At 35.4% G+C, this 60948-nt stretch overlaps 1 protein-coding gene and 1 long non-coding RNA gene across 2 annotated transcripts; both read right to left on the reverse strand.

The window, feature by feature from the left end:
- Positions 1-7275: 7275 nt before the first annotated feature.
- Positions 7276-23395, reverse strand: LOC123870166. The gene is made up of 3 exons (XR_006797021.1): positions 23254-23395; positions 14854-14856; positions 7276-7286 (listed from the first exon to the last, which is right to left on the reverse strand). It is a non-coding gene; the product is annotated as an uncharacterized LOC123870166 (long non-coding RNA).
- A 7082-nt stretch (positions 23396-30477) lies between these two features.
- Positions 30478-60127, reverse strand: LOC123870042. Its single transcript, XM_045913204.1, has 11 exons — positions 59965-60127; positions 53018-53079; positions 38033-38120; positions 37200-37310; positions 36040-36182; positions 35317-35493; positions 34546-34845; positions 34143-34239; positions 33043-33167; positions 32283-32354; positions 30478-30663 (listed from the first exon to the last, which is right to left on the reverse strand). Exons 2-11 carry the CDS (start codon positions 53072-53074, stop codon positions 30541-30543), a joined length of 1293 nt encoding a protein of 430 aa, XP_045769160.1. The 5' UTR covers positions 53075-53079; positions 59965-60127; the 3' UTR covers positions 30478-30540.
- Between the last annotated feature and the right edge of the window lie 821 nt (positions 60128-60948).

Genomic DNA, 60948 nt, shown 5'->3' on the forward strand with positions numbered 1-60948 from the left:
CTAGAGGAGTTATCCTTGCGATTTCCACAAAGTCATATAATCGTAACCCTTAATTCGTTTGGACATAATATAACAGGCCAACAAAATAGTACCCATAAAGGTCCAAAGCCAAGCGCATTTGTGACGCGATGCGGCGCTTAGTTGCCTGCCTGGTGCTTCATACAAACTCATATAAAATATTATATTTAACGCGCCGCGTCGCTTAGTTGCCTGTTGCATCGCTCAAGTGTGCTTTGCCCCGTACAAACTCATAATACAAACTGTATATTATAACTCAAGTGAGTTGGGACCTTTATAATAATAAGGCATGGCATCAGTTTTCTCCACAACCATGAGTTGTCAATCATAAGTGATGAATGTAATGATAATAATATATTATACTTGATATCCTACCATTTCATCACATCAGATGGTAAGACATCACATCATATGCCAGGCAAGTAAAAAGTTAACTCATAATATTATGTTTATAGTTTATATCTGTCAGTCACAGAAATAACTGCGACATAATGTGGCAATTACATCTGTAAGTTTCACTCACATAAGTAGCTTACATGATTAACTTACGACAAATTTACTAATGTAAATTGTTAAACACTCTTTTATGTGTCATTTACCTTAGTATATTTGTTGTCAATTAATTTCGTAAGCTACTTGAGTATGTAAAAGCTATAGGTGCACCTAATTGCGGCCATGGACATAGCAATTGCCTTTTGAAAGTTTCATTCTTAGCTTCTTGATTGAGAGTGTTCTTAGCTATAATCCAAGAAAATCGGTTCAGCCGTTTGAAAGTTATCAGCTCTTTTCTAGTTACTGTAACCTTCACTTGTCGGGGGTGTTATAAATTTTTATTCTACACTTGTATTTCATTTGTAAGGCTGTATGTATAAAATAGTTTGAGTGCCTTAATAAAATGCTCCAATGGTACTGGCACAAATAGCAACCCCAATTATGGCTAACTACTCGCCAGATAGTAAAAATAGATAGATTCAGGACTGCAGTAGTACATAAATAGTGATATAAATACTAGTAGGATCCCGCCCCTTGGCAGTTTAATAGTCTGTCGAATCGCATGGAGTTACGAGTATTGTAGCTATCGAAGGTAGATATAAAAAAGATTTAATGTTCTTATATGGAGCTTCCAAACTTATAACATGGTTTATACAGATTTATATGGTATAACTTACTGACGTCTTTTAAGGATATATATTCAGTGAAGGGAATAATTATTTTATAGGTAGTTAGGTATTCTCATACAGTCTAAAACAGTTTGGGATATTGTAAACACTGAAACTGGCAAGACTAAACGTATAAAAAAGGATCTAGTCTTGAAAATAGATGGCAGCTCAATTGAAAGTAAGGACGAAATAGCTAATATATTTGAGAAGTATTTTACTAATATACCTATAGAAACGACAGCTCACCTTCAATCCTCCCCTAAACAGGCTTTTGAGCTACTGCGTTCTAATGTTATTGCATGCCAAGATAATTTTGAATTTGAGCACATAGATGCTACTACCTTAGTTAAAACGTTTAAATCATTGAATATCAAAAAAACGCAAGATATATCAGGTATGTCAGTGTACGTTTTAAGTTCTGTGATACAGGTTTTGGCCCCGCATCTAACAATATTATTTAATAAATGCGTTGACGAAGGTAGATTTCCGGATTGGATGAAGATTAGTCGTTTAGTACCGTTATTTAAATCCGGTGATTATGAGGATCCGTCATGCTTTAGACCAGTGTCTGTCTTGCCAGTGCTCAGTAAGGTGTTTGAAAAGATTATGCTGAATCAGATGCTTCTATATTTTAACACCAATAATATTCTACACAGCCAACAATTTGGATTCACTAAAGGCAAATCCACTACTGATGCTGGAATTGCTTTAATTAAGCATATATTCGAGGCATGGGAGAGGTCACAAGATGCAATTGGTGTCTTTTGCGATCTCTCCAAAGCATTTGATTGTGTTGATCATCAGATTCTCTTGCGTAAACTCCAGTTCTATGGAATCAAAAATAAAGCCCGTGACCTAGTACAATCATATCTTCTCAATAGATTGCAAAAGGTAGATATAGGTGGTGTCAAATCGGAGGGATCCTTGGTTAAAATGGGGGTTCCACAGGGTTCTATTTTGGGCCCATTTTTGTTCTTGGTGTATGTCAATGATTTACCTCATATGGTTCAGAACATTTCAGATATAGTATTGTTTGCTGATGATACTTCGCTTATTTTTAAAGTAAAAAGACAGCTCACTAACATGGAAGAAGTAAACATTGCTCTGTCCCGGGTCTTGAACTGGTTCACAGCGAACAATCTGCTGTTAAACTCCAAAAAAACTAAATGCATTAAATTTACCCTTCCTAATGTCCGGCAGATAGACACTGACATTTTTTTAGGCCATGACAAGTTAAAGTTAGTGGAAGATACAGTGTTTCTTGGCATAGGTATCGACTGTAAGCTTCAATGGGGAAGTCATATCCGTAAACTATCAAAAAAATTGAGTTCTGCTGCTTATGCTATACGAAAAATTAGACAGCTGACTGATGTGTCCACAGCTAAAATTGTTTATTTTAGTTACTTCCATAGTCTAATGGCATATGGTATCTTGTTGTGGGGCCGAGCTGCCGATATTAAAACCATATTCCTATTACAAAAACGAGCAGTTCGCGCCATTTACAACTTAAGTCCACGTGAATCGCTAAGAGAAATATTTAAAGAGAGCAATATATTGACAGTAGCGAGTCAATATATATATGAAAATATTATGTATGTTCGTAAAAATATAGGAAATCTTAGAACTAATTATGAACGGCATAATATTAACACACGATATAAAAATAAATTGGAAACCCAGAGGTTTCGACTAAAAAAAGTAAGCGAGTCGTTTTTGGGCAGCGGTGTTCGCTATTACAATAAAATTCCGGTCGAAGTTCAAAGTTTACCAGAAGGGAGGTTTAAACGGTACATTAAAAAAAACCTGTGCAAGAAAGGTTATTACAATTTAAACGATTATATATCGGATAAGAACGCTTGGACAGCTCCTCTAACACAATGAAGTACCTAATGTTACATCTCATCATTATTGATAATAATATTGTTAATTATGTTATATGTTAATTTTATAGCTATTGACATTGTATTCGTACTGAAATTTATTTACCTAGCTTAAAATTGTACAATTAATTTATATTTTATGTTTTATGATTGAATTATTTTATTTATGACGTTCAAAAAGTGTACATTTGTTTACCTACTTTGAATAAAACATTTGAATTTGAATTTTGAATTTCATTACAAATTAGAAATGCCAAAGTGTAAAAATACTTTTGTCTCTTATTATAGAAGAGCGTGGATTATTCATATCCAAAAGCCATGCCAATTAACCCACCTAAATCATGACTTATTTAATTTGAAAAATAAAAATCGGACAAGACTCAGACATATAGACAAAAACATAGACTTGTAGATTTTTCTATAATGTATAACTGTATGAGTAAAAAACTATTTTGTGTAGTCGGGTGCGAGAACGATCAATTTTCATCAATTTTCTTAAATAGCTAAAACTATTTTCCTTTTTTCATTAGGACGTATAATTTGGAACTCCAAATATTACTTTTAGATCTCCTAATATTCCTTTCAGGAGTAAAATGTGTGTTATATAATGCACTTTTTATTCCTATTAGTAAAATAAAGTTTAAGAATTCAGAGCGCGTGAGCCGTTCTCAAGGAAGTTAACGTGCTCTCCGTGAAAATTGTCGCTTGCACGGCGCTGAGAAAAATAACTTTCGGTGTCAAGACATGTTCACATTTTACGGATATTTAACTTCTTATTTCATCCTATATTGGCTCACCTACGAGCTTTACGAGGAAGTTTTGCCATATAAAATTCGAACCTATGTTACATTCTGTACCGTACCTACCTGCTTACATATTCAGAATTCAGATTAAAAATAATTTTAAGTTTAGGTACTTGACGTTTGATTAATCTCTGTGATTCAGACTATTACCAGAGTGAACTAGAGTGAGGGAACTCTCGGTTTCATCCTGAATCGATGATGTGTTATTATTGTGTGTGTTAGCCTGTGGGCTAGGCTAGGCTATATTAGGCTATGGTGACGTAAAACCAAAGAAAAATGGGGCTTCTTTCAAAAATTAATTTCCCTCATTATTACATTTTCTTCTATTTGTTTTATCCTTAAAATACCATATGTAAAGATGTGTTTAAAGTAGGTATGTGTTTGTGTTTAAAGCACACGATGCATTTGTTTGTATTAATCCTGATAAAGCAAAACGACTTGATAGCGATAAAGTTCGAATATTTAGGTCAATACACCAATGAAAGATAGGCATGTATAATGTATATGGATTGTACAGTGCTGTTATAGGCTATGAAGCTGTCGCAAGTACACTCAACATTCATTTGTAAGCACTGCCAAATGTGTCAGTGTGCAATTACGTGCCGTATTGTATTTCAACTACATCGATGATTGCAACAAACGCACTACATCTAGCTACAATGGGAGAGCAATTCCGTATGAAACTGCATGTAGATTAGAAAATTTAATGAGTCGGAACATTCAAGAATTAGGGCCTACGCATGTGGACGGAATGGACTAGTCTTTTTTGACCAATACTGAACTCAGATTTATAGACTTTGACATACAGTTGAAATTGGTATAGTGAAAACGAAACGCTTAGTTTGATTTTGTTGTAAGAAAATCCCGTACCGACTCCGCTGCGTCGGTGCGCGTTGCATCTTACCAGATTTGCAATGATTGGACACAAACAATTGTTTTATATTGAAGAAGGCTTAGTTGTAATAGGTACAAGGAACTATAGATGTATAAAGAATAAGGCGTTCACATTAAGAAGCGCACGCTCCTCGAACTTTTCGGAGTTATGCTAACTTACCGGAGTGCATTTTAGCAATTACCTATGCAGGTAATTAACCACAGTTTTTAAAACCGGCCAAGAGCGAGTCAGACTCGTGCATTGAGGGTTCTGTACTCGAGTATTTTTTTCGTAATTTTTTTGATAAATAAAAATCTGTTTTAGAATGTAGGTAGGTACAGGTAAAAGCTCTTTGATATTATGAACCCTATTTGGTATAGTTATTTTAGTTTGAAAATTGAAACACGTCATTTTAATATATTTTTTTGTGATTTAGTCAAATCACAAAAAAAAATATATTAAAATATAAAAAATATATTTGTAGTTACAAATTCACGATTTTTAGATTTATTCCTTTACTTGTGCTATAAGACCTACCTATCTGCCAAATTTTATGATTCTAGGTCAACGGGAAGAACCCTATAGGTTTTCTTGACAGACAGACATACAGACAACAAAGTGATCCTATAAGGGTTCCGTATTTCCTTTTGGGGTGCGGAACCCTAAAAACTGTGCTTTAACGGTGATGGAAAACATCGTTGTAGAGTCACAGTCATAGTTAGTATAAGAGATTAGTAGTTTTTTTTTATTCAGATACCTACAAGTTAGCCCTTGATTACAATCTCACCTGGTGGTAAGTGATGACGCATTCTAAGATGGAAGCGAGCTAATTGTATGCCTATTCTTATTTCTGTGTTTGAGCTTTACATATTTACTTACCTACTTTTTCTTTGAAAATATATTGTTAGTGCTATCGTTCGAATGGAACATGAAGAATTACTGTCACATTTCTCCATATGAACGAATAATAAATCGGGCAGTTATAATAATATATCGACAGACATTAGGAATATTTTATTCTTTATATGATAGGATGAAATACGATACAGAGTATATTATCCATATTAATATCTAAGTAGGTACCTACTAAGTATCTAATAAATGAATGGATGAAAATTATTCTCAAATGCAATCTACCCAATTGTTTATTTCAAAACTTTTTCGGGTACTTACATAATGACCAGGAGCCACCTAGATAGGTACCTAGATGTAATTTAAAACTATGAAATTCATTAGGTATCAATATAGCCACCTAAATTATGTAGGTACAACATCAACAACGTAATGCTTTGAGAAATTAGTAATTATTGCACGCAATTATTCATTGTAACTTTTCGCACTGACAAAATAATATTACTTTGGAAGCAGAAGGTAGCTAATATAATATACAGCCAAGCTAACAAAAGGTGAAAACCACCTGAAAACTGAATCGCTGGGGAACGCTCATTGCGATGTTCGAACAGTTGGTACTTGACCGCGCCAGTTTCATAACTCGAATAAATCCGAAAGCAAATACCTATGTCGCGATTAAGTAGGTATCTACACCATCCCGAATTTCTACAAACATAGAATCGTTTGTATGAAATATACGAACACTTTCCCTTTCACATAAAATTTAAATAGTAATCTTAGGAAAAAACCTTAAATGGTTGGTTTAATATTGGGTCGGTTTGGTGGTATACACTCCTAAACTTCTGAGTGGATTTCAATGTGATACTTGATCCATTTCGCGAATAAGGGCTTATCGTGTTAAAAGCTATTGAGCAAGTTCATCAAGTAATAAATATATCGAAACAAAACTTTTGACGCAAGCAACAAGAACTAACGTTACCAAAGAGTGAGAAGTTATCTCCCAAGAGAACGCTCATCAACAGTTCCTGCAGCATATCTCAAAAACTTAGCTTGACCACTCGTAGATCAAAGTAAATTGAATGTTTGTGATGTTATTCTGCACGCGGAAGGATCTGGGAGCTTACCGTTTACTAACTCCCGACCCAAAAAGAGGAGTGTTATAAGTTTGACGTGTGTATCTGTGTATCTGTATGTCTGTGTATCTGTGTATCTGTCTGTGGCACCGTAGCGCCTAAACTAATGAACCGATTTTAATTTAGTTTTTTTTTTTGTTTGAAAGGTGGCTTGATTGAGAGTGTTCTTAGCTATAATCCAAGAAAATCGGTTCAGCCGTTTGAAAGTTATCAGCTCTTTTCTAGTTACTGTAACCTTCACTTGTCGGGGGTGTTATAAATTTTTAATTTACACTTGTTATTATTCTTATTAGAGTGAACTAAAGTGAAGGAACTCTCAGTTTGATTCTGAATCGACGATATGTCAAAATATATTAGGCTGTGGTGACGTAAAATCAAAGCAGAATAGGGCTACTTTAGGACTACCTGCGTCAAATGTACTAACATTTGACGCCTGCTAGTAACTTCGAAGCCTCGACGTATTGGTAGAAGTTCTCTGTCGTAAACCCTGTCCTGTCATTATGTGATTAATGGACATGAATCACGACCCTCAGCAATGAGGAATACAATGCAGAGAGATTTCATTCCTTTGAATGATTTCCATCTCACGATGACGATTAAGCTCCTGATGCAGCGGTGAGGTTGGTATTAATGGCAGATCCCGATTGGATTACCAGCAGGGCAATTTTGCAATATAATTCCTAGATTGGCATTCTGTAGACTTCAGCCGTGGCTAATTACAACCCTACCAGCAAAGCCGTGGCGTTTTAGCATTCCGGTATAGTGCCGCTCAGAAACTATTTAGGGGTACCTACGGCTATAATAAAAACTGCTATACCTGACCTAGGTAAGCCCACTTACATCTACGGCCATATCATCATTCATCACTTACCAGCAGGTGAGATCATCAAGGAGATCTAAATTGTTTCTGAATTAAAAAAAAAACATTTAGAAACAATGAATTCTAAAACAATGAATTCAATGCTCATTCAATGAAAAGACATGACATCAGTGACATAAACAAGGCAACTTGTACTAAACTAAATTTGAAGCGTGAACTCACAAAAGCAAGTAGTAGGTACTTAAATATGGAATCTCCCCAGGGAACGCTCGAAGTACTTGACTGGCTCGCATAGTTTCATAACTCGAATAAAACCCCAGGCTAACGCGCCGGGCATCGCGAGCCTCTTGTATGGTATTTCCTGAAACATATTGCGGGCAACTGAAATATTGGCTTGGCAATAGGTTCAAGCCTCAATATCTCATAGGCGTCTATTAGACGATAGATTTTGATGTCAGTTTTGCTATGATTGACGGATAGCTTATTATCTGTAGCATGAAAATTCTGTGCTCACCATTCATCACTCATGTGACTGATACCTACAGAAGCTACTCAAGGAACCACAAACTTAATTCGCTCTTATCCGCCCAAACAGACACATTCTCTGCCTCTCTATGAAACGGCTTTACCCGGCTGAGTTTGTTGTGGGCTCTTCTCAGACCTGGGCGCGTTTGAAACCCTTTTCTTTAGTTTTAAGTTTACGTTATTAATTATCACCACTATATCATCTACAAATCTAACAATTCTGACCATCAAAAGGTGTGCAATAGTACCAACCTACTTTCAATAAATGATTTTTAGTTTTATGTTATGTGCAACGTGCAGCATGCGATATGCACTGCCCGCCTTCCCTGTACGCCGCAATATAGGTACAATAGCAAAGTCTGCATTGTGAAGTCTACGCATCCTGAGAATGCTCCAGTATCGGAGTGAAACGTACATTGATTGTGTTCTCAAATATTTGTGTGGTGTTTTGTGTTGGTGGTATGTACTGCTTGCTTTTTTGCTTCTTAGTAGTGGGAGGGCGGGTGATGCAACAGTGGGCGTCCGCAGACTTAAATGATGATGATAAATATACGTAGCATATAATTATAGCTTTAGGGACAATTAGTTAGTATTTCTAGAGCCCTAGACGTGGGTAGCAAGCGACGATGAATTCGTTGCTATTTATAGACAACCTACATCCACCCTACTCTCTATAAAGCCAACAAAATAACCTGTCAACAACGGGTGCGGGTAATAGCGCAGTTTGCAACTAATATTTTATTTGTGTTGTTCATTTTTATTATATGAAGTTATAGTTTATTTATTTCGTGCGATCAGTCTCGTACGCTACTCGTATGTAGCAGCCTAATTTTGTTTCAGCGATTAGCGGTGTTTCAGCTCTGCACATTAATTTATCGTGCAAAATGTCGTAAAAATACTGTTCCCCCGGCCCTTATCTCCGAAGTTTACTAATCGAAAAATCAATAGAAGTTTATTTATGTTTTACAAGAAAAACAAAAGCAACGCTCTAACTGGCATAGTGTTTTCGATATTAACAGTAACAACAAAGTTAGTGTTGCGGTTCGTTAACAAATGTGATTTTTACCATTTTACTTCTTCTGTAGTACGGAACCAACGTTGCGTAAGTCTTACTCGCACTTGGCCGGATTTTTAAATAATGAACCGATTTCCGAGCAAGTGGGAGAAAAACATGTCACTCCATTGCAAAACCTTTTCAATTCCAGTACAAAGTTGTGTTGAACTTATACAGCTGAGTGGTCACTAAGCTTTTACTGGCTTTTAGATTGGGCGCCATTACGGTGATAAAGTAAAACGTCCTTTCAAAGTACAGTCACTTTGCCTAAGTGCATTCAATAAATGTAACTTTAAGTAACAGACTGCAACTGCACATAATATAGCTAAGTTCCTATTTAAGACTGTAGACACTTTACACTTTTAACTATTTTAGAAAATTAGATAGTTTTGTACGAAGGTTACGTTTAGTACTTAGTTATTTAGGTAAAGTAGATTTGAATTATTGTAACCTAATCAGGGCTGGTGACAATGAGGGAAAAAGGGTACATATCAGATTAGTTATTCTGGTGATTTGTTGGGTACATCTGTTAATACTGGGCCTAAGCGTCACGTTTGTCTAGCGTTACTATCTCGTGTCTAGAACCAACTTTGAGAAAAAAAAAGTTAGAATGAAAAATTGGCAGTCAGTGGGGTGGGTTTACAGAAGTAAAAACCTTAGACTTTGAAATAAGTGTGTGTCGTTATACAGTTTTATTGTAATAGTGTGTATAGTATTTCATAATTAATTTTAGTTTTCATCTATCGGTAGGGACTCTGCGCAATTTTTTTTTTAAAGAATATTAGCCAAGTTTATTTTTATAACTAATATTCCTCTTTCCCCTCCAATTAAGCGTAAGAGAGCGTAGGAGTAGGTACGACAATAGTGCAACGGGTGGGGGTTTGAACCGGCGACCTTTCGAATTTCAGTCCGCTCCTTTAACCGTTGAGCTATCGTGGCTATATTAAAAGTAGCATGTTGATGACGTGATCTCAAAATTTTTCCTACCCATCCAAAAAAAACTTCAAATTCAGTCATTGAATATGTTCCTTTTTATATCGTTTTTTAAAACAGTAGTGGGTGTTACAGGTTTAGGGTGATTTCTCATTTTTCAACTCATTATCAATTTACAACTACCTTCGCATTATGATACGTTTTCTTTTTTAAAAATAACATTTGCTAGAGTTAGCAGGTAACAGTTATTATCTATGTTTATTCAAAATAGAGAGCAAAAGCGTCTCGGGAAAGAAGTTTCTGCCTTGAATAACAGTAAATATTTTTCTACGCTGCAAATAAATAGAACTTCAACTGAAATAAGGTAAATACAACTCTAACTGCACGAGTTTTTGGTTGTTATTTCAGGACATTTTGTAAACGACAAATTGCACGCATAGGTATGCTTTTGAGATCGAATTTAGAGCACGAATTGGAAACAAAAACCATTACCTCGAATCAGGGGCAAGTATCCCTTTGTGCATGACACTGATTCCATTGGTTCGTATTATTTAGGTTCTATTCGTTAAGCATATCTAATATTAAAGAGTTCACAAATTCAAGCTAATACTAAGAGGAAACTGAACTTGTGACCCCTCATCTCATTCATTATTCATACACTACAGTAGGTGTTAGTGTGGTTATCTACGACCAGAAACAATTGGACTGGAATCTGAATGATTTGAAAATATTTCATAGTTCATAAAATGTAGCCTGTGGATGTTATATATACGCAGAGGGCCTACAACGACCTGCGTGTCCAATATATTAATGGATGGAGGCGATGGAGCTGCCGAGGTTCTGCAGTGCGTCACTGATGTTTGCTGAGGCTCATACCGATGATTTTTACGGAATTATGAGGAAAAAAGCATATGAACAGAATTCGTGGTAGTTCCAACAGTATTCTGAAGACCTTATCTGAAAAACTAGAATCCATTTATGAGACACTGAGTTGGTTTGCACATGCACTCGTTTTATGAGTGGGCATCTAGACAAATAAAATAGATAACAAATAAAACAACCAAATGGATGTAATATATGAAATAAAGATGATTATGATCAAAACATTCAAAAATACCATTCAAATGTCTGACTTTTCCAGTGGATTTTCTTTTTTTTCAACTTTTATACATATATAGGACTTTTACATTTAGGATATTTTGATAAAATATATTATTTTAATTAAACGTATACAGTTTACATTAAGTATAAGTAATAACCCACGTAGAATATTATTTTTCCACATCATCAATACGTATTTAGAGAAGATACTCAGGGTTAGATTACTATCGCTATCAAAAAAACTGCGTAAGATGCCGACATAAAAAGTGGTTTATAAATTACCCTATAAATCATTGCTATCAGATAGTTTGGAGAGTGAAGCTAGTCAGAGGGTATTAGTGGTGCCACAAAACCGACCAGACGTCCAAGAGCGGTAATTTACTTCGGCAACTAATCCAAATTGCTATCATTAAGCTTTATACCATTTGGAAGTAAACTACAGTATTTTTACATTTATAAACTACTAGAGATGCCCGCGACTTCCTCCGCGTGGATTTAGGTTTTTAAAGATTGAACCCGTTTTTGATTTTCCGAGATAAAAGTTGCCTATGTCAATTACAGGGACGCAAGCTACCTCGGTACCTTTCATACAAATCGGTTAAGCGGATGGGTCTTTGGAAATCCCGTGGGAACTCTTTGATTTTCTGGGATGAAAAGTAGCCTATATCCTTCCCCGAAATGTATCCTAAGTCTGTACAAAATTTCATTAAAATCTGTTTAGCGGTTGAGCCGTGAAAGGGTAGCAGACAGACACACTTTCGCATATTTTATAATATTAGTATTAGCTTTTGCGCACGTCTTTGTCCGCGATACGTCTTACCTAAATATAATTTAAAGGCATTTAGGGATAATGGCTCTATCTATCGGTAAAAGAATTTTTATGATAGGATTATTAGTTTCGGAGATCCCCCTACCGTACATACGAACTCTAAAAAATTAACTCTATTCAGATAACATTTAATATTATAGTTTATCTTTTCATTTGTTTTGCGTGAAGCAGAAAAACCCTGTAACGATAGAGATGCAGTTACAGCTCGTAAATATACTTCTAGACATTATTCCAATTTTGGACAACTAGGCCCAGATCTGGCTGACCGGAATTTCTCACAGGCAAAACTGATGGAAGAAGCTAACTCTATAACAAAATGACAGCCTCTACTGCCAATAGAAAAATCTAAAATATTGATTTCATGGAGACTGAAGGCTAACGATCTACCACTGGTTTGGAAAATCAGATTTTTTAACCCCCGACCCAAAAAGAGGGGTGTTAGAAGTGTGACGTGTGTATCTGTGTATCTGTGTAACTGTGTATCTGTGTATCTGTCCGTGGCATCGTAGCTCCTAAACTAATGAACCGATTTGAATTTAGTTTTTTTTGTTTGAAAGGTGGCTTGATAGAGAGTGTTCTTAGCTATACCTAATCCAAGAAAATCGGTTCAGCCGTTTGAAAGTTATCAGCTCTTTTCTAGTTACTGTAACATTCACTTGGGGGTGTTATAAATTTTTAATTTACACTTGTACTACTAAGTGGTATAAGAAAGAAAATAGTACCTACGAAACGAAAAAAAAAAAACAATTTGATAGAGTTGTTCAAGTAGACTTCACCAGAATTTCGTGTCAGATTAATACCTACCTAAGTTTCACAAAATTCTAAACTAAGACGCTATTAACTATCTGATGGGAATTACCTTGAATGATAGGGGCTAGGGGCAATATCTTGACTGTTGTGCTTTGAAACTAATTCAACACTCTACTGTTAGAAGCTTACGATTAGATCTTTGATAACTCATTGATTATAATTATATTGATACTTACTATGAAATGTGAATGTATTATTTATTTATTTGTTTTTTAATCTACAGACTAGCGCTTGGATTCAATGCAATAAAGAGCGCTAAAACATTCAAGTTTTTGACAAGTCTTGTACGGCATATTTTCCTGTTCAACTTTTTATACCTACTACAATTAATTGGAAAATCCAAAAAAAAAACACTACTTCTTAATATATTTCTGTCAGCAGTCCCCAATGAATGCCAATTTTTTGTAACTATTTTTCAATTATTTTTATGTTCATTTATGTAAATAGTCTACTATATTTTATGTAATTAGCAATTTAATCAACACCTAAATAGTCACATTAGCCACTTAGGTATTATAACTCATGAACGATCGCATAGTCCTATAATATATGGTATATATTATGGTGGCAGATATTGCCACCATGTTTTCCTCTAGACAAGCTCATTTCGTATTGTACAGCGCAGAACAGGGAAACAGATGACCCCATTACTGTTATTTGAGGATATTTTTCACTGGATATAAAACTATCTATATATCTACATGCATAAGAGTGTAATAATTTGCCTCTTGTTATATGAGAAGACTAGCTGACGCCTGCGACTTCGTCCATGTTTTACAAAATCCCAAACTCTTTGATTATCCGGAATAATAAGCAGCCTATGTGTTAATCCAGGATATTATCTATCTCCATTCCGAATTTCAGCCAAATCCGTTCAGTAGTTTTTGCTTGAAAGAGTAACAAACATCCATACATCCATACAGCAGAAGTTTCCGTGGTGGTCCCTTAAACGGCTTTATGATTAAACTCCAAGTCCAAACTCCTCATTCCTGATCATGTCAGCACTCCTAAACCCTTGGGATTCAGGAACTGTTCCAGGTGAAATAATATTCGAAATGACGAGCATAGACTTTGTTATTGAAATCCAAGTCCCAAATCTTTAATACTGAGACTGTAAGGTAGGTACTGCACTCCTAAGTTGTGTGGATTTGGTGGTGAATTAATATTTTAGATACCAAGCAATGACTACTTCAGCTAAAAAGCTTTAAATAAAAATGATTTTCAAAAATCCTTTCTTAGCGGATGTTTGAGCTGTTGCGGACGTTGATAGATCAGTCAGTCAATCAGTCAGTCAGTCAGCTTTTCTTTTTAACCCCCGACCCTAAAAGAGGGGTGTTATAAGTTTGACGTGTGTATCTGTGTATCTGTGTGTCTGTGTATCTGTGTATCTGTCTGTGGCATCGTAGCGCCTAAACGAATGAACCGATTTTAATTTACTTTTTTTTTGTTTGAAAGGTGGCTTGATCGAGAGTGTTCTTAGCTATAATCCAAAAAAATTGGTTCAGCCGTTTAAAAGTTATCAGCTCTTTTCTAGTTACTGTAACCTTCACTTGTCGGGGGTGTTGAAAATTTTTAATTTACACTTGTTATATGTATAGATATAGAAGATATAAGTATCTACTACCTACTCTTAATATGATCTCAATTTTTTGCTTGGTCGGGATATTGACCTGATGTTTTTCGACGAACTCATCACATATTATTACTCGGCAAAGAGGAGGAAAATAATATTCGGCCTCATTAATTTGTTACTTGATATTAACCGTCCTAACTGTTTCTTAACGTGGAGCTATATTTAAATAAAAGTATAATTATTATTAATCACAATTAGTAGGTACTAAACAGATACAGTTAAAGATATACCTACGTCAGCTTTATTTGGATTATAGCAGATCCCAACTTATAGGTACGACTACGTACACAGAAGTCATAATATTCTATAGTACGCGACAGGTCGAGATGGCAATCGGGGTGGGTACGCCCCGCACACCCGTACGGTCCCGACGCTAACCCGGAGCGAGATAGCGCGAGTGACGTGCGGGTGCGGATAAAAAAAAATACACACTACATAACTCAAAATTTAAAAAACCCCCGACACAAAAACCTCTATAAGAATACTAGAAAAGAGCTGATAACTTTCAAACGAATGATGAAAAACGATGAAAAGTAGCTTATACTTATCCATGTATAAGAGCCAAGCTATATCTCTGTACCAAATAGAAGACACCCGCGAATTCATCCACGTGAATTTAGGTTTTTCTTAAATTCTTTGATTTTCCAGGACAAAAAGTAGCCTTGGATGCAAGCTATCGCTGTACCCGTTCAAATCATCTTTACATGTAAGCTATGAGATGCTAGCAGATATAAAGATAACCAGACACACAATTTTATGTCTGTAATATTGGTGTATACATGGATAGTATGGATATACCTATGTATTGTGCAGCCATCCATTTGCCTCTTCGGTATGAACGCCGCCTAATCTCTGTTGACCTACACAAAGGAAGCATTTCGGGTAAACGTTTAAAAATTTGTCGCTCCAGATTATAAGCCCTTTGTCCCTGGACAAAGGAGACGAGACTCTCGACTCGACACGAGCCCAGCAGAGAGCTATTGAGAGGCGTTCGCCGATCTCCCCAATGTGGAAATCATTTTATATTTATAAAGGCCTTAAGTAGATATTTTATCCTCTTACTCGTTTAAATATTGAAGTGCTAGTCTACTAAGAGAAAATAAAAGAGTTTATCGAAAGAAAATCATTTTGTTTTATATAATAAGTGTAAATTAAAAATTTATAACACCCCCGACAAGTGAAGGTTACAGTAACGAGAAAAGAGCTGATAACTTTCAAACGGCTAAACCGATTTTCTTGGAATATAGCTAAGAACGCTCTCGATCAAGCCACCTTCTTTAAGGCCGTGGTCACACTGATATACCTACTCGTAGTCGGGTAGTAAGACCAAAATGTGTGTAACGCTTTACAAAGAATAATATAATTTTTCAAGTAGGTAACATCTAAAAATAATTATGAAAAATAATGTCGGACGAGAAACACTTGACCTGGTCTGAGTCTCCTTAAGTATCATTCAGTGCTTTTGTAAGAAAAAGCCGTTGATAGTATGTTACGACTATATTTAAAGGCAATTTGGTACATTAGGCTGGTATAAACAAGCTTTATCACCAGTGGTGATTCACCACCGGTAAAAGTGTGTTTGTTTGTTGGTTTATTGGTTTGTCCTTCAATCACGTCGCAACGGAGCTACGGATCAACGTGATTTTTTTAAAGACCTAGAAAGTAGCATAGGTTATTTTTTACCCCGAACAATCAAAGTTTCCACGGAATTTTAAAAACGCGTACGAAGTCGTGGGCATCACCTAGTATTATTACACTTATTAATCTACACAAGATTATGGATCAGAAAATCTGTTTGAGACAGTTCGAATGAGAAATTTTTATTGCCTCGTGACCAAGTATGAACAAGACGTGTAATTTAAAAATTTATGACACCCCCGACAAGTAAAGGTTACAGAAACTAGAAAAGACGTAATAACTTTAAAACGGCTGAACCGATTTTCTCGGATTATAGCTAAGAACACTCTCGATCAAGCCAAGCCACCTTTCAAACAAAAACAAACTAAATTAAAATCGGTTCATTAGTTTGGGAGCTACGATGCCACAGACAGATACACAGATACACACGTCAAACTTATAAAACCCTTCTTTTTTAATCGGGGGTTAAAAATAAAGACGGAATGACAAACTTCTCAGTAAAAAGAAACAATACGTAATAAAGGGTAAGAAAGAAACTTATCAATTGTTGGGTAGCTGAAATACAAGTTTTCACACCAAGTCTGAATAAATATTTTTCTTTTTTAACTTTTCATTTCTTATTTAAAACTAAGGTCCAGTTCAGATCATCCGTTCTTCACATGTCTAACTAAACTGGTCCATTCGATTTCAACCACGAGAAAAACACAGAGGAGGTAGATAATGGTAGTAATTTTTATTCTGTGATAAAAGACTGTGTGATTCTCAGTGCAGTGAGCGTCCCTGAAGCAGAAAAATGGGATGAATAGTAACATACGTGATACGCTACATTTCATGACAGTAACGGGTGGTAAGCGGTTAAGCGGGAAGATAGTTAAGCGTCTTCTTGGTATGTTATAACCACCAACCTGGCGCAGGGTTGAACGCTTGTTTCTTATGTGTGAGAGGTCTAAAATATTATATACATAATTTCTAAACTTTCTCATTTTATCTTGTTTCTAAACGTGATCTCGTAGGAGGCTTTAGTCGTATCTATACTGCCAAAGATTTGCCACCAAGCGCTTAAGCGTTCTGGTAAACAATGCCGCACAGAAATCGATTAGGTGTATGGATTTAATTAAACTGCCATACCCCTTTCAAGTTAACCCGATTCCATCTTTGACTGCATCGTCACTTATCACCAATAAGTGAATTGCAATCAAGGGCTAACTTGATCCATACTAATATTATAAATGCAAAAGTGTGTCTGTATGTCTGTCTGTCTGCTACCTTTTCACGGCCCAACAGTTTAACCGATTCTGACGAAATTTGGTACAGGGTTAGCTTATATCCCGAGGATGGACGTAGGCTACTTTTTATCTCTAAATTACTAAATTTTTTTTTTTTTGGATGTAACCACAAATTCACGGTTTTAGAATTTTTCCTTTACTTGTGCTATAAGACCTACCTACCTGTCAAATTTCATGATTCTAGGTCGACAGTGAAAATTTTGACTCTCTATGACGGTTCACGAGACATAGCCCGCTGACAGACAGACGGACGGATGGACGGACAGACGGACGGACGGACAGTGGAGGCTTAGTAATAGGGTCCCGCTGGCTCCTTTTGGGTACAGAACTTTAAACATGGTCGTAGAAACAGCACCGCCCGGCCCGTCGTCGCTCGAATTTGTTTTTCCAAAGATTGAGTAGGTAGCACTAAAATAAGACGCTCTCGAAGAAGGAATAAAATCTTGTTTGCAGGCTCTTGCTGTTCTCATGTTCCTTTATTTTCTTTTTAACTGCATCTCGCAGAGTTCCCTGAATTTATTATTCTGAGTTTAAAATATGAAGACGTAGAAATTCGGAATTCATACAGCTTACTGCGTTCATACAACAGACAATGTACGCTTTATAAAACTCCGCTTGAAAACTATTTTTATTTTCTGCTCTAGTGATGTTAACGCAATTTGACTGCAATTTAATGCATATTACTATAATGGAATGGCCTTGCTATGCTATATTGTTATATTAACAAACTAGTTAGAAAAGTCACACAGGGCAATCGAACGCCTTGGGTAGAAAATGTGCATTTTCAAAAATCAAGATCGATCAGTTACCATTAGGTGTCTACTATAATTCAGCACGGGTCTGCTCTTGGGTGACTGAGAAGGGTTTAGGACATAATCTGCCACGCTGGCCCAGTGTGGATTTGCAGACTTCACGCACCTTTGAGAACATTATGGAAAATTCCATGCAGCTTTTCTCTTGCGCGATGTTTTCCTTCACCGTTAAATTAAGTTTTAATTGCAAACGCACATAACACTGAAGAGTTAGAGGTGCGTGTCCGGGATCAGACCTTAGGACTATTAGAGCGACAACGTTTTCAGCGTAGCAAAAGTCATGAAAGCTCGATGCCCTCGGCCTGTAAATTATTCTAAAAGCTTAAGCACTGAGAAAAAAAAAACACCATCAAAATTACTAAACTGTTTTATATCCGTGACGAAACTAAATAAAATACTAACGAAGATAAAACTTACTTACATAAGTGTTAGTTTTTAGGGTTCCGTACCCGAAGATGCTATTTACCCTATTACTAAGACTCCGCTGTCCGTCCGTCCGTCCGTCCGTCTATCAGCGGACTGTATCTGGTAAACGTTAATAAGGTAAAAAGTTGAAATTATGTTTTTCTATTGCCCCTATAGCAACAAATACTCATTTCAAAATAACCGCCATGAACATTATAAAAAATTAAAAAGTTTTATTTCTTGTACGATGGTACGGAACCATTTCTTTGCGAGTCCAATTAGCACTTGACACATTTTTGGTTCCAATTATTATAATGTATAACCAGAAGAAAATGGTTTTTAATTATTGCAGGCATTTGAGCATAATGGCAGCGGTAAGTGGATCGGTCTTTCACTCTGCACTTCACTTTGACTACATAGTAACCAATGTTCTTCTCTATCTTTGATAGAATGTGCTTTATTGGCGTGATATACAAGAGCGGGTAATGAAATTTTACCCGAACAAAGTTTCCCCACAAAGTGTCGTAAGAGGCCAAATGGATCTGTTTTCATTGCAATCGGATAAAATTAAGGCAGAGTGCTTTACACTCGAATACCCGATGCACTTTCACAAAATTACAACAAGTAGATACTTACCTGAAAACCGTGGTGCGATGCTCTAACGTTTGTGCATGTACACAGAATTCAATCAAAATAACGTAATAGAAATGGTTAGATTAACGGTGACAATTTTCAATAGGCAGCCAGACATCGTCATATGAAAGTTCATAGGTACTAATTTGGCTTTCCATTAACTCTGGTGTCATATTTTTCTACTTGTAAATTTTCACAAAGGCCTTTGAACGCTATACAGAGATTGCAGAGACGAGTCCGCTGAAGCCAGTCGTCCATAAAAATATTAATATCATAATTCTGTATAGAATTAAAAAGTCAGTATGAGTTGTGTAAACGTTAACTACTCTTAAAGCAAATAGGTCATACGGGCTTTTTAATATAACGTTCTTGTAACTACTCGCCTATAAAATGTGAGAAAATAATATAAGAAGTCTTTGGTCATGTTCTCTTTTAATTTTGGTACCACAGTGTTTAATCTCAAAGGAATTTCAGAGATCAGATTGCGGCTTTGTGTAAAAGTTGGCTTGCCGCCAAAAATGGTTTGGGAAATTCATTGGTTAAGAAAAATAAAAAAGCGAGCTATATCTCAACAGCGCTCCTATCACGTTAGTTTACACAGTAACGGATTTAATTTGTACATTTAAACCCCCGTTTCCCGGCTAGCCATAATATTGGTTCCTTAATATTTTGAAAGCACTTAACAATCTTTTCAAATTACCTACCGTGCTTAGTGTAGGAAAGTGTTACTCTGTTGCAAACCCAATTTAGAACAGGTTGCCCATTCAATATGTAATCCACATGAACTGGTTGAGCATTTAATAATACCGTAAGTTGATCCTAACGAAAAGCCTTTAAGGAAGTAGGCCAAATGAAAGGGTTATCCAATGATGCAGTTAATCATAATAAAAATTAACCCAAATAGAGTGTGATTTTCCGGAAAACCCTGTCGGAATACCTTATACGAGTAAACAAAACAGTCCCGGTTTCAAAAGACACCTTCAAGGCAGGCGCGCTCAACCTTAAGCTGCATCATACTATTTGGTGGCGCTAGTCAAGCGCTAGCTTACATAATTAATGAAACAGAAAATTCAGAAATGAATTTATGTTAAGTATATAACTTTAGAAATTAAACCTACAAAAAACCGGAATAGCTAATTTGCCGAGCTGTTGAACTTCGGCGAAAATTTCACCTGGCTAACTTCAAATTAGAGGCGCATCGCGTATCGCGTAGGTATAAAGTGCACTAATTTCAAGGTAGACAAGTAGAAATTGTTCAAAAGCCTGAGTGACTTAGGTGCCTAACGCTCCCTGCAAGCCGAGACTTATTCCCTATTCCTGAGATTTTGCTCAAGAATTGCAGGAATAGTAATTATAAGGAACCATACAAAAATCCGTTTTGGACTGGACCGTTTGGGATTGATCCGTTGCTGCGTTGCGACTTGATTGAAGGATAACAGCAAAGCAACAAACAAACTCTTTTGCCTTTATGATATGGACAATATCACACCAACAGCACACTTACCAGGATAGGACACTCTTTTCATGCGCTATTAACAGGGCTCTCTCCGTCACTCGTTTCATACAATCGTAGTACCAATTTCATTTGAATATTAACCAACCAAAGTCCATAAAATTTTGCAGACATATTCTAGAAACTAATATCTGTGTCTGTGGTGTTTTAGATTTTTCTAAAAATATGTAGTTTTAAAATTACAGGGGCTGAAAGATTTGTATGAAATTTTTTAAGACCGCGTAACTTTGAAACCGAATATTTTAACAGAAATCTGGAAAACCACAGACATAGATATTAGTTTCTAGAATATGTCTGCAAAATTTCATGGACTTTGGTTGCTTAATATTCAAATGAAATTGGAACTACGATTGTATGAAACGAGTGACGGAGAGAGCCCTCTTAATAGGTTCCTATTTTATTATGCATCTAAATCTTGAACCTAATTGACAACAAGCTGCGATGCAATAACTAAAAGTGCATGAAAAGAAATCGTAAAAAAGAAACACCAGAACTTTTGCACAAGTATATTACGCGTCGCGCTGCTCGTATTTACTCACAGCGATTCGACATGCCATTAAACTTGTATGGGGGTGGGAACTGGGAGCTGGATGTTTGTATCACGATTTATGTGCTGCAGCCTCGAAAATGTCTGTTTCCGCGATCTGGCACGTAGAGATTGTTGGCTGTGCTCACATTTATCTACACTAATTTCCGACCCGGCGGTAAAACGGTAAGATAAATCTACACTAGGCTTGAAATTGTCTTAGTAATATCATCGATAATACTGATATATCGATAATTTAGATGCTTTTTGAACGCCTTTTTTTAGGGGACTGTAATAAAATTATCAACCCTTAGTTTCGTCCAGCCCTTCTCTCACCATGTGTGTAAAGTGTAAACATTGTATAAATAAACTATAAAAGCTGTAAGGTTGAAGGAGAGTTAAAGTAACTTATTATTTTTACCACGATTTAATTGCTGATAGTTTAAATATTTATCTAGAATTTTAGTATCAGCGTGTCCTTTCGACACGTAGGCCTCTTACAGCAACTTCCGCCTTATTTACATACTTATTTAGTACCTACTTACCGTAAATTATAAAATAAAAACTATCCAGGGTTCCTGAAAATTAAAATTGTGAGTCGAATTCTACGAGGAATAGTAACGGAACGCTAAATCACTTGGCTGTACCTATTTGTCAGTACATGGTAACTAGCCACGGCCGAAGCCTCCTAGAAAACCAAACCTGATTTCCTACTTTTAAGAATACTAGGCTCAATGCATCAGAGAAATTGTGAAAGGTCCAGAACCATTTCTATAAATATATAACGTGTGAGAACATTAGGTATTCCAACTCAAAGATAGATATTTTGCGAACGAATTACCTACTGTAAACTTTTAGAAAAACATGTAGGTAAGTACCGTCAATGATTTGAATATAATTAGGCAAATTCAACGACCGAAATTCAATTACTTTGTTATGTACGCGTCCTCGAGAGTTTATTAAACCTCGGCAAGCACTCTGAGAAAATTGAGAGCTTCGCAAACCTAACCTTTCCTCAATTTAAATAATCCTTGCATGCTCCGACGGCTCTGCTAGCGATTTTGAAGATAATATGTGATGTTTGCTGCGAAAACGAAACTAAAATCAATAAGGACTTTTATACTGATGTTTTTAGTAACTGTAAGTGTAAATTAAAAAATTTATAACACCCCCGACAAGTGAAGGTTACAAGTAACTAGAAAAGAGCTGATAACTTTCAAACGGCTGAACCGATTTTCTTGGATTATAGCTAAGAACACTCTCTATCTAGCCATCTTTTAAACAAAAAAAAACTAAATTAAAATCGGTTCATTAGTTTAGGAGCTACGATGCCACAGACAGATACACAGGTACACTTATGGAGCTTTTCAGCAGAGAATCAATCAGCCTGTTTGCGTCCACGGCAGGACGTAGGCCTTCCCAAGAGCGCGCCACCACACAAGATCCATCGCCTCCCTCATCCACTAAGCGCATATAGTTCATAATATATTACAAAAATTACCCACAAGAGTTTATAATTATTGTAGGCCGCAACTTGTAATTAAGTCGTAATAATTCGTTAAAGTGGTCCCATTTTCAGCAATAAATCTGTCTGTCTGTCACGTATGCTTAGGGGTTGTGTGACTGAGTAATATAATGAGAGCAATCACTCAGGCGCGTGTGAGCAAACACCTACTCGTGCAAATACCCGTGTAATGATCGTGGTCATAACGGAGAATGCGAAAACTTGCGATGTTCATTTGTCTACTACATAGAATCATAAATTCTAAGTTCTCAAGTAATTCTGTATACAAATAGGACATAGTAAATACACATAAAGATATTCTTGAGGATTTACTGTATTAATTTACTGAATTTTATAGATGTATAATTGTTTTCGTGAATGAATAAATATTATTATTTAAAAAAATCATCATCAAAATCAAAATTTATTTATTTCACAACTAGTGTCTCTTATACTGTTACTCTACCTCGGTTCGGAAAGAAGATTCCACCGAGAAGAACCGGCAAGAGACCTCATTCGATGTAATCGTAAAATCCCAGAGGAAGAAGAAGGGCGCCAAAATCTAAAGTTTGGCTAGGTTAGATTAGAACATAAATACCCATGTGGGCACTTAGGTTCTATTGGGTAATATTATCAGGTGTTTCACTAGTCACTAAACTTTCGCTACGACATATTATCTAAGATCTCTCAATAGAGAGGTTCACAATCTTTCGACGTTTACAATCTCACGAGATTGATTCTGTTAAATTTTAACCTAACGGTATTTACAATTTTACTGTGACATTATAGGTACCTATATTTTACAAGAGTGGAATGCCCACTTGTGTAAAATAGCTACTTCAGCGTTGAATTTTTCATAAACGGTAAAAAATTTCAAAAGATTGTTAAATATTAAAATACCTAGCAACATAAACACAAGACAAACGAAAAAGCTATAGGTACAAGGTACATCTCTTATTTTAATTGTGCCACGTCTCTCCTAGGCTGCATACAAAGTCTAAGGTAAACCGACAAATAAAATGAAGCTCTTCCGACGTTTTACTCTATCCCAGACATTCCAGACAAACATAGTGAACGTGAACATTGCCCTGACAAATAGAAGTCACATCTTATTTGATATTATATGATGCCACCGCATTTTGTGGGCAGGTACTTATATTCGCTTGGTTTAAGAGAAAGTTTTCTCCAGAGAATATTTTGTGTATTGGCACACTTCCATATCAATAAAGGTAACTTATTTTTGCATTTCCTATGTATTTGATAGTGAAAGATGAGTCGATTTTCAAACACAATTGTGAAATTTTCATGTTTTGCTTGAAATTTTAATTGAAAACTTGATAGCCAATTTCCTTATAGGGTTTAGCAAATAGTTTATTCCCTAAAATTTTTATCACACGCATCAGAAGCCTAGTTAATTTTTATCGATTTCCAACTTCTAACTTAAAGGGTTAAGCAAATAGTCTATTCACTAAAAATTTTATCACACGCATCAGAAGCCTAGTTAATTTAACTTCTTATCAATAAAAAAAAGAACGACTTTGAATTTACCTTTTGACTGTGATTTACTCGTGAAATTAATTATATATATAAATAAATATAAATTAAGCTAAGTTAGAGTACAGATCGTAACTTAGTATTTTATGTTGAAATATCCGTGACTTTAGGTATTCTGTTTGTTTGCTGAGAGGCTTTGGCTAACTACAGATTTCAATGGTGAAAGGCTATCCAACTTATATTTACATAAAGTTTACAGTGGTAACAGTTAAAGTGGATTCAACGGGCACTTCTGTATAACAAGTGAACGGAACTACTAACGTTGTTTACATAAACAAACAGAAACGTTCTTGTTGTATCCCTACATAACACTTGTGGCTTTGGTAAGTAAAATCAAATTCTCATAGTCCAAACACATTCAAATACTGAAATACATAATCCAAATGCATAAGTAGACCAAAGCAGAATTGATAAAATTGTCTTGTATTTGGACTAAAAATTTAGGCATTTCAGGGATGAATCGGAAACTAGTCACGCAGAAGCTGAGTGTTTGCCTTTGGACGAAGTGCTCTCGGTATACCTATCCTCGAAGATCGGTTAAGCCTAATCGCTATGTTTTGAAATTTCGGCTTTCGACTGTAACATGTAAAACCTTTGAATTGCTGGGAATTGAAACTTAAGATTTTGCATGTAGGTTCTTTCTATGGCTTAGATCAAAACTAATAAGAAAGAGTTTAAAACAATTCCAATAAAAAAAAGTTACAGTCACGGAAACTGCAAAAATAAAGTGCAATTATTCGTCACACATTAACAGTAATAAATCTGTCCAAATGTGACATGACACACGAAACAAATGCACCATTTGCTTGGTTTCTGAAATACTGAGTAATGTAATGGCGGCAATAATTCAATCCAATATAAGCGTAATTACCACTAACGTTGTGAATAAATTAAATGTCGCAATATTTCCACATATGCATATGCTTATAACAATAACTGAAAATTTTAAATCAAAATCAGAACAAATTGCGTTTCTGTTACTTCAATCAGGGTACCATCAATCACAGGCAATGTTAGCGACGCTTATAATATATCGGATACAAGATGTTCTAAATATAGATTTTTATTTTACACCCTAGTATCAAAAAGTGGTTTGAATCAAGTCACCTCCAATGTGAGATCGCAGTTAAGGGAATGATGATGCAGTATAATAGTGCATCATCGTGGAAGCTTGATCGCTTGATGGTACGTCTTTTCCGGTTGATTAGTAACTAGCCACGACCGAAGCCTTCCAACAGACGAACATACTGTTTCCGCTTACTGTATATTTTATGGCTAAACAGTAATAATGACTAAACGCCACATACCAACACAACATTGAGATGATGACCAAAGTTTAAAGTAGGTCTTGCCATTTACATCTTTAAAACATAAAAATCATTTCATTTTTTCCAGCTTTTAAAATTCCTTTTATCGCTTAGCAAAAAAGTCGAAGTAAAGGTTGAGTGTTCGTGGGAACAAAAGCATATGTTTCAGGATGATTAAATCCACTTATCTTGGATTACGGTCTTTTTACTTTTGCAAAAAACATTTTTACTCGTTTATTTTTATTTTTGCTTAATTACTCGGGAAATTTTGGCCAACTTATTTTTAAATACATATGTATTTCAGTTGCAATTGAAACTAGTCAAACACGAGAGATGTTTCCTATCTAGCAGGTGTTTAGCAACTGCAAATAACATTTTTTTACGGAAAATACTTGTACTAATTCTACCTATTTCATGTTTTTAAATAACATTAACTAGATGATGATCGCGACTTTGTCTGCATTGATTTAGGTTCCCCGTGGGAGCTTTTGCCTTTCCGGGACAAAATGGGCCTATGTCATTCCACGGGATGCAAGCTATCTTTTTACTAAATTTCATCAAAATCATTTAACGGATGGGCCGTGAAAAGCTAGCACAGAGACAGACAGACATACTTTCGCATTTAAATATTAGTTCGGATTCATTTCTTCGAATTTTAATAACATCGAACATTATACTATGATTCTCGGCAGATATTAAATAATTCCTAAGAATGAATAAAGAATGGATGAAAAGATAATGGATGTGGGAAGGTTTGCAGTTGCAGTGCGATGTAGAAGAGCAAATTTTCTCATTTTAACTAGGAAAAACTTTTAATAAACTTTGGAGAGAACTCTCCACTGCGTTAGTTCTACTTGAACAGTAAGCTTTGAGAGTTAAATAGAAATTCCATGGAAGCATATTTTACTTTTATAGTAGTAGATAAGAACTGTAATAAATATAAAATAGAGGTGTATGTTAGACTGGAAAATATATTTTGGATAGCTACGGTTCTCCATTACGTTCATATTTTTAGGAGTAAAACCTCATAGTCCATCCATTATGTATGTTAGTCACAGCCATTTGAAATATAAAAGTTTGAAATATAAACTATAAAGCAAAAAAAAATCTTTAACACTGAATTACTTATTATACAGAAATCTATTATATTTGTCATAGGTACGTTGGTGATATTCACATAATGACAAAAAAATTGAAAATATGAAAAAAAATGGATTTTCAGGGTACCTTCTGACCATGAACAGTGAGTCACTAAATAGGTATTTTGAAACCCTTAGTAGGTTTCTTCGACTGTTTTTTTTTTAATGGCTGTTTAAGAAATACTTAATACCTACTTAACCGCCAAAGTATTTTGCGAATAGCATGTTTACGGAAACCTAGCTTATACGTCTTCTGACACGCACTTGACCAAATTTTTTTAGGTTTTTATATTAAACCCAATTCATTTGTGCCAATTTATTTATTTTTGTTGATTGATGATGACGATGAGGATAAAGTTTAAAACACGCTGAATAAAACGCGTTTATTAACCCCTGACCCAAAAAGAGGGGTGTTATAAGTTTGACGTGTGTATCTGCGTATCTGTCTGTGTCATCGTAGCTCCTAAACTAATGAACCGATAGATAGAGAGTGTTCTTAGCTATAATCCAAGAAAATCGGTTCAGCCGTTTGAGAGTTATCAGCTCTTTTCTAGTTACTGTAACCTTCACTTGTCGGGGGTGTTATAAATTTTTAATTTACACTTGTTTTTAGCAATCACGAGGAAACTGATGTGTGATGAAGCTTCAAAAATTAATACATTGATCCATAAACTGTTAAATACGTACGTCCCCCTCGTACTCGGGTAATAAATGCTGTTGTTCCAATTTAACTTGTCTATTTAATACGAATTAGAACATTTACGGTTGCGTCACTAACACAAGTTTGCCCAAAGATTAAAGATAGCTAACTTTAGAGAACTCGTGAAAACTTTGATTGGGGAGCAATTAACTTCCCCTTAAAGCGAACTGATCTTCATTACCGGAAATTTCAAAAATATTTTATAGGCAAGTTTCGTCGTTCACCCACATTCGGAAACCTATGAATTTTGGGCTAACGAAGGTTCAATATAGAATACCTAGGCCACTTTTTGGCTTGGCCCTGTGTTTTTGCAAGGGCCTTGGAGAGCGCCTCCCACCCGGTCCGAGTTGGTGGTGAGAGGATTTTCCATCGGTGTCGGTTGTACGATACACATCGGGTGCATCTTCACTTATTATCAGGTGAGATCGCAGACACGAGCTAACTTGTAATGTAATTAAAAAATAATCGTATGCGGAACCCTGGGAGGTGACTTCTCAAATGTTTCTTCTTACTTGTATGGTGTTTGACAAAAAGAATTTGGCAAAATGTTGACGCTAAAAATTTCCAAACGTCTCTGTTGCTTCCATTTGGAAATATACCTCCGAGAGCCCACTGTACTTACAATACAAAAAAACCTCCATTGTTGATGAATCTAAAAAATTGCAATGAGATAGATTTACAATAATAGATGTACAAAACGATTGGACGGAAAATATTTCCTAAAGTGCACACCTGCGGAAGACACGTCGTAAAACATTCGGATATGATATCAAAAACGTCATAACATCAGCCACGCCATACTGGATAACTGAACTAGACATTAAATTGGCTCTTCCTCTGAGAGTTAATTGCCCTCACACTAAAGTTGTTCCAAGTCCCCTTAGTTGGCTATCAGCAAACTTTAGTTTCACCGTTCTTAGCTATATCTGTAGGTTAGGTAACTATTTTAAATGTTATTATGAAACTTATTCAGTGCATACTCATACCTATCCACTTACTTATATGCTTCAACTAGCTGACGCCCGCGACTTCGTCCGCGTGGATTTAGGTTTCTCTAAATCCCGTGGGAACTCTTTGGTTTTCCGGGATAAAAAGTAGCCTATGTGCTTATCCAGGATATTATCTATCTCCATTCCGAATTTCAGCCAAATCCGTCCAGTAGTTTTTGCGTGAAGGAGTAACAAACACACACACACACACATACAAACTTTCGCCTTTATAATATTAGTGTGATAATATCGGCTAGGAAGCAAACTGAGAGCCGTAAAGTCATAAGGTCAAAAATTAATCGGATTTGGACACCTGCCTTTAAATAAATTTAAATTTTTACTTGGATTCTTTGCTCGTGTGTTTATTTTTGCAGAGGTTTATTTTTAAAATAGTGATTTTAGCGTCTTACTATAATTGTAAGTTCTAAAAAGGTTTTTCAGATTAAACAAAATCTCTTTTTATCTCTTTCATACATTCGCACAGATGTTTTCAAAGTTGCTTCAGTAAGCTTTAAATCCCAATAGTAAAACCCAATCTAAAGCCTATTCACACAAAGTTTAGGGACGTAGTACTTAAAGTTAGCGTAAGTTTTAACGAACACATCGATTGCGAAAGTTAGCCAATTAAGCATAATGTCGTTTGCATAAACAAATACAATTGCTTCTCATTGCTATTCGACTGTTATAAACTCTTTCACGATAATAAAGCCTTACTACTTACTGCTTTTGCTATGGCACTGCTCTTACTTTGGCACATATTTATAGTTTACTCAGGAAATTATAATAAAGAAGCAATGAAGGTTACATTCAACTGTCGAGGTCTGCATCCGTACGTAGTTGGAATTCCACGGGTACATACGAAGCGATTTGCTTCCTCGTTTCTAATCCGAGCCGCTATAACCGGATTAGCAACGCCGTTGCAGCATCAGTTTTAAGTCAAGAGTGAAAAGGCATCTTCTAGGCAAGCGTGCTCCATCTTTGGCTTCATCATCACTTGCCAGCAGGTCTGTACAACAAGGTACAGCCAAGCGCCAGTCAAAAATTAAAAAAAAAACTGTTAATTACTTACATATTCATTCTACTGCCACATTTATTTAGTTAAGATATTCATCAAGAACCTAGAATTACCTACGTATCTATTCCTGCCTGCTTACCATTAGTCTAATTGGAACTTAAGAAACAGAAATTAAGTCGTTAAGACTTTATAATGAGAAATATTCATCACGCACGTTCATAGATATGTGCAGGTATGAACCTCGTGTGACGTAAGTTTGTAGATAGTAAACTTCCCGAAACTTTTGGCAACTTTGATTGGGGTGCAAAATTAATTTTCCCCTAGGACACTATTCCATTTTGGAAGCAATTAGCAAGCAGTTTAGAAACATTTGTGTTTGCCACAACACATCTAAGTACTCGTACTCGTTAAAAATATATGAATGAAAAAAAAAACCATTAATTCCGATTTGCTTAGAAATTATGGACAAGCAGTGTATGTTTCCCTAGTGATACTTTACCAAACCTTATACGTGGAAATAACAAATCACTGCTAATTTTGTACTAGAGGATGCCCGTGATATGTTTTTAAAAATCCCATGGGAACCCTCTGATTTTGCGGGATAAAGAATACCCTATGTCTAGACTCTAAGACCTACCTACCTAGACTCTAAGATGCAAGCTAGATCTTTGTACCGAATTTCGTCAGAATTGGTAAAATATCTGAGTTGTGAAAAGCTACCGGACATACAGACGGACGGACGGACAGATGGATCGACAAACGGACAAACAGACAGACAGACACATTTTCGCATTTATATTACTATTGATTAAATTCAGTAATGTAAAGCAATTTTATTTGACAAAAAGAAATATAGTAAATACAAGGGTAGATTTTGATCCCCTGAGGGTCTTAATTAAACATGATTCGGTTCCGGAAATATTCAAATGGTAGCTATAATTAAGTCATCTAATTGGATGTTATTCTAACTCCGGAGTAATTAAGTAACTTCGTACGAAATAAAACAACTTTTTTCATATCAAATATATAATATTTAACTGTACAAAGTACAAACCCAGGTACATAGAGGTATAAAACTTAACGTTGAAAATATCTTATTGTTCTGCTACAGATTCTACGGGCGTTTCTTCCTTGACCACAACTACGTGCTTGTTGGCTCGCCTTCTGCCTGGACCCCGTCTGACCCTAGAATGCTCGACAGTTCCATCATGAGATACCTGAAAATAAATAAACACATAATATTTAAAATTAAACTATCACAGAGATATATTTTCCGAGTCATTTATTTACTACTAGAGGATGCCCGCGACTTCGCCCGCGTGGATTTAGGTTTTTAAAAATCCCATGGGAACTGTTTGATTTTCCGGGATAAAAAGTTGCCTAGGTCAATAACAGGGACGCAAGCTACTTCAGTACCAAATTTTATACAAATCGGTTAAGCGGATGGGTTTTTAGGAATCCCGTGGGAACTGTTTAATTTTCCGGGATAAAAAGTAGCCTATGTCCGTCCCCGGGATATAAGCTAACCCTGTAACAAATTTCGTCAGAATCGGTTAAACTGTTGGGCCGTGAAAAGGTAGCTGACAGACAGACAGACAGACAGACAGATAGACAGACAGACAGACAGACACACTGTCGCATTTTTAATATTAGTATGGATTTTTAAGTACCTATAGCCCATTAGTTAAGACAACCTCCTCCTATTCCTATAGAATCTGGGATTCAGTCCCGACCACGCAACTCTTTATTAAGAAAAACATAACGTCGTGCATTATGAACAGTGACAGAAAATATCTTGAGAAAACATCCTGAGAATTTTCTATAGGTAATATTCGCAAAGATTTGTGAAGTCTGCCAATTTTTTTCTGCCAAATTGACGACCTCCCTGGCGCAATGGTAAGCACTGTGGTCTTATTAGTGAGAGGTCCCGGGTTCGATTCCCGGCAGGGGAATTTTATAATTCCTAAGTTTATGATCTGGTCTGGCGGGAAGCTTCGGCCGCGGCTAGTTACCGCGCTACGGGCAAAGCCGTGCCGATACGATCCGTGTAGAAACCAATGGGATATGGGTTTAACAAAAACTGACATACCCCTTCCAGGTTAGCCCGCTTCCAACTTAGACTGCATCATCACTTACCACCAGGTGAGATTCAGTCATGGGCTAACTTGTATCTGAGTAAAAAAATGCACTTGGTCATCGTAGACCTGACCCTTGGACAGAATTTTTCCTATTGGGAAACGTAAAAAGTAAACCTTCATGTAAAATTTCAAGTTTCTAGATCCAACAGTTTCAGCTGTACGTTAGTTTTCAGTCATGTTCTTCTTTTATATTACTTTTATATATTATTGCGCTGATGGAAAAAAAATTGACCCAAGGCGGTAAATGGATATGCGACCAATTTTCAACTTTGGTGGTCTAAATTTAAGTTTTATCTACCCTCCATGCGTGAGACAGCACTTTCAAACAAGTAATTGTTTAAGGCATGTGTATTCGGAGCGCTCTCCATACTAACGTGTGAGAAGCCATGGACAGTGGACACTATGACTCGTATAGAACGTATCTACAAACTTTCATTGAGTTTTAGGAATTCTCCAAAATTCCGTTTGTGGGAAAAGCACTCCGCACGCACTCCTCCTAATAATAATCCGTTGATTCCTGTGGGTATTATTTTAACCTAAGAGGCCAATCAATTTTTTTTAAACAGAGCTTCTTCTTAGAGAGATGGCATACATAGGTATATTATATTCAAGAGCATACATTATAGTGGGGTTTAAAAATTGTCATATTTTTTTTTTGAAGAGGAAATGGAAAAATAGACTTCTTAAGATAACATTACCTGTACAGTTTTCCTTGCCGAAACATTATTTTCGAGAAATCTGTTGACTGCGCCCAACGTATTAATTGGAATCTAAAACGAAAATAAACATTAGGTACCTATTCAAATAATATTCTGTTTACAAAATTACTCGACTCGGTGTCGTAAGACCGATTTATAATTATTCAAGAAAAAAAAACAGTGTGAAAAGGTTTTGAAGATCTATAATATCCAAGTTTACTTACGTGAAATCCTTATTAAGGCTCTTGAAAACATAATAATACTATATACTTAATTAATATTCCACAACACTTTTGTTATAGGTTGGTTAGTCAGTAGTTAACTACTGATCAAAAAAACATCTATTTTCAAAACAAACCATCAACCAGAAAATATTAAAGCCAAAAAAATGTATTGTTAATGTGACACAAAAATATGTAAAGAGCACAAACGCTTCAAACTTTTTATTAGTGAAATCATTTTTGTTAATGAAAAGACAAACAGAAAATTAAGCAAAAAAAATATTGTTAAAAAATGCATTAGTTAAAAATAACAAGCCACAACCCAACGCTAAGGTGGGAGTTTAATATGAAAATTCGAAACCCAATCCGTTGCACCATTACCTTACAAAATTCTAGCAAAAACAGTAGAATTAGTTAGAAGGAATGGGGATATTAGTCATATTTAAGCCATACCTAATATTCTTTTAAAAAACTGTAAGATTTTATTACTAGTAATTTAGCCATATAAATGAGGATACAACTCCTAGTGATGAACTTACAGCAAGAATGTCACCAAAGAATTGTGAAGCGCTCGGTGTTTCAACCGATATATGCGCTGATGATGACGAAGATGAAGGCGATGATGATAATGATGATTCATGTTTTGGTGATATGGAGTCAGATTCTGTAAAATATTACACATTAAGTAAGGTACATACAATTATGATGATGAATTTTATTAATCGTCATAATGAAATGATCATTAAGATACTCATTATAAACTACATTATTTGTACTGAGTGTAAGAAAAAATATGTATGTGAAAGTAAAAATTAACAAGCATTTATTTTTACAAATCATTTGAAAGGAAAATAAACTGATAATATATGATAATATAATGATATAATAACCATAAGAAAGATAAAATTGAAAAAGACTAAAAAGTAATGTTCCCGCTTGTAGATCGTTACAAGCCATTGCGGAAACAAAGTGATTTGATAAACATTTGGCGTCTAAAATGAAATCAGCTTGAAATTACATAAAAAGATTTTTATTGCATGATAAATTTAATAAAAATGAGGGTTGCCTAGCTGTTGCTTTAAAAATTCGACTGTTGAAGATGCTACCGAAGTTTTATTTTAGGTGTCTTTTATTTAAACGTTGCTAGAATATGGAATGCCCTTCCAGCTTCCGTTTTCTCCCTTACCTATATTTATCTTGGTATCTTCAAAAGAAGAGTTAATAGGCACCTTCTAGGCAGGCATAGTCCAGCTTAGGCTGTATCATCACCCTGTTTGGTGTGATTGCAGTCAAGTGCAAGCCAATATATTTTTTAATGTCTTTTAAAGGTGTGATGAGATGTGATTTGGCAGACCCTCCACTATATATGGACAGAGGACATCAATCAAGCCGCTGAATATTATTAGGTGTCACAGGATAATGATGTATAGAACTTCCTATCTATGTCCAGCGGTGTACATTTATAGATTGGTGATGACGTCATCTTTCATAAAACCAACACGAATGAGCTAACACCAACGCAACGACTTTTAATAAGGGTTTTTAAAATTCTTTCTTAAAATAACTTAAAAATAAATTAATTTTACATAACAAATATTATGTTTTGTACTTTTAAAGTAAATTTAATAGTAATAACCACCTGCTTGTACATGAGCAGATTTGTCTACTGAAATGTGTGTATTTGCCGCTGTATTCCCAAGGAAGTCACCCACAGACTTTAAAACAGAAATGGGAATCTGTAACAAAAATATGAGTTTGAACTACAAATATTTTAAAATAGCATTATTAACTTTCACCCACAACTTCGTCCGCATGGATTTAGATTTTATAAAATCCAGTAGATTTTTTTATTTTTTTTGTAGAATAGTATCCTATGTTTATATCATAGTTTGGTCCAGTATTGTAATATTATGGTTAATTAATTAATCTTTATGTATACTAATCTGCTGAGCGAGCCTTCGCTCATGCCTTAATGTTCAACGACCAAATATGTTCACAAACTTTCCTATTGTAATATTATAGTCAAAATTTACTATACTCACATTCAATATGTCTGCAAAGAATGTCGGATTTTTATGAACAGTTACTTCTTTAGTATAAGTTGTCCCAACTCCACCATTAACACTTCCTCCTGCCGCTACGCCTACGCCAGCATTTGCAGATGCTGATGAGTCTACATCAACGTCAATCCTTTTTTGGATTTCTGGAGGTCCAACAATATCACCTTGTCCTCCTACATAACCACCGATAAAAGCTGTTTTACGGAAATGGTGTTTTCGTGGCTTGTAGTGCGTATGGATAATTTCCTTTTCTACAACTTTGGTTTCAGGAGCAACATGTACCTGTAATTATAGTTAAATAGTTACACCAAAATAAAAATATTTTTAAATATCTTGTAATCTAGGTGTACACAGAATGTTAGCACGTGGTGGTATATATTGAATGTTTCACTTTGAAGTATGCATATGTTTTAAGTATCATCAGTGATAGTTTATTTTTGCTACGTATTCGGTAGTTTGTGTTGAAATTATTGAAACATCTGTGCATCGATCAATTGGTCTTGAGTTAATCGATGCCTGAAAGCGAGTTATTTACTTATTGTCTGTTGCGAATTGTTGGCTGCCTTAAAGCCATTGGTGCTTTATCAATAAGACTTTAAAACCAACCTGAGGATAAATATAAGTATGTTGAGGAACATGCCATGGTCGTTGATAATAATTTGCTGCAAACGCTGTGTTAAATAAATTATTAAAAAGAAGTTCAAAATTAAATTGTCCTTGTAATCCGATGCTCGGCCTCCATACTTTACTCACTTCTTTTACGACGACTGGGTGTACGGTCTCGTGTATTACTCTTTTTTCTACTTCAACAGCTGGCTGCACTTCATTAGCTGAGTCAACATTTATCTCAGTATATACTTTTTTATGTATTGGTTTTACTTCTTTAGTGAAAGAATATCCTGAAGAGCCCTCTACAGAAGTTTCTCCACCCTGAAAAGTAGCAATTAACAGATCTTATAACAAATTTATATCGCTTAACTCAAACACTATTTGATATCCTCAACACAAGCACCAGAAAAGTGTAAAATATGCATACGTGAAAAAAAAAACCAAAAGCGTAATATTTATCGTAAGAATGCACTTTAAATAATAACATGCTTTGCGTGATAATTATTATTATATAGATTTTTTGCCACACAAAATATAATATATGCATGCAACTTGCATATATTTAAAATTTCCTTTACCTTGGTCAGTAGATTTTATATTCAGGGGTTAAATTCTGTTGATATAATGTACAGAAAAATTAACAATAGTTGTTTAGGTATCTTAAAATATTTATTGTGAGCAAAAAGTACTACATTAGTAACTAACTACTTGTAACACTAAGAGAATCTCAGCCATGGTTAGAATAAACATTATTTAATAAAATATCTTTTGTTGAGCACGCTCTGCCTTCTCCTTTGCCCTTAATTCCTTTTTCTTTTGCTTTTCTTCCTTCCATCTTATTCTCATTCCGTTCAATCTGTCACCTACCATTCCAGTGGCTGCGTAATTATTTCCTGCTTGAGCCGAGGCAAATCCTGTTCCAGCAGCGGAGCTTTCACCATTTACTCCTCCAGCGAGACCTGCCTGTGCATTGATACCATTCCCCGCAGTTGCTCCAGCAAATAATCCACCTATAAAAGTATTTTTTATTTATAACTAACTGGTTTAGATACCTATAGAGCAGTCTTTCCCAACGTGGGCGATAACGCCCCCTTGTGGGCGCTGCAGGCCTAAAGGGGGGCGGTAAGAGACCCAGAAAAAAAAGGTGGCATTGTGTAGGGCTTTGGGGTCGATTTATAATTTCATCTACCTAGCTAGAAAGACTCTTAAACACCGACTGTGCCTCAGCCGGAAGAAGAACTTATAGAATTGACAACCAACGAAGAAATAAAAATCAAGTCCAAAAATGGATATCAAGAATTTTGGCTACAAAAACCGATCCCGCAATTGTACCCTGGATTGTGATCAATTGTTCAACGATTTTTGATAGCATTCCCATCGTCATATTTGTGTGAACGTGGATTTAGTGCTGTGGCAACGCTGCTTACTAAAAAGAGAAATCGTTTGCGTGTTACCGAACGTGGCGACTTGCGGCTGTTTTTGAGTAAATTGGAACCTGATATCAACAAACTTATTGAACAGCATCAGATTCAAACTTCACATTAGTTTTTATATAAGAATTGATTATGTTTGTTTTATTTTCAATAAAAGATACTCTGTCCGAATACTATAAATTTGGGTTTCAATAATCAGTTATAAGTACTTAGCGGTTTTTAAGTATGTTTAAAAAGGGGGGCGTTAAAAAATAATTTATTCTTAAAGTGGGCAGTAGACAAAAAAAGGTTGGGACCCCTGCTATAGAGCATAGAACAGGACTTCGTTGTGAAAAGAACAATCTGTTTATGATTGTTTAAAAAATGATCTGTTGTACTTTCTAGTGGATGAGCTGTGTCAAGTGTTTGGTAGAGCCGATGAGCACAAAGTGGCAAAGATAAATCATGAGTGACATCTTGAAGGCAGAAAGCTGGAAGCTAAGATATAGTTGCACCAGTTATATCCTGGTAGTTATACTAGATATACTTAGTTTTTAATGATTGTCAATTTTACTCGAAAAATAAAAAGTGATAGGTACTTTAAAAGAATATTACCCGATGAACTTCCATGTTGGCCTGCGACACCACCCCCTAGACCAGCTATTGCTGATTGGCCATGAGGAGTTCCAGCTTCAGCAAACAAGCCCCCTGCTGTGTTTGAACCACCTGTTCAAATACAAGTTATGTTAATATTTTGGTATGTATAATCAATATGTATATCATCATCATGTATAATCAGTATGTATAATACGTGAGATTTTAAGGTAGTCGGTGACCAAGTTTTACATATTACCTAATATTTTATAGAAAAACAAGGTTAATTCAGATCGTGGTTATGAATCCAGATGAAACTTAATAGCGTTGCAGCTTCGTTAGTCATACTCGTAATAGGTACTTTACATAAATAATGCAATCATGCATCACTTACAGACGTATTTTACATTCATTAAATAGATTGTTCCAGGTTAATGAGGTAATGTATATCAAAACAAAAGAATCAATATAAGTGGGTAAATTAATATATTTTTTAGTTAAATCAGTTTTATTTTATCCACAACGTCATTGTATAAAACTTGGTACTTAACATTGATATCTTTCTAATCCCCGGTTGCATCAGATTGAAGAATTGAGACATGAAATTTTTGCCTACCCACATTAATACTATCGGTAGATTGTCAGTCCCGTGGGTTTACCGTTTTCTCAAAATGTTAATAAATATAGATTGCCTAGATAACTTCTTAAATAACCCTTCTTCCTATTGGTGAAAACTGTATGAAAATCCGTACAGTACTTTTTAAATTAGCCAGAACAAACGTGAATTTACTGCAATAGGGGACTTTAATTTATAACATTATTGTAGTGGTGATCGGTTCATCGGTTCCTCTTACCCAATAGACCGCCTATTCCAACGCCAGCATGGTAGCCGCCAAAATTGACTCCTATTTTCCCATCTTTGAATGTAAGAAATTGTGGTGCCTGTAAAAAACAAATATTCATTTTTACTTAAGTTATCGAAAACAAAGGTATAGGTATTGTCAACCTGCGATCTCAAAGCTCTCATAATTTTATTCAAAACTTTTAAACAAGTCTACCTAAGGGTGGTTTCGAAAAATCTCTTATTTCGTATGTTTTTTCGGGGTATGGACTTTCAAACTCTCAATCTCTAAGATACAAGTTGCATATCTGTATGCCACGTCGAGAATCGGAATCGGTTCAAATGATTGAGCCGCGACAACATAAGACAATCAAGCTTAGATAATTTTAATTATTTTGTATAGTTTTCTTGAACATGAAATTGCGTTTAATTCAAATACGCGGAAAGATATTATATCTAATTAATATGAAAAATATTTTATAAGTGTCACAATGCAATAACAAAAATTCGGCCGTGCTGAGACATGCAATTAATTTAATATCAGTATCTCTAAGTAACGTAGTTATGTAAAAAGATTATTCAAATTTTATAAAAACAAAAAAGCGTACTTTGTACTTGGTTTTATACTCATAAAGTCATAACTAATTTTTTATATGATAGTCGTTAAAACAAGCAAGATAATAATTATAATTTAATGTTGGGATTTTCCGAGGAACATAGAGATGATTAAATTTAATCGTTCGTTTTACCCAAGTGTATACATTTATATTTAAAATACTAGCTGACTCGCCCCGGCTTTGCACAGATAGGTTATTAAATAATAAGTAAATGTTTACACAACAAACAATCCTTCCGCACGAAGCGTTTGAAATGAGATAGATTTACAAAGATGGAAGCGATACACTGACAACACTGCCACTTTGGTTTTCTTTGTACCTACCTACTGTTTAAGACATATTATCTCATAGTAAAAATTAAACAAGCGTAACTTACAGTTAGAGCTAAATTATAATTTAATGAATGATTAATGATGTAGCATTTTGCTTTTTTGAAAAGAGGAGGCAGCTGTAGAGTTTCTTACCAGCTTTTCTCCGTAGCACTTGCTTTCCGAACTACGGCTTATGTATTATAAAAATTGGCCTACATGAAATGTTTTTTAATTTTTAAATGACTTATACCTACACGTATACGTACCATAATACTTAGACGTGGGTGTTCTAAATTTAACTCAAAGTGATCACGGATCTATCTTTTGGAAGATTTAGGAAACTTTAACACATATCTGCCCTTTAATCCTCGATTATCGTTAGTTCTCCTCTTAACTCAGGAAACTTTACTCAATCTAGTACCTAAATCTGTACTCAATTAGGTACAGACAATGTGGCTAATTCTGTTGTATACCTACTCTCTAAACTAAACTAATTTGAGAAATCTAAATCTAGTGCTCCTTTTTCCTTAGGGAGCATTGTGAAAGGGATAACAGTACATTAATGAATTAACCTGTCATTTTAGTTTAGGTAGCGTAGGGCTGAACAGCATTTGCAAAACTATGTCAGGTCTCCGATTCGTCGATACCGCACAAAGTGTTCAATGAGTGTGTCCGAGTGTGACAGTTTGGCTCACAAATTAAAAGCACTTAGCGCGCTATTGATCGAACTATTTGGAAACTATTACTATTTGGAGAAAATTCGTAGCTAAGAACAAAAGTGTACGACATAGCTCAAACGATAAAGTAAGCTGAAGGGACAGTGGGCGGACCATGTCTGTCGCAGAATTGACCTTGTCGATAGGCCAGACGTGTTCTGGTGCGGAGACCGCGTAACGGTAAGCGAAGTGTAAGACAAGCCTGCTGGACCGAAGGCCTGAAGAAGGTGGTAGTTATGGATAAGATAGGCGAAGGACCTTGTTTGGTGGCGCGCTCTTGAAAAGGCCTATGCATGATGGATAGGATTCGATCAAAGATTATGTAGAATAGCATCACACTCTTCACTACGAAAGTTTGGCTGAAAACCAAGCGAAGTGGAGGCACTTGGTTCTGAAGAATATCACGGAGGTTAAAGACTAAAGGAGGATTGAACAGTATTGTATGTTTACCGTGGCCAACTTAAAAGTAGACCCTTCAATATAACCTACAATATACGGGCGGTAGATACACGCCAAAATAGGTAAATTAGCCATATTAGGGCATATGAGGGAATAGGGATTTCACAATAAAAGTGGATCTCTGTTCTTAAATCCTAATTAAGAACATAAATCCAGTCGCTGTCACCGAATCGGCAATGGAATCATCGTCATCATGTACAATAGAATTAGCCACAGTAGTTTTACAAACATGAAAGCGATATATGAAAGAACAAGTCTTTGTCGAGCACAGTACACAGCCGCGGGTGATTTGGGAGTGACAACGTCTGTCTTTGATGAATGAAACGCTCGTTATAACGCATGGCATGAGCTGACCCACATATGCCAAGCCTAGCGTGTTGCCTCTGTACCGGCGGAGGTTGCTACACTTCAGAAAACACATATAAGTGTAGCATAATTATAAATATCTACTTGTTAGGTTTCAGCAAAGGTTGCCTGGTAGAGATTGCTCTAAGCAATAAGGCCGCCTTTGCACACAATTGATTTTTCTGTTTTCTAATTTCTGTGTTGTGTTCCTTTACATGTGTTTTTGTGTGCAATAAAGTGTTCTATCTATCTATCTATCTACTATTATAAACTTGTAAAAGTTAGTCGGTATTTGGGGTTCCGTATCTCTCGAGAAGAAAAGTCTGTCTGTCTATCCAGCGGTATGTCAAGACCCGTCAATAGGCTTGCAGGTAGGCGATATGTATTTCATTTTCATTCCATCTTACTTTTTCGACACAAGCCACCAATGATTAATTTACGTGACTCAACTAAATTGCAACAAATATGGAAAATGCACGAACGAATTAGAACAAGTTGCATGACAGCAGGTAAAATTACGTTACGGTTAGGTAGGTACTAACAGTTAAACTTTGACCGTCAATTAAAAACAAGATGGGTTGCACAAGTCAGTATTCACACCTACATATTTTGGTCCAAGTTAACAAACCTTGACCTTGTCTGCCGGTCATAACGTAACTTTAACCGCCTGTCATGCGACTGGACCTTAGGGAGCCAATGTTCTATTGTGAAATATACCCCTATTTCACAAGTTATGCGAGAGGTAGTTAGTTGTATTGCCATACGATCATAAATTACACCACAATCACAGTTTGCAATAGGATATCCCAGCCGGTTATGTTTGTAGTTTGTACATCAGAACTAATTTCGTTGTATGACCCCTCGTTGTGCAATTTACAATATCAAACAGCGCGATATAGCAATACCAGTTCACTCTGGCAACACATACACGAATAATGATAATTTATTCAATACCGTCAAATATTACAGTTACATCTTTTACTTTGCATAATACGAGTATTTTATCTCTCATCTTATACCACCTGTCTACTGTAGAATAGAATAGAAATACTTATTTGGTATTAAAATAAACTTTAACGAGTTCTTTTGAATCGTCAAATGCATATTATATCTACCACTGATTCTGAATGTCTTACGTAATGGTTGAAAACGTATCTTAACTTTTTAAAAATTTCACTGTCTATACATTTAAAAATGTCATTGTTCTGTATTTTATTCCTTTGTGGAGGATGAAATAAACTCAACTTCTGTTTGGTTCTTAACAACAGCAGCAGGCGCATTTAAGCAATAAGTAAGTAAACTTTAAAGACGCGCCTAGTTATACGGGCCCAAACAAAAGAGATTAGTTTTTGAGCTAGTAAAATAATATGTATAATACCAAATGACTAAAAACCCTTTCCAAGGCGGTTACAGAATCGTCAGTGGGCGAGTCTAACTGGCAATTAGCAGGGTTTATCGATGCAACTCAACCCCGTGCTATAAGCTCTTAACTAGGCTCCAGAAAGTCTATAAGTACATATATTTTTTTTTTTATTCACTATAGGCAAGCGCTTGACCACAATCACACCTGATGTAAAGTGATGATGTGGTCTAAGATGTGACGCGTTTACCTAGAAGGTGCCTATTCACTCTTGTTTTAAAGATACCCGGATTGTAATTGGTAGGAAACACAGATCGGGGAAGAGTATTCCAAACCTTAGCCATGCGTATGAGGAATGATGATTTATTCAGTTTGAACTTGTTTGTCAAATGTTTAGTGATTACGAAGCCAAAACGTGTTTTCACAGAAGTATTTGTACCTAGCTTTTGCCTCAGGTTATTTAAGTCGATTGATGTAAGAGTACAAATACTTGTTATTCGAGATAAAAAAATATAATGGAGCACTTAGTGCGATTTACACAAATATTAAACTTGTATTAACTTTACCACCAATTTATTTTTAAATCTTGTCTCGGGCCTAAATTTTGAGCCTAGAAAGCTGGAATTTTCCCTTTATGATCTAGACAAGGTATTAAAAAAAAAATATTTATTTACCGAACCGAAACCTACAAAGTCGGATATTTCGCCATGAGATAGGAATAAGGAGATTCATATTTTCGCCGAGTGATACTGCGGAGAGTCGCCTGGTCATAACTATAACCACAGCTATAACCATAACTATAAATAGTGTGATAGAAGTGACATGAAACTGCTTTCCCACATAGACTACAGGCCCATGTTTAAAAATGGGTGGGTCATATGAACCACCAGGTGACGTATACAGGACGATATAAGAGCATAAAATAATAAGTTTCAGCACTATGCCGTCACTTGTAAGCTGTCCAACAGAGTGCTGGTGAGAATTGAAAAGTGCAGGTAGAGTGAGTACATTTTGGTCATATATTTTTGTACGGCATTTTTACCATCGATAGATCCATGAAAAATAATAAGAAAGCGCGCAGTGCCGTAAAAAAATGGTGCGCCACAAAGTCAGTAAATGTTTTGATTTTCTGTCAATTTCCGGGGTAAATTTGGTCATTTAATTCTGTACGGCACTAGTTTAATACTGTTTCAATACAGCCTCTAATCCATTATTCCGCAACGCCGTACAAAAATCATGCGACAAGGGGAAAAAATTGAGGGTAGCAACCCCCTCTCTTTCCGTGGTCCGGGGGGTGATTTGAGAAAGTACGGCTTTGGTTCCAAAACATTATCTAGCACTCAAAAGTACTATTAAAAATAATGCCGTAAAAAAATTAGTGTTCATTTGAATGTGTATCAATAATTATCTTAATTTCATGGTATACTTAATTTTTAAAGCTGTAAAATCATTTGACTCTGTACGGCAACTTTTTTTTTAACATGATAGTGTAAAATACTATTGTTATATAGTATTGCCGTTCAAAAGAAACTGTTCTAAAAAAAATTATAGATAAATACAAAAACTGAAATTTTTCAAATTATTGCAAAAGTTTAAATATTCATAGATTAATAAAATATAGCAATTTTCTACGCTTTTCCCTTGTTTTAAATAGTATTAAGATAAATAAATTAGGAAAAAATTATGCCGTACATTTTAATGCAGACCATATCTTTTAGGCTGATGAAAATGACGCTACCATTTTAAGGGTAGTACTTTATGGCCATCTGATACTGTACGGCATTAACATATTTTTGAAGAGAACAATTGATAATATGATAAAATCACTATGCCGTCTAACTGAAGTGAACGGGTGTGTATATAATATCCACATCCCCTACAAACCTTTGGACCAACGAAAATGTACGGCATGTAAAAAAATATTATCTATGCATAAAACACTTTCAAAATAAATTAATTTTATGTTGTTTCAAATCACCCCCCGGACCACGGAAAGAGAGGGGGTTGCTACCCTCAATTTTTTCCCCTTGTCGCATGATTTTTGTACGGCGTTGCGGAATAATGGATTAGAGGCTGTATTGAAACAGTATGAAACTAGTGCCGTACAGTATTAAATGACCAAATTTACCCCGGAAATTGTCAGAAAATCAAAACATTTACTGACTTTGTGGCGCACCATTTTTTTACGGCACTGCGCGCTTTCTTATTATTTTTCATGGATCTATCGATGGTAAAAATGCCGTACAAAAATATATGACCAAAATGTACTCACTCTACCTGCACTTTTCAATTCTCACCAGCACTCTGTTGGACAGCTTACAAGTGACGGCATAGTGCTGAAACTTATTATTTTATGCTCTTATATCGTCCTGTATACGTCACCTGGTGGTTCATATGACCCACCCATTTTTAAACATGGGCCTGTAGTCTAACATAGGTTATTATCGAATTTAAAATATTAGGGACACATGGCAGATTTAATCATCGACATTTTTGAAGCAGCTTTTTAGGCAGCTATTTTTTCATTTTAGACAGCTATTTTGATTTTTTTATTAGGTATTTATTATTATAGCGGCAATAGAAATACACATTATGTGAACATTTAAACTCTCTAACTATTACGGTTCATCAGATAGGTACAGCCTGCTGACAGACAGACGAATGAACAGCGGAGGCTTAGTAATAGGGTTCCGTTGTCACCATTCGGGTGCGGAACCCTAGAAGTTAAGGTTTGCGCCACTAAGTTGAGACACTGTTAAGTCTTTAACAAACTGTCATTATATTCTTTGGTAATAAGTAGATGTGAAAATATTTTTCTCGTGTCTTCATGGTCCGAGTCACCTTGCGTCACCGCATTTTATTCCACGACACCACCGAAACACTAATAACAAAACGGTTATAGACACTGCATGTAAGACTGGAATTGCAACTTCGCAACGAGCAAAAACTGTTCGTGGTTTCCTAACGCGCAATAAGTGTTTAGCGAAAAATTTCCACTATTCGCTATTTATTTATATTATGTATGAGCTGATGCCTGTGATTTTGCGTGGATTTAGATTTTTAAAAACTCCTTGGGAGCTCTTTGATTATTATCCGGGATAACTTGTAGCCTATGTCACTCTCGAGGTCCCATGCAAAAATCACGTCGATCTGTTGCTTTGTTGCGACAAAAGGACAAACCAACAAACAAACACACTTTCGCATTTATAATATGGGTAGAGCGAGTAGTGATAGGTTTCCATAATTATGCAATTTTATGCTAGTTAACGGACGCTGTCCCAAGTCGCTAACTGGATCGATGACCGACATTGGAGTTCCGAATTAACTTTTAGTCCATACCTTGGAGAGCACGTTAATCTGTTGATGCCAGTTATCTTACGAGTCCTACTTACTAACATTATAATTAAATTAAAAGTTTAAATGTTCGTCAGGTACTTTTTCACTGATTCGAATAACGATAGTACCCTGAATAAAGACATAGGCTACTTTTTTCCGGAAAATCAAAGAGTTCTCGCGGGATTTATTAAAATCCAAATCAACCGCAAGCAGTTGTGGGCTTCATCTAGTTTAAATATTGGTAAAAGAAAAACGTTTGGACCTAGCCTAGATTTAGAAAGCGCCAAGGTTCCATCTATAATGTATATTTATAATGCCATAGGATTTATATTTTCGTCAAACGAATCGCGGACGGTCACTAGTTATGACTTACACATTATTTCTCATTATTAAGTATAATAAAATTAATCATTAAACCTAGATCCGAAATCATTATCTAAATTGGGTCGTATGCGGAAGTATCTCTATGGACATCATAATAATTCGCAGGAAACTCTTACGGTCTTCAGGTATAGCACGCTAAAGATCGTGATTTCAGTCGGGTTGGGGACGCCCCGCACACCTGCTCCATACCCCGATTGCCATCTCGACCTGTCGCGTAACATATGTTATTATACTAGAAGGGGTCATGACCCTCAGCAATGAGGAATATGATGCAGAGAGAAACTGTAGGTACTGTGATCATGTCTCCATGACCTACGTTACACACAATTACACCTTGTAATTACATCTTGCCACAACAATTGTATCTCAGTACCTACTATGGAAATATTTTATATACGTAACCTAACTAATAGATTACAGCCACAATTATTATTACTATTTATTCATGTTCATTAATAAGTTTTTGTAATACCATCGCATGTCAACAGTTACGTAGCTGTTTCATTTTATTATTCGTGATTACCTATCACTAAGACCTACTAACATTAAAAATCTACACGGCATCTCGTAAGAGTGCACAATGCATAATATAACAAGTGTAAATTAAAAATTTATAACACCCCCGACAAGTAAAGGTTACAGTAGCTAGAAAAGAGCTGATAACTTTCAAACGGCTGAACCGATTTTCTTGAATTATAGCTAAGAACACTCTCGATCAAGCCACCTTTCAAACAAAAAAAAACTAAATTAAAATCGGTTCATTAGTGTAGGAGCTACGATGCCACAGACAGATACACAGAAACACAGATACACACGTCAAACTTATAACACCCCTCTTTTTGGGTCGGGGGTTAAAAATAAGTTTTGACAGGATGAATCGGTAATTAGATATTCCATTTTGTTAGCAATAAATATTTTATTCTTCTTAGTCTTATCTAAAGAATGATGGACCGGAAAAAATAAAATATTTAAGTCCGATTCTACTATAAAAATATTGCAGAAATACATTAAACTATAAAGTTAAAAGCTTCCGTAAAAGCCTCTTTGTTTTGTAACATGGGGATCCCAATCCTTATTGCGCTCTCCATTTATTCAGCCATACCAGGTGTACCTACCAGTTACGGATTACCATTAACGGATACTATTTAAATATAGTACTATTTTTAACCCCCGACCCAAAAAGAGGGGTGTTATAAGTTTGACGTGTGTATCTGTGTATCTGTCTGAGGCACCGTAGCTCCTAAACTAATGAACCGATTTTAATTTAGTTTGTTTTTGTTTGAAAGGTGGCTGGATCTAGAGTGATCTTAGCTATAATCCAAGAAAATCGGTTGAGCCATTTGAAAGTTATCAGCTCTTTTCTAGTTACCTTCACTTGTCGGGGGTGTTATAAATTTTTAATTTACACTTGTATACTGTTTAGATCAACGAATGCAATAGTATGTAACTCTTACGCATATTAAATATTATTGAGTACACTGCATATTATGGCAGTGTGCGCAGGTCAAGCCGGGTCGAATAGCCCGAATGGTCAAGTCAAATGCCTCATGTTTAGACATACTTGTTATTTTTGCGCATTATACTAGTTACTCACATGATATCTAACTGAAACATTTTATTTTCTTTTCTAAAAACAGATGATGCATGTTAAACAGGACTTTGCCATTATCTTCTTCAGTTAAGAGTAGCGATAAGTTATCCATACTATAATATTATAAATGCGAAAGTGTGTCTGTCTGTCTGTCTGCTACCTTTTCACGGCCCAACAGTGTAACCGATTCTGACGAAATTTGGTACAGGGTTAGCTTATATCCCGGGGACGGACATAGGCTACATTTTATCCCGGAAAATCAAACATTTCCCACAGGACCTATAAAAATCTAAATCCACGCGGACGAAGTCGCGGGCATCCTCTAGTTATTAATATAAATATTTTTATTTTTATATTAATTCGATTTTAGAGATTTCAGGACCGGGCCTTATAATCTAAAATAAAATCTCAATATTATTTATCTCTTTGATCCAGGTATTCTGTCTTTAAAATATACCTACTATAAAGTGGTACTATAAATTAAATTAATTGCATTAATTTCGTTTCAACCTAAATGTAACTTACATAAGTGTTTCTTCTTTCTAAAGTCATAGTCATAGTCATTTCACTATTCCAATACAAATAGTCAAAGTCATAGTCATAGCCAAGCAAATAAAAAAAAATTGGCGGAATAAAATTCTTTTGTTTCTAATGTTATAACGAAATGCAGTATCTTATATAATTATTCAAAATTAAAAATACAGCATTGTTCCAGTTGTCCCTATCGTCGGACTAACGCCAATTAGACACGCGATCTTGCAATCAAACACAAGAAACCTTTTTGGTTAATCTTAAAGAAACAGTTTTCCTAGTTCATTTTGTAACAAAGCTAACGTACAATTTTATGCTAGCTACCCTTCCCAGTCTACTTGCACCATGTGTCATCGCTGCATGCGCCACGTAAATATTTTCACCAATATTTCCCACATATAAACCTACTTAGGCACGTAACGCAAATTATTCAATTTTCGTCCGAAGTACAACCGCAATTTTTTTATTGATTTAGAACAATAAAGAACTAATTATTTTGTTCTAAACTGCCCTCCAGGATATACGAGCACATTTCCTTTCTCTATGTTTTTTTTTTTTCATTATAGACAAACACACGCTTGTCCACGATTAAATAATTTTGATCGCGTTTGACTAGAAGAATCACATTTCTAAATCCATTGTGATCCATTTTTCCATACCCTTTAACGGATGGTAAATTTTAATCCTGGGAAATCCTCATACATTTTCGCCGAAATGTGGGCAGTGATGTTTCGTTTCACATTTCGTGCTAGCATGGCTGAAAGTTGGTGTCGGGAATCCATTGTTATCCGCGCCCAACTGGCGCCTGACCACTATATCAACACATCGCACCCGAGCGACTATTAGGTTCTTTAGGCACGGCGTCCGATCCGAATCCGAGATTTAGATCTAGAAAACTTGGATCGAATCTAGATATCAATTTTACACTGCGTCTGTTTCAACGGTTTCGACAGATGTTGCTTGCGTCTTCTTGTACCGCCACCGCCTGTATAACGGATCTAGAGCGTAACTTCTTTGCGGCTACTTCGGATCAAGAATTCTTAGATTCGGATCGGATGCAGTGAGTGAATACAGAACCTAAAGCTTAAAACTGACTTGTAACATTCTGCTGTAATGTTTCGAGTTTTTGTATCTCCAACCAAAATATTAGTCAGTCTCCTGCTACAGACACACTGCAAGCCGACTGCAAAATTACAATTGGGAGCCAGTTGACTTAACTGCGCAGTCGCTACTGTACAGTTACAGCATAAAACAGCCTTCACAAAACCATAAAAAAATAATATCTCCCAGTTGGCCGTTGGTATCAATACAATACTGATACAATCAAACAAACGGGCGTGAGAGAATCGTTATTCGAACGGTTGCAGCGACACCTGCTTTTTATGTTCCGATTAGGTATACATATCTATATGCCATGTATTTCGGCATGAAATCTTACGCCATTTTCAATTTTTTTCGGGAAAAACCCCCATTCTAAACTTTACAACGATTTTTATGAATCCGCACAAATATACCTACTGTATTTCGTTTCTGGGTTATTTCATTCGTTCTGCCAGGTACTATTTTACCTACTTGTGCGCAAAATTATCACATACACGCGGCAGTTAGCATGTTCTTGTAATTTTATTTTTATTAAATTAGCCTTACAAGTAAACAGCTCAAGTTCCGGCTAGGTAGGTAAATTACATTTTTAAGTATTAAAGCGTAAGTGTTTTTTTATGTGTTCAAAGTTGGCTCGATTTGCTATAGATATTCATTGCTGGTAAACGAAAACATTATATTATACACGTACTACACGTATTAAAATGTTTTATAAAACAATACCAAAATATTGTGACAACCACTTGTTTAAATCAAGTTCCTTATGTTTAAAATGTTAAATTTTTGTAATTTTTTTAGACAAAAATTGTATATTTTTCTTGATTATATAATCAGGATTCATTAATGTACCTAATTATTTTATATCTTACATGGGACCTTTTATTAAGTAGTTGTTATTGTATTAAAAGCAATTATAATATTATAGCTATATACCTAAGGAATATTATAATTAATATATTTTATTAGTTTGCAAAGAACAATAATTTATTATTAAATCGAAAATTAATTACTATTAGTTGACATCATAAAAAAAAATTATCACAGTTAACCTAGTTACTATATGTAAAAATAAATAATTATATATTTTATTATTTACTCGTACGAGTAGGTTTATATCTTATAAAATCTAGATAGTATGTTCAGAATCGTCTATACCTACGTACCTAATTCAATTTATAATAATAATGTATATACGATTATATTCTAGTTTGTTCGCAAATTATTCATTTACGTCATTTGCAATTCGGATAACAAATAATGTTAGTAATGCAATATTTGTTTTGTAGTCAATAGGAATAGCAAACCGTTTGGTTTATTTGAGGACAAAGACATGATTGAGGATGTTTCAAAAAAATTCGTGATCAAAAAACTAGTAGTTGAGTAATAACTACGAATAATATTATTATTCGTAGAATAATATACAAATAAATCGGCAATTTTTTCTCGAAAAGTCTACATAACTTTGCATAATAAACACAGTGCAAACCGTCGTGGAATATTTCAACAAAAGCGGTATAAGTCCAGTTTTTGTGTATTACAAAAAAGCATTCTAATTAACATACAGACCGCACACCCAGGTACTTGTGGTAAGCGTAAATAATAAAGTTATTTATCGCAATAAATTATGTTTTACACGTAGTATACGTTTGTTTGTTTCATTTATATTCGAATAAAACGTGATTTGAATATTTGCGTACAAATTAAATCAGACTGGTTTTAATCGTAGCGTTAGGGTATTGAATCTGGTACCGTTTTATCCATAGAAAAAGTATTTCTATTCTATATCCTCGAAAAATAAATATTTTTATTCAAATTTTTACAAGTGCTTTTGAATCGTCAAATGTAGATACATTTAACATCACACTCCACATTAGTTCTAGAGAGAAGAGTGTGCAAAAGTAGCAGTACCTAACATAAAGGAATAAGTATAAAAAGAAGAAGAGTGTCTAGGAATAGCAGTAGATTATGTCGATTATTGGGTACAAGCAAGCAAGCTGTAATCAATATTATTCTATAGTAGAGATACTAAACACAATATTTCTAAAATCCTGAAGACTTATTACACAGGTAGTTACTGCAATAATTTCTAGTGTGGAAAATGGAAATTACTAAACCAAAACTCCTAGGCAAATTCGAGCTGCTTTAATTAAAGGCAAACCACTCAGGTTGGCATACGCTGGTAAAGGCTTCGACGAACACACCGCGCAACTGCACGGCAGAACATCACACTGAACTAGACCGTAGGCGTAGACGACCTCCCTGACGTAAGGATGACCGCAGTTGTCTTATATGAGGGAGATCCTGGTTAGGATTCTCAGCAGTAGTAATTTGGAAATTTGTGATTTTAAAAATGTCTCTGTTCGGATTTAGAAGACTATTGCCGTAGCTTGTAACTATTTTGCCAGGTAAATATACAGCCACGCGACTTAGCGTCCTGGTACGATGTCGTGTAGAAACCTTTAAGGTGTGGACTTCTATATATTGTCATCATCATCATGATCAATCCATCGCCGGCCCACTACTGAGTACGGGATCTCCTCTTAGAATGAAAAGGGTTTATACCATAGTCTGCTACGCTGTATGTAATGTACGATTTGTATTTTATAATATACCAAAGTATAATATGAAGCAAGTCACAAAGCAACGCGTGACTGCAGGAGCGCGGGTTTTACGCGTACTCTCCAGCGTAAATCATCAGTAAAGCCTTTCGGCCTTCATACATTTCCTTAATATTAACTTCTAAAAGCTGGTTTGGACACATTTCCGACGCGCGTTTTGTATGACTCGGGTTTTAATGCGAGTTAATTAGTTTGGACAAACAAGTATCCTAGCATTTGGATTGAAATTCGCCATTATTAATATACTAGATGTGGAATTCTATTGTATACAAGCTCTAAACTAAACTAAATTGACAGCTCTAAATCTAGTGTTATCATATTTCGTAAAGAGCATTATGAAAGGAATAGCAATACAATACCTTTAGACCTGTCATACCACCTGCCTGACATGTCAATAATAATAATCTATAATGCTATAATATGTATTATGGGCTTCGTCTGTGTTGGTGTTAGCTGGCGGGCGTGCTCTGCCTTTTTGGAGTGTTTTTTTTTGTTAAGACTGACTGGAAAGCGCTCTAAGGGGGTGCCGTGCGTATATCGGCACAGACGGGGTCCACACTTGCATAGTTGCAACTTACTTGTTACAAATAACTACAAACTTGACATTGGCTGATCTTTGTAAAGCCAGACGAGAGAGATAAAAAAAATATGTATTATTACGCGTTGGTATGTTTTAAAGTTTTATAACTAAACACTTCCAGTTAAAATGTATACCTACCTACCATTGACTTATAATTATTACTACAATTATTATAAATCAGTGCTACATACGCTTATATTCAGAATTGTGGGCTTTATGATCATCCTTAAGAAAAGCGACAATACTTATCTATGCATAACGCAAGCACTAACATTGCGAGAGTTATAATATTATAGCCATAATCTGCTTTTGTATGTTTCCTAGGTACATAACTATCTGATAAGTCCCAGCTTTACTCTGGTGGAATTACAAACCTACATCACCTACTTACGTCAGCCATTTATTTTTCGAACTCTACATTAAATTTGTTGTGAGTTATACGTTGAATTTCTAAATGATATTCGAGCATGTGAGCTCAAACAATTAAACTTTTAGAAATATGACAAAACTTTTGTTCGTTAATTCAGCACAAACTACGTCGGGCCATATTGTAATAATAACGTGCCTTAATCCGCCTATAGAGAGTAAAGTGATGTTAACTGAACAAAAAACCCATAAATTAAAGGTGCGCCCTTAAAAATACATAAGTAATACACAAATTAAGAAAGATTATGTAAATGATAAAAGAGCGTGGATTTGACACGCAACTAGCTCCAGTAATGTGCGGGACTACAATTACTTTTATACATCGAATCTTTGAAAAGAGCGACCGCTGAGTTTCTTGCTGGTTCTTCTCGGTAGGGGAGGCATTCCAAAGCAGTGGTAGAGAAATTGACGATTCAAAAGTACTTGCAAGAGTTTATTTGAATGAAAAATCCATCTATTTCTATTTTTATCAGATAGTCAGGTTTTTCATATTCGTAACATAGATTATTTTTATTACAATTCTTCTTTTTCTAGCACGAAATACTAATTCGTAAATATTTTTTGATATACACAAAATATTTACCAGGCTTTTGTGAAAAATATAACAGAAAGGTTTTACTTACGGATTGTGTTTGCGAAATTAATACCGCCAGTAATATGAGCGAAGTTGATTTTTTCATCTCGACTGGAACAAGAAAAAAGAAATGGTACAAATAAATATCATAGCCACTAGATACAATTTATTTTATTTCGCGTTGGTATAAGTGAGCGCTCACACCTAACCTAATAGAGAGAGCAAAGGCTAGACCTTCGCTATTTTATAAAAGCTAGAAGTTTTTCTGTGTATTGTCCCCAACACAGGGAAGTCTTGGTCATGGTGCCTTTGGAAGATAACAGGTAAAAAAAGGTGTAATAAAATTTACGTAAAAGTAAGATATAAAGTGTAATTTTTTATACTGTCGCGGCAACCCCCTGCCAGATATCAGAAATAGGTATCCATCTAATTCCTACTCAGAACTCATACCACGTGCACGCTACTGCATACCACCAGTAGAGTATTAACGCGTACACACATCATCACCACAAAATTACCACAAATAAATCTAATCATAAAAATTGCGATTATCAACAGCAATGTGATAATCTTTAACTTTCTTGCTAAGGGAAGAAAAGTTAAACAAGGATAGGTAAACGGAAGTTGATAAATCTACTTAAGTTATGCTTGAACAGATACGATAATCGTTACGATATATTGAAAACCATAGAATTAAGAGAAATAATAATTTCTTTTTCCCACAATGTTGTCACGATTTATTCTTATTAAAAAGTTACACTAATTTGAATAATTTAATGACGCTTAACAACACTTGTTATTCAAGTTTAATCACGTCATTTGAAGTGAAACTTTAACGATTATATAAAGTAAATCACCACTTTGCATATTTTTTACAACAATAACTACATTTTTTATTTACAACAATAATGATGAATAATGATTATGAAATATTATATGTATTTTTATTGGATAAGTAGTGCTAACATACTTGTCACTTGATCACTCTGCCATACACTTTGTCGCGTTTAAGCCATGTACAATGTACATTTATTATAAGTTTTATGTTAAGCTTTATACAATTTTTAGAGTTCCGGACCTCAAAAGGAAAAACGGAACCCTTATAGGATCACTTTGTTGTCTATCGGTTTGTCTGTCCGTCCGACCGTCCGTCGCGCCTGTCAAGAAAATTAATAGGGTACTTTCCGTTGACCTAGAATCATGAAATTTGGCTGGTAGGTAGGTCTTATAGCACAAGTGAAGGAATAAATCCGAAAACCGTGAATTTGTGGTTACATCATTTTAAAAAAATGTGTTTAAATTTTCAAAGTAAGATAACTATACCAAGTGGGGTATCAATGAAAGGGTTTTATCTGTAAATTCTAAAACAGATTTTTATTTATTTTTATTCATAATAGTTTTTGATTTATCGTGCTAAATTCCGAAAAAAATACGCGAGTTCGGAACCCTCAGTGCGTGAGTCCGACTCGCATTTGGCCGGTTTTTTTTAATAATCTTTGGTATTATTAGTTTCTACGCGGTATCATACCGGAATTAAATCGCTTTGCAGCACAGCTTTGCCATTAGGGTGGTACTTGGTAGTTACTTAACTAGCCACGGCCTAAGCCTCTTACCAGATCAAACCAGAGCCAATTTAGAAGTTAGAAGTTATATGGCTGCAGCACTCATTACTGTGCCAAAGAGAGAGAGCAGTACCATTTTTTATTACTAAATTTCGATTTTCAAATAAAAATAAAATTAACAAATATAAAATGAAGATATTCATCAGATCTTCACCAAATTTATATGGGACCACCTGCAAAGTATACCCGTTCAAACAAAAAAAAAAAATCCAATCGGTCCAAGCGTCTTAGAGTAATCAGGTAACATACATTAAAAAAAAAAAGATTCCGACGAATTGAGAACCTCTTCCTTTTTTCGAAGTCGGTTAAAAATTAGCCAATTTAGAAATTAAGATACCTAAGTAAAAAAAATTCTCTATGGACCTATCTTTAAATTATGTGTTTTCCTTAACTTTGTTACTTAAATGAAAATTAAAATTGACATAATTCCAAAAATCTCCTTGTTTCTAAAAGTATTTTAAAGGCAATATTGTGTTAGTTTAACGTTAATGGTTACCTCGGACTAGTGACTAGTCACTAGTGTCGTCAGTTTACTTTCACTTTACGTCTTACGTCATTTCATATTTAAGGTTTCTTATAATTATTAATCACAACAAGGTAAAACCACACGGCATTAATGATCAAAACAGAGCGAGGTCATATTTAATTTAATTTTGACGACCTTCCTGGCGCTGTTGCCATCTAAGCGGGTGGTTCCGGGTTTGATGCTTGGCAGGGTCAATAGTCAAAACAATATTATAAATGCAAATGTGTGTCTATCTGCCTGTCTAGTGTCTGCCACGTTTTCACGGTCCATCTGTTTAACCAATTTGGTAGATGCTCTTGACGATCCAAAAGTGCTTGTAAAAGTCTATTTGAATAAAAATAATTTGAATTTGGACAAGGTACGGAGATAGGCATCCCAAGAACGTGCAAGCTAGGTACTTTTTCCTAGAAAATCAAAGAGTTCCAACGGGATTTTCTAAAGTCCACGTGGGCGAAATGGCGGGCATCATCTATTTGGTACAAAAATAACTTGCATCCTGGATACAGAGATGTGGGCTGCTTTTTATTTCGTCAAACTAACGTCGTTCTCACGGGATTAAAAAAAATCTAAATCTACGCGGATGAAGTCGCGGGCATCAGCAGGTATTGACTAAATACTTGGCCTAAGTCAATTCTAGTAGAAGGCTTTGGAAGAGACTGGTTTTAGATTATGACCAGAAGCAAGTCACCACTTACTATTGTGGAATCGTAGTCTAGCGCTAACTTATCATCGAATAAAAACTCTCCTCAATAGAAAGCCTCGTTGAAATCGACTGTAAAGGAGAGCATCATCTCTTTAGAAGAGAAGAGAGAAGTTCTTCGAGTTTCTCTCTAGAGAAGTTAGTCTTATAGGTTGATCTTTGAATGCAATCGTCTACACGTCCTACTTTTACTCTTACGAAGTCACGGAAGGTTTCACGCCTATGCGTCATACAGGAAATAGGTATTATTTTATTGGCACATATCATGGGTATAAACCTAGGATATAGAACGAGATCAACTAATCCATACTAATATCCAAATAATAAATATACGAATAGATCCAGATTGTTTTAAGACGGTAGAATCCAGCGTGACGTGTGGTGAAGAAACTGGTTAGTAAAATTCGACCGGATCGGCGTTTTGCTGTATTCGACTAACTGTTGTTGTACGATGTTTACTGATAAGATATAACTAAAAAAAATACGTTTCTTTTAAACCTGTATTTGATAAAACATCTGCCTGACGCTAGAGGTCAACGAGTGTTCCGTAAATAGGCCACTCGAAGTTAATGCCACGTCGTAGGTGGGGCATTGGCCCGAGTTTTGCACGCTATACAATGCAAGTTTGAAAAATATCAGATCACTAAAATTACAAGATAAAGCAAATGGTTATGGTAGGATAATAATAACGCTAAGTTTTTGTTAGCTTTCTGGATTTGTTACATCCTGTATATTGGATATAACTAGTAATAATCTAGCAATAATGCAAACAATAAAGCTTATTACTTATTTATTTATAGTTATTTATAATCTAAGATTCGGTCATGTAAATACCTACTTTACAACATGTAATACCTATTTTGTATTTCCTCATCATTGAGGGAGTAAACATCAGCGCAATTATTATCCATTGAGTACGATTATTAAATCTCAATTTTGGGTAATTCGACCTAAATTACGCTTTCGACACAGTCAATTTGGTACTGAAGGTTAAATGAGTAAACGTGTTTTATACAGAAGTGAGGACTTATGGAGACGAGTTCAAGAGATTTTCCTTAGTAAGGCAGTTAACACTAGATAATGCCCACGACTTTATTTACAAGATTTTTTTTAAAAATTCCGTGGAAACTCTGATTTTCTGGGATTAAATTATTGCTTATACCCAGAGTCCAGGACGCTAGCTATCTTTATACCTCCTGAACTGATGATGCCCGCGAATTCGTTTACATGGATTTAGGTTTAGGTTTTAGGTTTTCAAAAATCCCGTGAGAACTCTTTGTTTTTCTGGGATAATAATGTAGCACATATCCAAATCCAGGAATGCAAGTTATTTTTGAACCGCCAGTTATTTTGAGCAGCCAGACACACTTATGATTCGATTAGGCGGTGCCTCACCATGTCTCTTATCCCTTTATGGGCTAATGCCATGATTGGTCTATAATAAATTATAGATAGAGACGATTTGTGTGTCAATGTCAAATAACTCGCTAGCGCCACTTCTTCTTCTGTAAATAGTAAGAAATCAACGTCGCAATCTGCATTTTGTCTGTGCAATTGCTTGTAACTTCTAAACCTCTTGGTAGCATATATCAATGCGGTTTTCATTTGAGACGGACCCGAGGTAGGTTTATTTATAACACATTCATATTTCAATCGAATAGGAGAAACCACAGGTGTGAAACCGCGGCAAGTTAGCTAGTTTTACATGCTTGAACTGCGCCTTAAGATTGTGATTGAAATTATTGCAGTTTACTTGCCCAGTACACGGAAGCTTTGATATAATTACTACCTACTATGTAAAAAAATAATTATTCATCGTTATTGTTGGAAGTTTTTATCCGTAATGTCACATAGTAAGTATTTTAGAATCATTGTGAATATCTGTAACAGATCTTGTAGAGATAAGCTCAAGTGAAAATATTACAATAAAACTTAAAGCTAGCATTATCTAATTACTATACAAATCATGCCCGCGTGGAATGGTGCCAAGAATACTGGCTGCATTTCCGCGTTGGACAGCCAGCCTGATCCGTTGCGCAAAAAATGAGCCAGCCCTTCTGTCACCCGATGAGGCTATTAAACGCGGTGAAATGTCTCGTAAAAATAAAGAAAAAGTCAAGCGCAAGTTATTAAATGCATGGATGATCTACTCTTTAGGCATAGATAGACTCTTCTTTTCCATCTGAAGTGTATGTACCTATGCGGGGGGGGGGGAGATGTGCGAGTGTTCGGGGCTTCCCCACCCCGATTGTCATCTCGACTTGTCGCGTACGATACTTGAAGTCCTTAATACTTCCTACATTTATTCAAAAATCATTTTCTAGACAGTTCTATTAACTTTATTGAATTTGATAAAACTTAAATCAGCTTAGAACTGTTTTCTAATCGCTGTAGCAGAGAGTGCAGCAAAAAGCAATTTAATTTTATATTCCGTAAGACATTGTGAAAATAAGTCTGTAGTGGATAGAGCATTTAGAAAGGACAAGGAATAATACAAGACAAAATGACGATTAATAATAATAAATAATTAGTCACCAAAAAGACCGAAAGAATGATCCAGAATAAGACAGATAGTTTTGAAAGAAGATCTACGAAAGATAGGATGTAAATGAAATAAAGAAATATTATAAAGAAAGCCCACAGGGATACAGCGGCGAAGGTAGGGTATACTTAATTTCATAAAAATAATGTTTTTTAATAAATTACAAAAAATGGAAAGGAGTTCAAATTAAATAATAGAAAACACCCGTATTCGTGTTTGTAGGTTTAGGTTTAAAAATTAATATATTCTTAATTAAAAATGTTTTTGCAGAAATATTAATTTTTGCTGTACGAACCATTGTTCTGTGTTTATCTGATGCCCATTGTGAGGCCGCTTTGATAGCTGACTAGAATTCAAAATGAATCTATTGTTTGCTAGATAGCCTTACAAAGACTTCGACAATAGTGGGTACCTTTACTTAATTGTCGTGATCAAAGGACTTCGACATTTGAATTACGTGGTTTTAGAAGGAAAATACACAGCTGAGGTCTTGAAGTGAAATATTGCAGTGATTATCATAAAAATAAATATTTTCCTATTAGTAGGTACGAGTACCTATGTAAAAACATTGACTAGGCATAACTCTTTATAACATCGTTATGATGTTGTTTTATGAATGTAGCAAAAATATAAAAATACTTTGTAAAAAAGAATAAAGCTATTATTCATTTTTATTTATTTATTGTATGAAATTTTGGAAAAAATGAGGTGTTAATAAAATCCTAATAAAAGTGTACATGTGAAGTTTTGGGTTATTGCATTTTACTCCTTCACGTCACAATTGCTAATCAGATTTGACTGTAATTTGGGACGAAGTTATTTTATTCCTAGCTTATAAGTTTTTTACCCCCGAAAAAAGTTCTAAATAAGTAACAAATTGGTTAGACTTTTTCCTATCTTATCTAGCCCATAAAATAGTCGCATAATCCTTTAACATGAACAGGAAAATTCGCTGAACCAAACAGATTCCTTTTTGATTTAAACGGAGCTTTTTAAGCTTTTAAATATTTAATCGGTGGTACAAGCATGTGGTCAGTGCAATTTAACGTAATTTTATTTTAGGTCGGTATTTTATATGTTTTGTAGTTACAGTACTTGAACTTTGTAATATACTTTTACATTTTCTCACTGTTAAAAATTGTAAGTAATAAATATCTAAAACCTTTATTACGTTCTGATACATTTCATTTAACCGACTTCACAACTCAAAAACGTTGAATTACTATCAAGATATAAATAGGTAGAACATCAAAGCTTAGTGATTTAATAGTCAGATTAAAAACTTAAAATTCGCAAGTTCCAACCCATCCGTAGGACTATTGTTGTGTCGTACTGTTCATGTTCAAAATAAGCAATCTATACTAATATTATAAAGAGGAAACCTTTGTATTTTTGTATTTTTGTATGTTTGTATTGAATAGGCTCAAAAACTACTGGACCGATCTCAAAATTTCTTTTACCATTACTTAGAGGGATTCTTCCGAATCCGTATAGGCTATATTTTATCCCGGAACACCCGTGCGAAGCCGGGGCGGGTCGCTAGTATGCTTATAAAAAAAACCTAACAAAATAAATAAACAAATTATTATTTCAAAAGTATAAGTACCTGATTTAAATGTATGGCACTTTATCAAGTTTAACACATGTATCGCGTCAGACAAAAGTATCAAAATAAAATCACAAGTCGTGTCTAGTATTTCGCAATGCAACGCCGCGTGCGCAAGCGAAGGCTATGCGATACAAACTACGGTCATAGAGCTTGCCATTCTCCTGCTTTATGACCAGTCACACCGACACTGGCGAAACGAGCCTCATTTACACCGAACACCTTTCCTGATACCTGATATGTTTATTTAATTTTTTGAATCATCATCATCATCATCGTTAACCGCTAGACGTACACTTGCTGGATATAAGTCACTTGTAGGGATTTCCACACGCCACGGTCTTGTGCCGCTTGTATCCAGTGGCTTCCTGCGACACCCTTGATGTCGTCAGCCGACCTAATGGGGGGTTTCCTAATGAGGGGTTTCCTTATGGGGGCTTTACCAAAACTGCGCCTTCCGCGGTGTGAGGTCGCCATTCGAGCACCTTGGACCGTTCGTCTATAGGTTTTTTGAACTATTTGCCCTGCCCACTGCCACTTCAGCTCCGTATTTTTCTAATCACTTGTGAACAAAAAATAAAAATTTCATTCCATCTAATCCAAATACCGTTAAGCAATCGATAACATTTTAAATTGATCGTGCAATTTAAAATACAAAGATGTATATCTAAATAAGCACACGTACACTCGTGCGTCATATTCCTCTTTGTTGAAAGTCGTGACCGCTTTCGATTAACCAATAAATGGTAAAAGTTGTCTTCATAATTCTATTCGGTGAGTTAACTGATCCCTCCGCATACAACAGAACACCTCAACTAGATTTCAACTCGGTTTTACAGTTATTATTAACAGATGTTTGTGATAATAACCGGGACTGAAGGCTTAAAAAGTCACGGAGGGAACGAAAAGGCAAATTTATCGGACCTCCGAAGTCGGTCACCCTTCCAGTTACCAACTTGGATCAACGTTAACTTGCTTAACTAT

The sequence above is a fragment of the Maniola jurtina genome, chromosome 12 (genome assembly GCF_905333055.1).
Source record: "Maniola jurtina chromosome 12, ilManJurt1.1, whole genome shotgun sequence".
Lineage (NCBI taxonomy): Eukaryota > Metazoa > Arthropoda > Insecta > Lepidoptera > Nymphalidae > Maniola > Maniola jurtina.

What these genes read in the sequence shown, in the direction of transcription:
- LOC123870042 (XM_045913204.1), bottom strand. Translation starts at nt 53,074, where the DNA reads ATGAAAAAATCAACTTCGCTCATATTACTGGCGGTATTAATTTCGCAA. An exon ending in TGGAATAGGCGGTCTATTGG is followed by an intron (nt 37,311 to 38,032) that starts GTAAGAGGAACC and finishes GTATTTGAACAG; the next exon opens with GTGGTTCAAACACAGCAGGG. An exon ending in CCAACATGGAAGTTCATCGG is followed by an intron (nt 36,183 to 37,199) that starts GTAATATTCTTT and finishes ATACTTTTATAG; the next exon opens with GTGGATTATTTGCTGGAGCA.